Source organism: Bubalus bubalis, chromosome 14 (genome assembly GCF_019923935.1).
Source record: "Bubalus bubalis isolate 160015118507 breed Murrah chromosome 14, NDDB_SH_1, whole genome shotgun sequence".
NCBI classification, from domain to species: domain Eukaryota; kingdom Metazoa; phylum Chordata; class Mammalia; order Artiodactyla; family Bovidae; genus Bubalus; species Bubalus bubalis.
In genome coordinates this window covers 48,578,642-48,650,730 of record NC_059170.1, presented here as the reverse complement: position 1 = coordinate 48,650,730, position 72,089 = coordinate 48,578,642, and the positions used below count along the sequence as shown (strand labels likewise).

The 72,089-nt window shown below is 39.4% G+C and overlaps 1 protein-coding gene and 1 long non-coding RNA gene across 3 annotated transcripts; one reads left to right on the top strand and one right to left on the bottom strand.

The window, feature by feature from the left end:
• Positions 1–20,465: 20,465 nt before the first annotated feature.
• Positions 20,466–48,505, bottom strand: LOC102400269 (mitochondrial poly(A) polymerase). 2 transcript variants are annotated; one of them, XM_006067776.3, is made up of 9 exons: positions 48,283–48,503; positions 43,312–43,484; positions 42,575–42,808; positions 40,393–40,617; positions 31,959–32,170; positions 29,588–29,814; positions 23,022–23,114; positions 22,868–22,941; positions 20,466–21,218 (listed from the first exon to the last, which is right to left on the bottom strand). In XM_006067776.3, exons 1-9 carry the CDS (start codon positions 48,479–48,481, stop codon positions 20,859–20,861), a joined length of 1,797 nt encoding a protein of 598 aa, XP_006067838.2. In that variant the 5' UTR covers positions 48,482–48,503; the 3' UTR covers positions 20,466–20,858. The 2 variants fall into 2 exon arrangements, with proteins under 2 accessions (XP_006067838.2, XP_044783977.1); XM_044928042.1 differs by lacking the exon at positions 23,022–23,114 and having other exon boundaries at positions 48,283–48,505.
• A 373-nt stretch (positions 48,506–48,878) lies between these two features.
• Positions 48,879–59,681, top strand: LOC102400047. The gene is made up of 4 exons (XR_003103220.3): positions 48,879–49,062; positions 52,906–52,983; positions 53,373–54,174; positions 58,545–59,681. It is a non-coding gene; the product is annotated as an uncharacterized LOC102400047 (long non-coding RNA).
• The last annotated feature ends 12,408 nt before the right edge of the window (positions 59,682–72,089 follow it).

Here is a 72,089-nt window from a genome sequence, read left to right as displayed (position 1 = left end):
CCCTCTGAACCAATTTTGTGGTGTCCACTCTTTCCACTACAAATTCAGCTCAAATATCACCTCTTCAGTTAAATCTCATGAACCATGATTATAAATAAAGCTGCTTTTTATGTGAATCTTTATAGATTCACTAAGGATTTTTGTGACTAATACTGACTGATCTTAAAACATTGAATCAAACCTGTATTCCAAGGATAAACCCCACTTTAGTCATACTGTCTTTTTTCTTGAGTGATTTTACATCTCTGTTCATAAAAGATGTTGGTCTGTAGTTTTCTTTACTTGTAATAACTTCAGTTTCAGTATCATATTAATGCTGATTTTACAAAATGAATGGGGAGTGTTCTGTTTTCTGGAATAGGATGCATAGAAGTGGTATTATTTCTTAAATGTTTGCAAGAATTCACCAGCTAAGCCATTTTGACCTGGAATTTTCTTTGTCCTCTGGTTTTCAACAGTTTGGATAGGAAATCTCTTGGGGGCTGTGTGTGTTTTGGTTTTATCCTGCGTGATATTCTCTGAACTTCTTGATCTGGTATTTGTGTCTATCATTAATCTTACAAAATTCTCAACCAAATATTTCTTCTACCCTAGTCTTTCTCTTCTTCTTCTTGGGTTCCAATTATACATAGTTAACACAATTTGTTATGGTCCCATAGCTCTTGACGGAGAAGGCAATGGCACCCCACTCCAGTACTTTTGCCTAGAAAATCCCATGGATGAAGGAGCCTGGTAGGCTGCAGTCCATGGGGTCGTGAAGAGTCGGACACAACTGAGCGACTTCACTTTCACTTTTCACTTTCATGCATTGGAGAAGGAAATGGCAACCCACTCCAGTATTCTTGCCTGGAGAATCCCATGGATGGGGAAGCTTGATGGGCTGCCGTCTACGGGGTCGCACAGAGTCGGACACGACTGAAGTGACTTAGCAGCAGCTCTTGAATGCTTTTATTTTCTACTCTTGTGCTTTAGTTTGAATAATTTCTTTTCTTTTTTCATTGAAGTATAGTTGAGTTACAGTATTATATTAGTTTCAGGTGTATGGCACATTGACTTAGAATTTTTTGCAGATTATACTCCATTATAGGCATTACAAGATAATGGTTATAGTTTGGATAATTTCTATCAACCTACTTTCAAGTTCACTAATTCTTTCCCTAGCTGCGTAAGTCTACTGATGAGACCACTGAGTTTCCTCTTGACCTCGGTTACTGTTTTTTTTTACCTTTAGCACTTTCACTTTATTCTTTTTTTTTTTTTTTTTTATTGTGTCCATCTCTGTGGAAACTGTCTATCTGATCTTGCATGGTGCTAACCTTTTCCTATGAACCATTAACATATTTATCAGTTATGGTTACTTTAAATTATTAGTCTGATTTCAAGACCTGTGCCATACGTATATCTTGTCTGTTGTATGCTTTTTTTACTCTCAGTGTGCTGTTTTTCTCACTTTTTCATAGGTCTTGTTTTTTCTAGTGTTAAGTCAGTAGTGACTCAGTTAAGTTGTTTTTATGCCTGGAGTCCTTTAGTATGGGGTTTTAAGTCAACAGGATTGAGCTGGTTTTAGGGTTCATTAGGCACCAGTCTTCAAATTCTTCTATAAATACTTGCTTTCTGGAGTAGGGCTCAGAAGACAGAAGATTTCTCTCAATGTCTGCTCCTCCTTCAGCTTTAGTCTATCTGTTGTGCTGTGCGTGCATGCTAAGTCGCTTCAGTCAGGTCTGACTCTGTGTGATTCTATGGACTGCAGCCTGCCAGGCTCCTCTGTCCTTGGGCTGCTCCAGGCAAGAATACTGGAGTGGGTTGCCATGCCCTTCTCCAGGTGATCGTCCCAACTCGGGGATTGAACCTGTGTCTCTTACGTCTACCTGCACTGGCAGGAGGGCTCTTTACCACTAGAACCGTCTGAGAAGCCCATTTGTACTGTACCTCTTGATTCACGCTCTCACAATTCTTGCAGCAGTATTTCACTGTTACTTGTGGCCTGACACAGTCGTGTGGCAGAGGTCAAAGAGGAAGCACTCTCTGTCATTCTGATTAAGCGTCAGTCTTGAGCTGGCACCATGTCCCCGAGTCTACGGATGGGTCCTCAGTGCTGCTCTATCCCCACAGTTTGGGGTCTGTATGTATTGCTGTCCTTCCTCGGGGGACAGCTCTTTTGCTTTTGCTTTCTTCAGCTGCAGTGGGTTTCCTCAGCGCCGGAAGAGTGAACACTGGTTACCCTTTCCTCTGCAGTTGAAGGTTTTTAAGGGGGAGAGGATCTCATACCTTTCCCACATTTTAGCTGCTATTCCCCTTCTTTAGGCCAGTACAACAAGAGACCCTTTCTCAGAATTTTCATGTATTATTTCTGCAAACACCTAGTGAGGTCTGTGAAGATACGTATACACCTGGATGCAATTTCCCTTTGAGTCTGTAGTCTCCATAAGCTCCAAATTCTATCACAAATCCAACTTGGCTCCTACTAATTTTCTAACAAACCTAGCTAAATTCTTCCTATGATATTCGTGTGCATCTTACCCAGATAAGCTCACATCTTGCCTCTGCCTGCATGTGCTCACTTCTCCTTAGATTTGGGGCTAGCTGGTAGCACTTCAACCTCTGTTCTCTAATGAGTTCAAGAAAGTTGTGAACTTGAACATTCCTCAAGTTTCTTATTGTTGTAATGATGAGAGTGATGATCACTCAGCTTGATACAGTGGAAACTGGTCATAGATTAAGCATATATTTAGCCTTAGTAACTACTGCTAAATAGATTCCCCAAATGGCCACAGTGTACCACTTTACAGTCAAACCAACAAGGTATGAGAATTTCAGCTGCTCTACCTCCTTGTAAACATGTGGTAATGTTGATTTTGTCTCTATAAATTTACCTAAATACCTCATATAAGTGGAATCATACAATATTTCATTTTTTGTGTCTGGTTTATATCAGCTTCCCTTGTAGCTCAGTCGGTAAAGAGTCTGCCTGCAGTGCAGAAGACCCCCAGGTTCGATCCCTGGGTTGAGAAGATCCCCTGGAGAAGGAAATGGCAACCCACTCCAGTATCCTTGCCTGGAAAATCTCATGGACAGAGGAGCCTGGTGGGCTGCAGTCCATGGGGTGGCAAAGAGTCGGGCACGACTGACACTAACACTTAACTTATATCACTCAGCATAATGTTTTTAAAGGTTTATTCATGTTGTGTGTGTGTGTGCGCTCTGTTGCTTCAGTCATGTTCGACTTTTTGTGATCTCGTGGACTGTAGCTTTCCAGGCTCCTGTGTCCATAGGATTCTCCAGGAAGGAATACTGGAGTGGGTTGCCATTTCCTTCTCTGAATCCATGCTGTAGCACAGACCAGAGTTTCCTTCCTTTTTAAAGCTGAAGAATATTTCATGGCTTTTATAAACCATATTTGACTTATTTAACTATTCAAGGACACCTGGATTGTTTCTACCTTGTTACTATTGTGAACAATGCTTCTATGATCATTGGCATAGAAGTATCAGTTTCAGTCTCTGCTTTCAATTCTTTTGAGTATTTTCCAAGGAATGGTGCTGATCATATGGTATGGTACGATCACTCTATGTGTACTTTTAGAGGAACCACTAAATGTTTTCCACAGGGCTGTTCTTTTTTACGTTCCCACCAACACTGTACCACGGTTCCAGTTTTCCCACATTTTTACCAATGTGGGTTATCTTCCAGTGTTTCAATACAATAGCCATTGTAACGAGGATTTGAAGTGGTACCTTACTGTGGTTTTGATTTGCATTTCCCAGTGACTGCAGCCATGAAATTAAAAGATGCTTACTCCTTGGAAGGAAAGTTATGACCAACCGAGATAGCATATTGAAAAGCAGAGACATTACTTTGCCAACAAAGCTCCGTCTAGTCAAGGCTATGGTTTTTCCAGTGGTCATATATGGATGTGAGAGTTGGATTGTGAAGAAAGCTGAGCGCCGAAGAATTGATGCTTTTGAACTGTGGTGTTGGAGAAGACTCTTGAGAGTCCCTTGGACTGCAAGGAGATCCAACCAGTCCATTCTAAAGGAGATCAGCCCTGGGTGTTCTTTGGAAGGAATGATGCTAAAGCTGAAACTCCAGTACTCTGGCCACCTCATGTGAAGAGTTGACTCATTGGAAAAGACTCTGATGCTGGGAGGGATTGGGGGCAGGAGGAGAAGGGGACGACAGAGGATGAGATGGCTGGATGGCATCACCGACTCGATGGATATGAGTCTGGGTGAACTCCGGGAGTTGGTGATGGACAGGGAGGCCTGGCATGCTGCGATTCATGGGGTAGCAAAGAGTCGGACATGACTGAGCAACTGAACTAAACTGAACTGAATGACTAATGATGTTGGAACATCTTTTTTTTTTGTACCTATTGGCTATTAGTATAGAAATCTGTATTCAAATATTTAACTTATTAACTGGGTTGCCTCTGTTTTTGTTGAGTTGTAGGGGTTTATATATCTGCATATTCTTTATCAGATCTGTGGCTGGTAAATATTTTCTCGTGTTTTGTGAGTTGCCTTTTCACTCTATTGATACTGCCCTATGATGCATAAAAGGCTTTTAAAAAAATTTTTATGAAGTCCAATTAGTCTATTGTTTCTTTTTTTGCTTATTCTTTTGGTGTCTTTTCTGAGATTAGCAAATCCAATGTTATGGAGCTTTTCTTCTGTTTTCTTCCAAAGTTTTATAATTGCAGTCTTAAATTTAGGTTTTTATTCATTTTGAGTTAATTTTTATATATGGTAAGGGTTCAACCTCATTCTTTTGCATGTGATTATCCAGTTTTCCCATTTGCTGAAAAGACTGTCCCTTTACTGTTCATTAGCCTTGGCACTTTTGTCAAAAACAAATTGATAATATATGTGAGGATTTATTTTCAGACTCTGTTTTATTCCATTGATGTACACATCTGTCTTTATGCCACTGTTTGGATTGCTGTATGTAGCTTTGTAATGTTCTTGAAATCGGGAAGTGTGAGTTCTCCAATTTTGTTCTTTTTTAAGACATCTTGTTTACTTAGGGACCCATGAGATTTCTTATGATATCAAAGACCCAACTCTCAGTGACAATATTTGGAGATAGGGCCTTTAGGGAGGTAATTAAGCTTAAACGATGTAATGAAGGTGGGACTGTAATCTGATATTTATGACTGTTTGTTTTCTTTTTTTTTAGCTCCACTGATGCTGATATGGGATCTTAGCTCTTCGACCAGGGGTCAAACCCAGGCCCTCAGCAGTGGAAGCGCAGACTCCTACATAACTGGACTGCCAGGGAATTCCCAGGACTGTTGTTCTTAAAAGAAGAGGAAGAAACACCAGAGAGCTTTTTTCACAACTAGTTAAGAAATGAGCTCTCCCCAGAGACCAGCCCTGATGACATCCTGACCCTGGTCTTCAGAACTATGAGAAAGTAAGTTTCTGTTGTCTAAGCCACCTGGTCTGTGGTGTTTTGTTACGGCAGCCCTCGCACACAGCTATCTCTACCAACTACTGTGTATACATGGAGAGTGGGAAATCAAGCAAATACAAAGCAAATACAGTCAGTGGTGACGGCAGCTGAGGCACCCGTAACAGGGATGGTGCACAGCAAAGTCTGGGCTACGTTCCGGACAGCAGCCCACAGGACAGGCTGATGGGCTGGAATGTGAGGATGCGGCAATCAAAGGAATTAAATTCCAGATATACTCTAAGTAAATAAATCAGGCCAACTTTTCATTTTCAATCTGGACTTCAAAAATCACTGAAAAACAGAAATAAGCTTGAAGATGACACAGAAGCTATTTTCAGATGGAAAGAACATGCAGTTGTATAAGCACCATCATTTTATGCTGTGACGCCATGTATGTTTTAACAGAACAGGATCCTGAAGTCTGAGGAAACTGAGGTAAAGGCATCTGAAGGAGGCGAAAGCCACTTCCTCCAAATCCCCAAACAAGGCCCCATCTAGGCTCCCCCAACACAGTAACCTATGACTTCTTCCCTCAATGGAGGAAGAACGTACATTATGACAATATTGCTCTTAAATCACTTGGGCACCTGTGAGAATCATTATCATTTTAATGAGGTATTGGAAATTTCTGTGAAGCCACTACTTTAGAGCCAAATTGCAGCCCTCATTTTGCTTTCACATTTTCAAAGAACACCAGTCCTTTTCAGAGTAAGACTTCTAGTCCACAGCAGCAGCAGCACAATCTGCTTTAGTAGTAGAGAAAAACAGAAGTAATTAGTTTTTAATGAAGATTTTTTTCTTATTGCCAAAGGTTTGCTTTTTTTTCTTTTTTGATCATGTTGAACATTAAAAAAACTAAGATCATGGCATCTGGTCCCATCACTTCATGGCAAATAGAAGGGGAAAAAGTGGAAGCAACGACAGATTTTCTCTTCTTGGGCTCCAAAAATCACTGCAGATGGTCACTGCAGCTGTGAAAATAGAAGACGCTTGCTTCTTGGAAGGAAGGCTATGACAAACCTAGACAGCATATTAAAAAGCAAAGACACTGCTTTGCTGACACAGGTCCGTATAGTCAAAGCTATGGCCTTTCCAGTAGTCATGTATGGATGTGAGAGCTGGACCGTAAAGAAAGCCAAGCACTGAAGAATTGATGCTTTCAAACTGTGGTGCTGGAGAAGATTCTTGGGAGTCCCTTGGATTGAAAGGAGAACAAACCAGTCAATCCTAAAGGAAATCAACCCTGAATATTCATTACAGAGGCTAATGCTGAAGCTGAAGTTCCAATACTTTGGCCACCTGATGTGAAGAGCTGACTCATTAGAAAAGACCCTGATGCTGGGAAAGACTGAAGGCAAAAGAAGAAGGGGGTGACATGAACTTGGGCAAACTCTGGGGGGTACTGAGGATCAGGGAGGCCTGGCATGCTATAGTCCATGGGGCTGCAAAGAGTCGGACGCGACTTAGCGACTGAACAACAATGTGATGCTACACAACTAACTTCCCAGAGCCTTCTGTAGCTGATGGGCCTTCTCTGCCTAGAATATGTGTTGAGTACAGTTCCTCCTGGATATGAGGAATAAAAAGACAGGAGAGTACCAAGGTTGGGGGCAGAGATGTGCACAGATGCTCTTAAATGAAGCAAACTGCTGTTCCTCTGTTATATGCCTGATTTGGCTCAAATTTTATTCACTTATTCATGTCCCATACTAAAACCACCCAATTAAAATTGGAATAATAGCTTTAATTTATCCAACAATGACATTATGATTCTGATCTATTAACCAACATCCGATCTTTCTGTCAGCCACAATGTTAAGCTGTCAAAAAGCACAAAATATTTACCACTGATTTGCAGCATGGAAGTGGTATGTGGCAGTTTTTATTAGCAAAATTACTATTAAATTCATTTCTAAAATTGTTCTTATCCAAGATTATGTAGTATTTTTCTTAGTCCCAGCTATAAACTCCTTGAAAATTAATATTTATGTCAAGAAATACAAATCACAATGAATATTCTATCAAAAATGAATTATGACTTATTCATACATTTTAGGACCAAGTATTATTACTGTACGTTTGAAGCATTATTTTTTCTGGCATTACATCCGGAGTACATATAACCTTGTTATTCATCACTTGTTAACTACATATTAAAACAATACCCATCACTATTCTTTTTTTTTTTCATATCAATGTGAGTCATGAAACTTCTACTTTTACTCCTACACTTAAGTAAGAGTAAGTTCTTTCATTTAAATGAGTGGAGTGTTCAAATCTAAAGCAGTTTTCAGAGGAAGAAACCAAGCACAGATACAGACTCACAAAATTATTTTCATTAAACCTAAGAAAAGATATAAATATCCAAATTTAGAAGTTTCCAACTATCTAAATTAGTGTTTTTAAGATCAAAAGGCATTATTTTTAAAAGAAAACATAGAACCACATTTCCAGTTGTTCTATTTCCAGATCAGTAATAAGATGCCTGTTCAAGCTTTCTTTCTTTACCTACCCCTGTAACTGCTGTAATTAATATAAGTCCATAATGACCTAATGCATACAATTATTTTCCTGAGACACAAAAAATAGCTTACTGGCAACAGACACTTGTTAACACATTTGAAATTAATTTAGTTTCTCTTACTCTTAGGGGGAAGAAAAACCAAAAGATTAAGATCGATATAAAGAACTTTTTTTATAGTAGGTTTAAAAAAAGTACAATGCTTTTTTCAATTAATATATTTGTCATCATTAAAATGATTTTTAAAAGTCCAAAGGAGTACCTTTTTAATGGATAATTATAAGGTTATCAAAATAAATCTAGTTTATAGAGTAATTGATGAAAAGCCAAAGTTTACTAATAAAACTCAAAACTTTTTAAAGGGCTAAAAAAGTATAACCCTAATCATTATATGACTTCTATTAATCAATACTGCCTCTGCTTCCAGACAAGACAGGGAAGTAGACTAGATTTACTATCCCACTTAAGACAACTAAAATGTCTATGACAAAACAGTTTTCATGACTTTGGACATAAAGGAAAAAGAAATGAGCCATGAGAGAGGGTTTTCCCAGCTCACTGCCTTGAGTTTCCCTGGTGCAGCCATGGGAAGGGGACCCAGGACCAGAGGACTTCCCGAGTCAAGAAGATGGAGACCCAGGTACCACAGGTTGCAAAGCAGAACACAAGAGAAAAGAGAGGGGCACAGATGGCATAGAGTTGGCCCTTGTTTTTCAGTCCTTTCTGTCTCTTTGCCTTTTAATTGGAGAGTTCAATCTACTTTCATTTAAAGCAATTGCTGGTAAAGCAATTTCATTTCTGCCATTTATTTTTTTTTTCTATGTCATATTTTTTGGTTCCTCAATTCCTCTATTACTGTCTACTGTTTATTTGTTCTAGGGTACTATTATGATTATCTAATTTACTTTTCTGTATATTTTTTACTTATTTTATTAGTGGTTATCCTATGGATTAAAATTTGCATCTTAGAACTGTAACAATCTACTTTGAATGCCAATTTAGCTTCAATGATGCACAAAATCTCTGCTATTACACAACTTTGTTCCTCCTTCCTGCTGTAATGGTCACTATATCCTTGTACACTGTGTCCATTACATGGATTTATTTAACTTATATGCAGAGTACATCATGAGAAATACTGGGCTAGAGGAAGCACAAGCTGGAATCAAGATTGCCGGATGAAGTATCAATAACCTCAAATATGCAGATGACACCACCCTTATGGCAGAAAGTGAAGAACTAAAGAGCCTCTTGATGAAAGTGAAAGAGGAGAGTGAAAAAGTTAGCTTAAAGCTCAACATTCAGAAAACTAAGATCATGGCATCTGGTCCCATCACTTCATGGGAAATAGATGGGGAAACAGTGGTTGACTTTATTTTTTGGGCTCCAAAATCACTGCAGATGGTGACTGCAACCATGAAATTAAAAGACGCTTACTTCTTGGAAGGAAAGTTATGACCAACCTAGATAGCATATTCAAAAGCAGAGACATTACTTTGTCAACAAAGGTCTGTCTGGTCAAAGCTATGGTTTTTCCAGTAGTCATGGATGGATGTGCGAGTTCGACTATAAAGAAAGCTGAGCACCAAAGAATTGATGCTTTTGAACTGTGGTGCTGGAGAAGACTCTTGAGAGTCCCTTGGACTGCAAGGAGATCCAACCAGTCCATTCTAAAGGAGATTGGTCCTGAGTGTTCACTGGAAGGACTGATATTGAAGTGGAAACTCCAACAATTTGGCCAACTGATGCAGAGAGCTGACTCATTTGAAAAGACCCTGATGCTGGGAAAGATTGAGGGCAGAAGGAGAAGGAGACAACAGGATGAGATGCTTGGATGGCATCACTGATACAATGGACATGGGTTTGGGTAGACTCCAGCAGTTGGTGATGGACAGGGAGGCCCGGCGTGCTGCAGTTCATGGGATTGCAAAGAGTTGGACACAACTGAGTGACTGAACTGAACTGAACTGACACTGTGAGTCCATTACATAGATTTATAATAAATTTTATGCATTTGTTGCTTAAATCATATATAAAACAAAAAGTACCAAAAAATACAGTTATAAGTTAACTTCATTCTTGTACTTTGTCATATGGCTTGGAGTTACATCTAATGCTCTTCATGGAAGTCTGAAAGTTCCCATTAGCGTCTCTTGTTGGGCAGGTCTCCAGGTGACTAGCTGCCTCAGCTTTTGTTCATCTAGGAAAATCCTATTTCTCCTTCATCTCTGAAGGACAGTTTTGCCAGATACAGTATTATTTATTAGTTTTGGCTGCAGTAGGTCTTTGTCGCTGTGCATGGGCTTTTCTCTAGCTGCGGTGAGAGGGGGCTACTCTCTAGCTGCAGTACATGGGCTTCAGCAGTTACAGGACATGTGCTCGGCAGCTGCAGCTTGAGGGCTCTAGCAGTTGCAATGCGGCCTCAGTAGTTGGGGCGTAACAGCTTAGCTGCTCCACAGCAATGTGGGATCCTCCTGGACCAAGGATGGAACCCATGTCCCCTGCATTAGTAGGCGGATTCTTATCCACTGGACCACCAGGGAAGTCCCAGCTACAGCATTCTTGTTTGATAGGACTTTTCCTTCCAGGACTTTCAATGTATTATCCACTCTCTGGCATCCATGATTTTTGATAAGAAATTGGCTCTTAATTGTAGGTCTTGTACTTATTTCATATCAGAGAAAAGAACTGTATTGGAACCAATGTACTATAAGAAATGTGACCAAATCAAACATCCAGTGCTTTGAAGCACAGATAACAAATTCAATAATAATAACAAATGCCACTAAACTGATACACTAAAACTAGTATTTCAAAATTTCCCTAAATGTGTGATCGGGTATGCTTTTGATGGTTTTGAAAAACAAATAGTCCACATTTCCCAGTGTAATGAACTTTTTATTTTTAAAGCAAAACAGATTTCATTGCACAGAATTTAAAACAGACGGTAGCTTATGTAACTAAATCTAATGGCCTAAAATATTTTCTACTAAATCATGCTGCACATATTTTATTAATCTATGAATAAAATTTATTCCAGGATGGTACTGCACATATTTAATCATACTCAAGACTTTCTTCATGCAGAAGATCAAATATAGCTAATATTGCTTAGAAAATGGGAACTACAGAGGGCTTAAGAATTAAGAAACATTTTAAACCACATTTAAATTCAAATACTACTTAATGCAATTTTTACTGAAGCATCAAGGAGAAGTTTGAAGAACTGGCTTTGTTCAGAACAACCAAGATAAAAACATCAAAAAATTTTAGTTTTTAAAATGGCGTTATGAAATATTTAGAGACTTGAATTAAGGTTTCTGGCAATATAGCAGAGCTAGAATGTAGCAAATTATCAACGTAAGTTGAAAACTAACAAAATAAGGATGGATATTTTTAATTGCTATATATCTATTACCTAAACAATTATAAGCTGATAATTTAGCTGAAATCTATAAATATGAAATAGTAAAATATTAGAAAAATAACTCATAACCTAGAAAAGAAACACAAGTATTTCACTGATGCAAAAATGCACTAAAATTTTGTGTTCATAAATAAGATATTCTAATAACATATGCCTAAAATTTAAAAGAGAACTCTCTTATAAATCATAATATTTCCAAGGAGCATTTTGGCCTAAAATGCTTTCATTCTTGGTCTCAACCCAGATAAATATTTTGGAAAACTGGAAGAAAAATTGTATTTCATGGTTGTTTGAGGTATCTGAATATGGCTGGAAAAAGAAGATATTTTCCCCATTCTCATTCGGGCGCTTTGCCACTCATTCACACATGGCATAAACTTAAACTCTGAATTGGCATGGACAAAATCCTCTGTGAGGATATCACAATTCAGAAATAAAAGCTGGCAATTTCTGACTTCTGAAGCAGAGCACAAACAACATCTGTAATACCTTGTTTCCTCAGTGGTGAACTAGGCTTTCAATCTGGCCAGGCATCTGCCCGACTCAAGGCTTGTTGGCAAATGAGACATCATGTGAAAGCCCCTTACAAGGAAGTAAACTGTATGAACAGTATACATCATCCCTATAAAACTAAAAATGTTTATACATACATATAGGACCAGAAGCTGGAGTCAAAAAGAACTCAGTGGCTTCTAGTAATGGCAGACTGAGTGGTACATACCAGTTCTCACTGAAAACGGCTCTGCAGCTGGGCAAGACAAACGGCAGCAGCTTGAAAGCATCCAAATGCTAACAACGCAGTGAAAGCCTAAGGACTGTGGCCATGCAAATCTACAGAGGTGAGCCTACCACATGGGACTGCTCTCTCCATGGAGATACCTGCCAACGAGGCGATCAGAGCTGAGCAGGACTTTCAGAAGGATGGCAGGAAAAGGGGACAAGAACTGGAGCTCAGGGCCGCTCAAGAAGAAGGGCCCTGCTGGGCACTCCTGGCTTTGGGTGATGCTAGAATACGGAACTGAACCCAACTTCAAATCTCAAGCCCCTTCTGGATCACGGTGATCCAGGATCCTAAGTGCCCCCACCCACCTTCCAGAAACAATGATAAATCCATTCTGAAGGAAGATCAACAGTGCCCTCCCTCATCTGTTTTCCACACACAATGTCAACACACAAACCACCACCAGTCAGGCAGCCGAGGAGGGAAGGCAGCATCACGAGTCACAGAGCAGACCAGGTAACTGAGTTATCAGGCAGACTTCATAGGAAAATCAAAGAGGAGACTAAGAATTCTGTCAGAAAATCAGAAAAAATAATTTGAAATACCACATAGAAACTCCAGAACTGGGGGAAAAAAAACTCAATTGTAATTAAGAATTGAATGAATGGGTTTAAAAAATTAGACACAGCTAAAGAAAAAAGTTAATGAGCCGTAATATAGGTTAGAAGCACCCAGAATGAAGACACAAAAGACAGAAAAAAAAAAAAAAGATTCAAAGTTTTCTGCAACTGATAAAAGATATTTTTACATCATTAAGTAATGTTGAACAACTACACAGCACAGAATCATATGTGTCAACAAAATCAGCACTGTCCATGTTTGAGAAAACTCCGTATGACGGACAATCCTGTATCTCCAATAAATCACAAGAGAAAAAGAGAGATGAAGCAGAAACCTAAGAATTAAAGACTTTGGAGACAGGTCAACCACTCACTGTGTGGGGACTGTAACTGGATCCTGACTCAAATATTCTTGGGAAAAAAGACAGCTGTGATATCCATAAGACAATTGGAAACTTGAACTCTAAGTGGGTTTGAAGATATGAGAGATTTATTGCTTTTGTTTGTTCTACTTAGGTTTGATAATAACTTGTGATCACGTTATAAAAAAGTTACCTTTTGGTGGTAACTGACATATTTACAGAAAAAATAACAGAATGACTGAAATATGCTTAAAATAATACCGATTGGGTAAATAAATGGGGTTACACATTAAAGCAAATTTGCCATGAGTTAATTACTGAAACAGGTGATGGATTTATGCAAAAAAGTCTAGTCAAGGCTATGGTTTTTCCAGTAGTCATGGATGGATGTGAGAGTTGGACTATAAAGAAAGCTGAGCACAGAATTGATGCTTTTGAATTGTGGTGTTGGAGAAGACTCTTGAGAGTCCCTTGGACTGCAAGGAGATCCAACCAGTCCATCCTAAAGGAGATCAGTGCTGGGTGTTCACTGGAGGGACTGATGCTGAAGCTGAAACTCCAATACTTTGGCCACCTGATGAGGAGAGCTGACTCATTTGAAAAGACCCTGATGCTGGGAAAGATTGAGGGCAGGAGGAGAAGGGGACGAAAGAGGACAAGATGGTTGGATGGCGTCACTGACACAATGGACATGGGTTTGGGTGGACTCTGGGAATTGGTGATGGACAGGGAGGCCTGGCATGCTGTGGTTCATGGGGTCGCAAAGAGTCAGACACAACTGAGTGACTGAACTGAACTGATTATACTTTTCAGTTTACTTCTGTGTTCAAAATTCTCCATAATAATAAAGTTTTACATAATTATCAGTAAGCTTGACCATCTTTATTACTTGTCCATTTTAATTGCTTCTGTATCTTTTTCTTTGCCTATTACTTATACATTTGTGGAGCTCATTATTAGAAAAAAATAGCCCTTTTCTACAGTATCAGAATTTTGTTTACAGCTGTTATATGGCATGGCTTCTCATTTTAAAGTAGTCAAATTTATCAATATATCCGTTTATAAATTCATGTCATATTTGAAAAGGCACCCTTTTCTACTCGAAGTTCATAATATTCATCCAGGATCTGTTTAGTACTTTATGGTTTCACTTCTCCCCTTTCACATTCAAATTCCGACCCACTTGGAATTTATTTGGGTATAAGAGTGAGACTGGGACCAAACTGTTTTTTTTTTTCTTCCCAGTAGCTACCAGTTGTCCCTGGTAGCTCAGATGGTAAAGAATCTGCCTGCAATGCAAGAGATGCAGGTTTGATCCCTGGGTCAGGAAGATCCCTTGGAGAAAGGAATGTCTACCCACGCCGGTATATTCTTTCCTGGAGAATTCCATGGAAAGAGGAGCCTGGTGGGCTACAAGTCCATGGGGCTGCAAACAGTCAGATACGACTGAAGTGGCTAAGCACACACCAGTTGTCCCAACAGGATTTACTGAATACTCCATCTTTCTATTGACCTGAAATATTACCCTTTATCATACCACTACAAATCCCCACATATATCTTGAATATATTTCTGGACTGTTCTATTGGTTTGTCTATCTCAAATCAGAAATATTCTGTTTTAATTATCTTACTTTATATTTTCATGTCATTTGTCAAAATAAAAAAATTCTTTCTCTTAGTGAGTTTTGTATATCCTTACTCATACACTTTCAATGACTTTCAAGTTTCTTTTAAAAATCCTTATGGGATTTTAATTGACTGCATCATCATTAACTGATATGTAGGCAAAACTGTTACCCTTATATTGAGCCTTTCTATCCAAGAACAAAAATCATTTTCCTAGCAATTCAAACCTTTCATCTCTTGGTATGTCTCAATTTTGAGTGTCTTACAGAGCAAACATTGGTGAATGTTTACTGAATGAATAACTCCATTATACCAGTATTCTGGGATTAAGTGTCACAAGTCGAGAAGTTTGAAAACTTTAACATCAGTGGAGTTGATACAGAGAATATATTCTGAGGTTACAGAAGAAGCCAGTGCTTTTTACTAATTAGAATTTTCAACCAGTATCTATTTTGTATACCTCATATTTAGAATAACCTTAAAGCTCTGTAAAATTCCAAGCTAACTTTAGAATTACAATAAATAAACACATATAACTTAATATTAATTTACTGTAAAATGTACTTTCTTGCCTCCAATTCCTTTGAAAACTGATGGCTGTTTACATGGGTACACAAAAGAAGGAAAACAAAGGGTTGGGAAACTAGCTAGTAGATTATTAAATTAGAAGAGAGGTAATGACATAAACTAAGCTGATCATAACAGAAATACAGTTAATAAAACAAAGTGCAAAAAAAGAAAGGGTCCAAAGGATCTCTGAGTTTGAGCTATGGTGGCAGAGAATAATGGTACCAACAACAGAAATAAGAAAATAATGAAGCTAGCTAATTTTAAGGAAGAAAATAATTTTAATTTAAAACAGGTCGAATTGGAGGTAAAGCACAAAGTCCAGTACACAATCATGATAAAGGTTTAGAGGTGGGACTACAATAATGATTTGATAGTCCTATATACAGAAGTGAGCATGAAACTCTGGAAATCAGTGATATATAGAAAAAATATATTTATTCGAACCCATCTTATCACTTAATAACAGGTAAGTGAGGTGCCACTGCTCACTGTTATTCTTAGACATCACTTCTTTAGCAAAGAAACCAAAATATAAAAATATTTTGATCAAATAAAAATATAAAATATGCAAGAAATGCTGTAAGTCTCTTGTGTAAAAATTCAGTGATATAAAGCTGAAGGAGACCACTCAGTCCTGGTAACCAAGCTTTATAACCAGTGATGCCAAGAAATGAAGCAGGGAAACTTCAAAGATGCTTACTGTAGGTTTAACCAGAGAACCTGGGGAAAGGGAACATTTTCACATAAATCATACACAAACAACCCTTCTAAAATCACCAAATTAACTGCTAAAAAAGAAAAGCAAGGGGAAGCTTGTGTCAGTTTTATACTGATATGTGTATCTGTAGAACTGTAATACACATTTTCAAAGTCTCTCAGTAGTGTCTCACTCTTTGAGACCCCATGGGCTATATAGTCCATGGAATTCTCCAGGCCAGAACACTGGAGTGGGTAGCCTTTCCCCTTCTCCAGGGGATCTTCCCAACTCAGGGATTGAACCCAGGTCTCCTGCATTACAGGTGGATTCTTTACCAGCTGAGCCACAAGGAAAGCCCAAGAATACTGGAGTGTAGTCTATCCCTTCTCCAGTAGATCTTCCTGACCCAGGAATTGAACCAAGATCTCCTGCATTGCAGGCGGATTCTTTACCAACTGAGCTATCAGGGAAGCCCTTTAGCCTTTCCCTTCCCCAGGGGATCATCCCAACCCAGGGATCAAACCAGGTCTCCCGCATTGCAGGTGGATTCTTTACACATTTTTCATGGAATGAATAAAAAAATCAGTTTTTAAATTTAGAAATTCATTGTAAGGCATCAGCCAGCTTCATAATCCATCTTTTACTCAGTTTTTGAGATAAAAAGAGATGATATTAATGTTATCTCATATACTCTCCAAGTCCACGTGTAAGTTAAGTGAAGATTAATTAAAATCCTAATCATTAAGCTACATTAACCTAAGCCAAGTAACTGAACTGTGCAATAGGACGTTTCAAAATGGATGACTTTCACTGTACCTGACACGTTAATGAATTCTGGTGACACAGAATGTAACACTGACTTAATTTGTAATCTTTCATTAATTTGCTCCATTTTATTTCACAGCATCCATTACAGCAAGTTTTCAATATGTCATACTTCAAAACACACCCAGAAAAGATAATTTATAACTTATATTTTTCATTAATTTAGAGTTGGCCTATTCCAAATTAAGTATTTTACCATACTACGTATTCTTCACGGTGTAACAATTACTGTTTCAAGTCCCATCTTTCCAATACTCTTTTAGAAATATCTTGGCACCATATCCTAAAAGATTAGAAATTTTGCTGTGAATAAAAAGGTTTAAATGTATTCATCTACTGTCTTTAGTCTAGTTTTGACTCCACTGAGTACTTAAAGATGGGGGAATACACATACACAGATAACATAAGGGATCACATTTAAAATATAGTGTATTTTAAAAATAATTTGTGTTGATTTATATATCCTGTGTCATAGATATTTCAGTTTAAAGATTCCATCTAAAATAGACATTTTCTGGGAGTTGCTCCACGGGAATTCCAGAGGAACACTGTAATGTTTATACTCGCTGGAGTATGTATCCACAAGTAATTGAGCTCAGCATGGAAACTAAAATAAGCCTTTCAAGTATTTAAAATAAATTTTCCAACATCATCCCAAGGTGAAAAGTGATTTCTGGTCATGTTTTCATTCCTTCCCAAGTATATACTGCAAAGAATTTCTCATTAGTAAGGCTTTACATAAAATCATATGTCATGACCTGATGATATTTCCTGGTGATAGCTTTAAACCACTTAGTCTTAACTTTCTTGTGAAATACTCTTGCTAGGTGTATAAGAGTCAGCTTCTGGACCTGTGTGAAAAATTTAACAACCAAATTTTATCTAACTTAACGATGGGACCTAAAGTACTCAAATTTGCTAAGAAAAAAGGAGTGGCACTTGATAACTACACTTATTAATAGATTAGTCACCTAAAAAAGCAACTGATTAACATTTATTTCTCTCATACACAAAAATCTTCAATGCTTTACCACTGAAAATATACTCAACCTCTTAACTTGCCACAGGCCATCCTTCACAATCTCTCTAAACCTTGACTCTGAGCATCACAGCAAAAACTCCACCCCACCTGTCTGGACTGCCCCTTCTCCAAACATACTTCATCTCCCTGACACCTATTCACACTGTCTTCTGCTCCCAGAACGATAATCCTGATGCCCCTCCTCTGGTCGATGGAGATTATGGTCCCTTCAAAGCCTACCCTGTCCTACTTGATGAAACCTTCTCTGATCATCTCTGGTAGTAAAGATTTCTTCCCTGCTACAGTATTTTGAATATTCCACTTCTACAGTGTTTCCTGAAGGGGCTGAACTGAGAGCAAAGACAGCTACTCACCACTGAACACCAACCTCTGGAGGGTAGACCAGAGAGCTGCTACCTGGACCAGCCGCGACTGCTTGGTGGCTTGTCTGCTGGTTTTGCGGCGGGTGCTCACTGTGCAGGTGTTAACTCACACATGTAAATGTTGCATTTTCCTACTGTCGGCAGCAGCAGGCTGTAGGGAAGTGAATAGAGCTGTACTTCTAAGGCCAAGGAATTTCTAGGAAACAGAGGTGACTAAGAGTCTAATTCTGTTCTCAACCTAGAGCAAAACAAAGAGGGAAGCAGTAAACGAGAGCAGGAAGAAAGTCCTACTTCAAATGTCTTATTCTCTCTTCTCTATGACAACTGGAAGTTGTGAGGGAGACAGATCATATGTTGTTTTCCTAGAATGCTTGGTCAATTCTCTAATTTCCTAAAAATGGGTAATAACTCAGAATCAGACTAGTGGGCTATAAAATCAGGAATGATGTACACTGAAAGCAATGTGATCCAGGTAAGCTCATATCAAATTATTTTCACATAGAGAATAAAACCCATTGTTCATGAGAGCTAGTGACTAAAAGCCTCATAACAGCTAGAAAAGAAAAACTTAAAAAATTTTTCTTTACCTTTATTGCTGCAATTAGTTTAAGAAATGACAATGACAAATAACTACTGATTATCCCTAAGATTAATAAAAACTATTTTTTAAAAATTTGGAAAGTGATACAATGAATTTATTAGCATCACTGGTAGCTCAAATAACAAAGAATATGCCTGCAACGCAGGAGACCTGGGTTTGATCCCTGGGTTGGGAAGATTTCCTGGAGAACAGAATGGCAACCCACTCTAGTATTCTTGCCTGGAGAATCCCATGGACGAGGAACCTGACAGGCTACAATCCTTGGGGTCACAAAGGGTTGGACACAACTAAACGACTCACACACACACAATGAACTTAGGAGAAAACATTATAAATTTGTTTGTAGTCCTTATGCAGTGTACTAGAATGAAAACTTCATGTAAAAGACTGATGTAAATTAAAACTCATCCCGTAAATAAACCTCATTCTGCAAAGTAAAAAAGACCTAGGGTGTCAAAGTTATTCTATAAATTATAAAAACAAAAAGAAATGCGAACACATATACACATTAATGCTTTATGTGCTTTAAATAACCATTTTAGACTTAACACCAACCTAAAAAAGAAATATGTCCGATTAAATATTTATGAGTGGAAAAAATAATTTCATTTAAAAACTCCTGAATATGCTTTTTAAACCTCTTTTTAACTCTCAGTACACATTTCTAGTCCAACAGAATTAACCTAATTAAAAAAACAAACACGGAATTCCCTGGCAGTCCAGTGGTTAGGACATAGTGCTTTCACTGCTGGGGCCCAGGTTCCATCCCTGGTTGGGGAACTAAGATCCCAGAAGCTGTGCTGCATGCAGCCCCCCTCCCCCCCCCAAAAAAAGGAATGAAAAACGGCTTTTAGTTTAAGGACGCCACTTGTATAGAACACCGATGCCTGCTTGTTGGTTTCAGATGTGAAAGTGAACTGCCTAGCCACATGGGCACAGAACTTACCTGCTTCACGACAGTTCTATTAGTGAGCTTCCCATAAGACCTCAAGCAGGGCTCATACTTTCTGACCTAAAATTTAGATGGGAAACTATTTTGAAAACCAGTACAATCTCTCAATCTGAGTTCTGAGTAGCATGAATAATGACTATCTACCACCAACATTGCAAATAGGGCACTACACGCCAGGCCTGCCTGTGGCCCTGCCCTTCCCTGTGGGCCGATCTAACCCCCACAGCCTCCGCAAAGGAGGCGCTGCCATCACCCCCGTTTTACAGACGAGACCCGAGGAAACAGTGATTCACCACGAAGGCAGCTTGGCTCAAGTCTGCGTTCTCAGACACTATACTACTTGCTTCATAAACTGACAGTCACTCTACAGGGACTACAAAGGAAATTATACTTCAATACTATCTACTTCCCACAGGGAGAAAGAATTCTGAAACGAGACTGAAGGAATATTGGAATATCACATACTAGTAGAAAAAGGATTTTATTTTTGAAGAGAGAAAAACTAATTAATATTTTTAAATACACAGTACCAATATTTTTATATATTTAGCTTAGAATATCTAGAATGTACTAACTGAAGTACCTATATTCATCTCTTTTAAAAATATTAACGTTTTTGGAAATCAGTACTAATATGTTTGTATTTATATGTGAAAGAATACTTGGAAGAATATAAAACTAAAGAGTTTTATCAAATTTCTCAACTTTATTGTATTCATTGCCTATGTATATACATACCTAGAAGTCCCTTTAAATGATTTATACCCAGAGATTGATGCGGATATCAACAATGGTTTGATTCTAGGACTGATTTTTCCCACCTGCTTCGTATATTTTATCTGAAGTACATTCTAATCTTCTTTCACCTGTTCCTATGGCTAGCGTTTTCATATGGTGCCACTGCTTTGAGACTGAACATATTGCAGAGTCTCAGACCAGTTTAAAGGGCCCGACAGGAAGATCATGAGAAGAGAGACACTGGATGGAAGTATGACCTGCCAGGGCTTCACACAGTTCTTCCAGGCAGTCAGCGACCAGCTTACAGGATAAAACCAGTTCTGAAAGCAAATGAGCAGCCATCATGCCTGAGTGCTAATTGCTCTTCTCCCATTAGTGGCTGTGGAACTTTCTGCACCGCTACTTTTTATGGAATCCAACAAGTTTTTAATTCTTTCACTTGCAGGCTTCTTTTTCTTCTTGGAAAGAGACATATTATTTGCTACAGAAGGTAGCAGCAGGGCTGCCAACCCCCAAGGCTGATTACTTGATGGCGAAGGGCGGTCTTTACCTTCCTGATGTAAAATCCAGGCACTTTCTCTGGCCAGATCCACAAATTTTTGCAGTTGGCTTTGACTTACATTTTTGCTAATGTTGAGAGAAGTTTCAAAAGGATTCTGAATGTGCAGCGGAGAAGATTCTGGTTTGTTCTGTTCCCTTCCCTGTAGATCGTTACCGGGAAGAAAAAGATGTATGAATATATTAAGGGCTCAGATACAGAAACTGTTTGGTTTAATAAAATGTCAAAAACACATAAAACACCAGCACTAACTTTACAGAGTAAAGAATCTCTTCCCCAAGGGAGCTCGGTATGTATGCATGTTATGTGTCAGTGTATATATGTGTGTGTACTTCTGACTGGCTTTTTCCACTGGTTTTATGAGTGCTCTTTAGAGAAAAATAAATTAGGTTTATGAGCTATGGATGATGATGTCACTGCTCCAATGAGAGGTATCTGGACTAAGTCAACCAATAAAAGTATTTTTAAAATAAAATAACGTTTATCTAACAGAACTGGGAAGGAAAAAAAAATATGGAAAAGAAAAATGGCATAAGATAGTTATTTTGGGGACTTCCTAAAAACATATCTATTACACACAAAATAGAAGCACACAAAATTAGAAGCCTTAAATATAATAATTAATGTTTCACAAGTATGAAATGAGAAAGGTAGAGAAGGAACAAAGGATTATCCATTACGTATTTTAAAACATTAAAAGCTTCCTATATACATTCCTAAAGATTCAACTTAAATAAGGCTCTGCCAGGTGAGATATCTCACAGAATTAAAAGAAAAAGCTAGAGGTGACTCATGAACATCAGTGATCCACTAATCTATATAGTCTTTTCCTCTTTCAAATGATATCACTTACATAAATACTATAAAACCAAGTCAGGCGTCTCCATTGCGGGCAGACCCTGTTAATTCCCTAATGCCTCTCAAGCCACTGTCCAGCGGGGGTGCTGTCCTACCGTTCTCTCTGAGCCCTGAGTAGTGAGGGCATATAAAGGGGAAAGCATTTCCTGTGTTCTATGACCTTTTTCTTCTAGACTACATTCCAGAGCTCTGTGTCTCTTACCCTCTCTATCCCACACTTTTTCTCTCTTTTTTTCCTTTTTTAAACAAAGTCTCCATGAACAGGATAAGAGTCAGGGAAGGATGAAAAAAGGAGAGTTGAAAAAACAGCAAAAAAGAATATCTGAGTATGTGTTTTATGAAGCCAATCTTACACGGGCTGTAACCAAATATCCACACACTAAACAGAATAAACCCGGAGGCCATCTCACGTATCCCCCACTTGTAAACAGATTCTGCTTGGAGTTTGCTCTGATGGCTCTTCTTTTACGGAAAATGTCTGTCATTCCGCCTACTCAGATGAACCAAAATCATAAATTCACTTGCCTAGGTAAATTAAACCCTAAGGGCTCAAATTGAGGGAATTACTAAAATCTATCTTTGAGACTAGGTATTCCATTTCTTCCACAGAAACTCAAGCTGGTTTATAGAAGTGTATATAAAATTATGCTTTCTAAAAAACTTTTTAGAATATATTCCATATAGTCTTAGTAGTAGGTGATGACAAAGATATCATGGCAAACTGACAAAGAGAGATGCTGAAAAGAACTGGTCTACTAGATGAATCTGGGCCCAAGTCATGGAGCTCCAATACGTGTCAATTTTTTATCACTCTCTATCATCAAGAGTTGACATACAATGACATTTGTTAGAATGCTTTGAAAACTACACTCATTAAATATTAGCACAGTAGAAGACGATATACCTAATAATCAAATATGAAATAGTACTTACCTGTCGAATATTTATGGAATTTTTATTGAATGCAAAATTTCCAAAATACTCAAAAAATTCTTTCAGTAGTAATTCTGTAAGAAAATAAAACAAGAAAGATAATAAGAAAGTCTATTTCAGTCCAAAAAGGAACAAAGAAAAGGAAAACACCTACCTAGTGTTTCTGTGTTTCCTGAAGGTTTAATTCTATTCAAGTCACCAACAAATGTACAGTTGTGGCCTTCTATTATACACTTATCTTCTGCATCTTAAAGAAACAGAAATGGAAAATATTTCACATTCTATTTCAAAGATATTCCCTACTTCAGAAATTTATAATCACACAAAGCAAAGCTATAATTAACATGCCCTATTATTGGTCAGGGTTTTTTATATATAGTATAAATAGTAGGATTAAAACTCCATTAAAAAGGATTTGAGAACAATTATACTACAGTAAAATTAACCTTACATGAACTTTGGTGAACAGACTGTCCATCAACGCTCAATGATTCGTAATCTATCCTCTGAGGTCATCAGTTTTCTAGTAATAAATGAAAATGTAGACAGTTCCCATCTTTCACTAACTTAAATCCTGGTACTATCTTTGATCAATTATATTTAACTTAGATCTCCATTTTCAGTCTTATTACCCTTTTGTGCATTTACTTTCAACAACTCACCCAAGACACATACAAACTGAATGTTCTAAGAGTTCTGAAAAACTTCTGGTAATTTCTAAGAGGCAGGCCTCTGCAGTGACAGGGATTCAGTAAGACTCATTTAACAGCACAGTGGACTCACACAATTCACCTTTCCTAACAGTATTTACATCCTTAGAGGTAATCGTTTCCCTAGTTATGGATAAATATACAGCCACCATGAAATCCTTCATCCATTCTAATTCACCTTCCACTGTACAAAATTTGCAGGCAAACAAACTCCCACTCTTAGAAGACTAATCAACCGCCACTAAAAGGGCTCTTTTCCTAGCTGTAAGGGGGCGCCCAGCCTTTTGTCCTGTGCTCCATCAGCAAGCACCTGACCACACCATGGCTGCATTTATGCAATCTCCTCCCTGACCCCAGTCTGGGACTAGAGAGAACACTGTCCAGTCCAAGGCAGTGATGACCTTCCCTCTTCCCACTGGCCAGTCCACAGCAACAGTGTCCAGCATATAGCAGGCACATAACCAAGAATCTGAATGTTAGCTGATATTTGACTTTGAATGATTATCTGTAATAGCCAGAGAGAAATTCATAAAACAAGGTTTCTTCAAACTACCGCCTCCCTTTTTTTGGTGTGGTTTTGGTTTTTTTTTTGGTTAAAACCCTGGTTACTGACTTAAGTACTCAAAAATCATTCCAGATTCTAACACTGATTCTAAATTCTAAAACTGTTACTCATTTTTTAACAGTAAATTTTATGTGCACTGTTATACAACTGAAGAATTTATATACAGGTCCATTTAGATTTATTTTTCCTGGGACCTGGGCACATGCCTTATTATTTCAAATTATCAGCAGGCCAGTCATATATACTGATGCTCTTTTAGCTGCTGTGTCTTATTTTTCTTTTTTCCAGGTATATATTTACAATAGAAAAGTAAATCCACATTAAAGTATATCTATATTAAAGTACTGAATATTTCTAGGAATGTACAGTGATGAAAAACAGACTGTGTCTATAACTGTTCGTCTTCACCAGAAAAAGTTTTTAACAGAAAGCAGTAAAACTTGAAGGAAAAAAACGACCCCCTGATTTAAGACAGGGCCAGTTTTGTTTTCTCAAAACCCCTAAAGCATTCAAACCCAGGAAACAACTCAGCTGTTAAGTCTTCTCCCTTTTTACTCTCGCTCCTGTTTTTCTGCTATTGAACTAATATACAAATGATAGCCATAAAAATTAAAAATTCAGTTCCTTAGTCACACTAACCATATTTCAAGTGCCTGACAGCCACAGGTAACAAGTGGACAATGTGATGACAGGAAGCTCTACTGAACCATGTTGCCGTAGAGAAATCATTCTCAGCCTATTCAAACATGACAGCCTGTTGTATGTGTGCATGTCCAGTCGCTCAGTCATGTCCAACCCTTTGCGATCCCATGGACTGTAGCCTACCACGCTCCTCTGTCCATGGGATTTCTCAGGCAAGAATACTGGAGAGGGTTGCCCTTTCCTACTCTAGGGGATCTCCCCAAATCAGGGATGTCTCCTGCACTGGCAGGTGGATTCCTTATTGCTGAGCCACCTGGGAAGCTCCTATGACACCCTATGTCTCTCTGTTCATTTCTATGGAAATTACTTACTTCTTAGAAGTATTGTATGAAACACTGGCAATCTACAGACAAGGTCAAGTCCTATTACCCCTCCTACCAGGCGATGCATGCCAGTGACACTCAGCCCCTCTGGGTGGCACCTACATGCTGTTTCAGAGCACATGCTCTGGGGTAAAGATGGTGATATAAACTCAGCATCTACCTTTACCCCAAAGCACTACTGAAATGAGAGTAAAATGACATAAAATCTTAAAGATGGAGAATAGGAAAGACAAGAGCAACCAAAAATTTTACGTTGAAGAACTGATGGACAAGCAGCAATGACTGAAAGAGATCTGAGAACACTGGGTCCTAAACCAGCAGTAAAGAAAGCCAAGAAGAAACCAGACATTCAGGCAGAGCCCCCAAAAGCTTAGCAGCTGAAGTGCCAGATCTGACCAGAAGGGCCCAGCCTGGATGCCTGATGCTTAGAGCAGTGAGACCCCCAGGTCTCTTCCTGACAGAAAATGTCGGGTTTACCCTGGAGACAGTACAAGAAAGAATCTCTATACTGGGAGATGCAAGACACGTTTGAGGGTGGGAAAACTGTTGTAAACACAACAAATGGTGTAATAAACGCCAAAGTTTCAGCATGTTAGAAGCCAGGCCTTCTCTTCCAGAAAAAAAGACTGAAAGAGCATGTTCTAACATAGGAAACTTAGATGATGCAAAAAAAATTTCACCCAAGTGCCTGGAACTCAAAGAATTGTCACTGGGTCACGGAGAATGAGCAACTAAAGCTCTCTTCTATGTTGGGGTCTCTGCATCAAACTTGCTGAAAGTGCCACCCAGTCATTTCTTCTTGAAACCTTTAATTCATCATAGGAAAGAAAAACAGGCGTCCTAAACAAAAGAACTCTAATCAAATGACTGACTGTAAGAGGAAGATGCTGGATTAAAAGCATTAAGCACAGAAGTAAATATTACAAAGGGACCAAAGCCAAAACAAGACAGAAAACGCAAGAAAATAAAAGAGACACATGGGGAAAGCAGTAGAGACTGTAAGAGAACATGAAGAAACAAAACTTCAAGAATAACCAAAATATGAAAGCTGCCATCGTGCTCAGTACAAACAGCCTTCAACTTTAAAATGTTCATCCAATCATCTGAATCTATTTACTGAACTCCTCTAAGCCAGGAGTGGAAAATGCAGAGACAGCCTGACCTAGAAACGCTTGGTCAAGGCAGCCAGATCAAAGAACAACAATCTAATAGTTGTCACAATACAGGTGTGTTCCAGGTGCTTGGAAGGCAACAGGGCACCACCTCCGAGAAGGAAGGGAGGAGAGAGGAAGCCAGGAGAGACCTAACAAGTCAGATTCTGGACTGGGTTTGTCTTCTCTCTTCCCTGGCTTGATCAGGATGAGCTTCTCCAGGTAAAAAGAGAAGGCAGGAGAAGAAGCCACTGCAGGTGAAGACACAAGATGTGCAGAAGTGCAGAGGCTCTAGGATCAGTGAGGAGCGTGGAGAACTGCAGCTCCTGAGCTGCAGAAAGGAGAGACGGTACAAGAAGAGGAGGAAGACAAAGATCATGAGGGACCCTAAACGCAAAGCTAGAAGATCTGGACTTCAACTTCCAGATTTCAAACAGTGGTTGACAGAGTCGTAGAAGTGCTGACAGGTGTTCCACAAACTGACACTGCCTTCTACTAATAAACTAGCAGGCAATCAAGCAAGCTTACTCTTACTTTCTTCTTTTTGAAACAATACAAGCTGATAGGCTCTATCTGAATATCAAACGAGAGGCACAGTTCAGAAGAAAATGACTGTAACAGGACTCAAGCCCCTCAGCTGATGAACCACGGGGTTCCCACGATGGTGATGATTTCACAGTTTAATATTGTTTTTATTCTTAGCCATATACTGTTGAAGATACATTGGTCTGGGACCCCTGGTTAAAATCAGAAAGTATAAAAAGCATGGATTCTAAAGAATACATAAATGAATAGAAAAAAAAAATTCAGATACATTCTTCTCAAAATTATCTTTACCACATCCTTCATACACACATTTACCTATGAAAAAGTATTTCATAGCAAGTTCAAGATTTCACTAGAAGTTTAAAAATCAATGATCAAAAAGTAGCAACAATTATATCAAGTTCATTTTTACATTTATTAGCAATTCACACCTATAATTTGCTATGTGGAAAAAAGCAACTGAAACGGCCTGATTTCTCTGACCATGTTTAAGAATGAGCATGAAAAATGTTAAACAACCAACTTAGTATTTTTAAGTAGAAAATAAAAGAATTCCCATCAAAGGAATGTTTTGATGCTGTAGAATGTGATTAAATTTGTATTTGGCTTAAAATAGATTTGGAATAAAAACTCAACATGTCATTTTAAATTTGTTCACAAATTATATTCTTTTTCTAAAACAATTAGTGGAAATTTAAAAAGAGAATAGGAAAATCACTGAAAGGATTTCAAGAGAGTGAATACTACAATTAGATGTGAATTTCTGAAAATCACTGTTAGTTAAGACCAGAGCAGTGGGAAGGGAGAAGCGGTGCAAATGTCCCCAGGCAGGGATGCAGAGGGCCGGACAGCAGCAGGGGTGGGAGAGAACCATCAAGGTGTGATGATGTGCCGCTAACACAAATCTGCTTCAAAGCAGCCTCCTTTTTTCAGTTTCTATTCTTTCTTCGCTTCTGAACTCCAAAATCCATGATACCTCCCCAAACAGTTTCTAGGAAAGTAGTCTTAAGCATCAGTGCACACAGCAGGACTGAACAGGAAGTGCTCTTTCCAGGCAGCTAATAGGTGAGATCTACCCAGGTTTTCTGTTTGTGTGCCTCTTCTCTCTTTACTAGATTTAAGCGTTGCCTGAGAAGGTCGTCTATCGTCTCTATGTAGACCACTGCACCCAAACCCACACCTGACACAGGGTTTGTAGCCAACAGATCCAGAGTGAATGAATGACACCGAATGAGGAGATGAACACAGGCATGGACCTCAAAGGTGAGATACAGGCCCACCGCTCTACCTCCCTCTAAACTTCCTACTTTCCATAACCCACCACACGAAGATTTTTAAAGCTTATTTTCAAGCGGTACCAACAGAAAGAAGAGATTACTTCTAATTTGAATAATAAGAAAGGTGGCATGGAAGTGAACTTAAAAGAATTTATAGAGAAGAAAAGGCATGTTCCAGGATGAAAAACAAATATCATATAAAAAGGAGCTAACAGGAAATGTTATGAACATGTTATTGGCTGAAATGTGGGAACACATGAAGAGAAAGAGTGGGAAAAGAGGCTAGAAAAATGGCTACAGGTGAAGATCCTATATAATACAAAGCTAAGCCAACTGCCTGAGGTTTATTTTCTAGGGAATAAAATCGTTTTACAATCCCTTTAAAGAGGGCCACTTTAGGAATGTTCTTTAAAAGAATTATCTGGCAGGAATATATAGGAGGGGCAGACGATGGAGTGCATATACATTTTCTGAGTAAATCCCTGAATTATTTTCCTTTCATAATTTAAGACTGTAATACTTTAGTATCGCCCCCAGCAGACTATCAAAATTTCAATTTATTTAAAACACAAATTAAATAGTATACTAATTCTAAAACCATTTACCTAAGATTGCCTATAAACTTTCAACCAAAAAAAAAAAAAAAATCTAGGACCTTGAAACACCATGAAATGGTTTTTGGCATTTCTAAGAGAAATCTGGAAATAGCTTCAAACTTGGAAAGCCATTTGTAAGCTGGGTTCCAATCAGAAGCTGCATCTGGGATATATTTTTCTCCAAGGTCATTCCAAACTTGGTCAAGCCAGGAGAGGCTCCAACTGGCTCAGGAGATGGTAAACAATGTTGCCAACTGACACAGTAAGACAGAGCTCTTGAAAAATTTTAAAGGCCTCCACTTCACAAATCATCAGCTCTCATGACCTCTGGTGGACATTAAGAAAATTAAGTTTTTAGATTTTATTAATAAGAGTCACAACACTTTGAAAATACATGACCCTTAAACAAACTGAGTGCCCAAGAACTGATGCTTTCAAACCGTGATGCTTGAGAGTCCCCTGGACAGCAAGGAGATTAATCCTAATGGAAGTCAACCCTGACTATTCATTGGAAGGACTGATGCTGAAGCTCCAATACTTTGGCCACCTGATGCAAAGAGCCGACTCATTGGAAAAGACCCTGATGCTGGGAAAGACTGAAGGCAGGAGGAGAAGAGGGAGACAGGATGAGATGGTTGGATGGCATCATCAACGCAATGGACATGAGTCTGAGCAAACTCCAATACATAGTGAAGGATGGGGAGGCCTGGCATGCTGCAGTCCATGGGGCTGCAAAGTTACCTGACTGAGCAACTGAACAATAAACAAACAAACACACACGGCTTTGATAACACATGGTATTGCTATCCATTCAAACAGTTAGAGAGAAAACAGATGCTTTGAGTCTCACCTGCAAGGGTTTTTAGGTAGTCTAGTGTTGGAAGAATAGGAGGTGACCTCCTCTGGAGAAAAAAGATGACCATCATGGTGAGGGAGAAATTTGTAATCCAAGCACCAGGAATACTACTCGTTAACGAATGTGCTCGAGCCCAGCATCGGACACTGAACACCAAGGCTCTAACCCGCGAGTCCAGGGCACCATACATGTAAAGCAGTTCAGAACTTTTCAAGGCAATCCTTTGAAAGAGAAAAATAACAGAAATTTTCAACCCCCCAAATTATGATCCCAGAGTAGAACAAAACACAAACCTGGGCACATATCTTAACTATCTTACTCTATCTAAACATATTCAGAACAAGAGCAGATCATCAAATGCATTATGTATTTGCAATATAACATTTAATATGAATGGTAACCTTTCATTACCATTAAAACATTCTTCTAAATGCTGACAACCACAATGCAGTTATCATACTTAAAAAATTTAAATCAAAGTCCATAAACATGATGTAGTAAGTGAAATAATACCTAAGTGCTCTTTATTAATTATCAGTAAAGACACAAGCAGGTCTGTAAGTAGGAGCTTCATACTTTAGTTGCAATGTAGATTAACTAGTCCTTTTCTGTTTTAAGTCATCATTAATTCCTGTGTTTATTTGTTGCACCCACAGCTTTTCTAGTGTTTTAAGGGGCACCGAAGATACATGCAGAGAAGATATAGACAGAATGAACAAAGAAAGAATCAGAATCTATTTGGGTTATAGGCATTCCAATCCAATGGTTCTGCAGATTAATTAAAACTGTGCTGCATGATTATTTCTGATCTTCTTATCAGACGAAGCTGTAAGGGAAATGAAGTCATATGTAGGATTTGCACTCGCCACAGGAAGAAAAACATGACAAAGATTTCCTGATAACTGAATTTCAAAAACAATTTGATCTTGTTATGGATTGATTATAGGTGACCTAACCTTATACTTTATCATCCAAATCAGGACACTTCAGAATGGGAAAGGGAGATTATCTAGTCCTTCAACAGACAAGGGAAATATTATTTTATCAAGAGAGTATAAGTCTTTTAAAATTTAGCCAAAATTACTTAAGTGTACTATTTATAAAAACCACAATTCAGGAAGATTAAATATGTATTAAGAAATCAGTCTTCAGAGCCTATTTTCTAAGTCTTCTAGTCATATGTTATAATGCAAAGAATTATAAGGAATATTTTAAAATTAAGTTCCTAATGATCAAGACATGTCTTGTAATTTCTCAAAGACCCAAGAGAGGGCACATGTTATTTCACAGTATCAACTCCAAACTGTCTACTAAGTACCATCATGGGTGGCACATCATGGGTGGAAATTCATGGTGATTAAATGCGTTAGCTATGTAAATGAAGCTAAATTAAGCTGAAAAAGAAGTAGCACACAGTACAAGGTATCTGATATAAAGAAACATGCAAGTATAAAAAGTCTGATGCATATTAAAGTTTTAAAAACTATAGCAACAAGACAATTAAAATAACATTATTACAAAGATAAAAGTCATTTTATTCGACTTACATACTATAAAGAAAATATAGTAATGAGAGAAAGTATAGTATGTATTTTTATTTATTTTTAGTCCATGAGCCACTTGAGAGAAATTCAGAAGTATTTAGCACTGACTCGTTAGTGAACACTTGAGTTTATTCAAAACTGCTTTAGATTGGATTTTATGAATCTATTTTTAGTTATGATTATTTAACTAACAGATAGTATAGGGAGACAAAATGCATGCAATGAGTACGCTAGAGTGTAAAGAAACAAACGACTCAATTGAGAAGTTTTCCCTACTGAGAACCAAAGAAAAGTTATCAGAGCATAAAAGAACTTGTCATTCTCATTATCCCCCTTTTTTTTAAGCAAACAGGTTGATAATAAAATGAAAACATGCTGAAGAAAACTATGCAGTCTTCTTAGGCTGCTCAGTCCACCATTTGTTTGACACAAAGTTGACTATATCTGGAGGCAATTCCCAGGGCAAACTCAAGATGCCACTTTACTTTCTAAGTAAACTAGAAGGCTAGATACTCAGAACTTTTGAGTTGTTATCAGGCTACATAAGAAGGAACAATGAAACACAGTTCTCAGAAGATGTTTGTTAGGTATGTTAACATTTTAACACAGTATCTTAACATTTTATTAAGAACACCAAAAAAAAAAAACCCCAATAGATATATATAGTATAAGAGAAAGTACTTCCTACTTTTCAAGTTTTCACGTTTTAAAAAAATTACTAGTAAAGCATATCCAAGAGTCAAAAATCACTGTTTCTGCACAAGAAAAACTATGCTAATCCTTTGTAATGTTCATTTAAGATGGTAAGTAAGAGACCATACCTGTTGTTAGTAGTCAGATCACACTGAAACCCGGAGGCCTGGTGTGAGAACCTGATAAGCGGGCAGCGGGCATTCAGGATCCTCTGGACTCCCACGCAGCCTGGGCCAAACTGGTCTAGGCACTCTCCTATCACAGACAGGATCTTCTGAGTTGCAACTCTTTCCGAAGGAACGTTTTTCACTTGAAATTCCATCAGAAAATTTCCTGAGGTCTGAATAATAAAAACATTAGCAAAGAGGAGCTTTTTATAAAAAGGAACTTCTGAAACTTTTCTAAAAGGATGCTCTAAGTCATTTCTGGTCAAAACACACACACACAAAACAAAAAATTAATAACCATACAGACACAAAAAATTCTCCATGCAATCACAGCCAGAACCAGACCAAAAATCCTCAATTGTCAAAATGAAAAGACAATCGACAGACTAGGAGAAAACATTTGCAAACAGTTCAATTGGACAAGGGTCAATATATACAAATGGCTCATACAACTCAATGACAAAAACAAAAACCAAAGAAAAAAAAAAAAAGACCCAATAGAAAAATGTGTGTAAGACCTAAATAGACATTTCTCCAAAGAAGACACACAGATGGCCAACAGTCATATGAAAAGATGCTCAACATCGCTAATTACTAGAGAAACATAAATCAAAGCTAAAATTAGGTTGGAGGGAGGTTTAAAAGGGAGGGGACATATGTATATCTATGGCTGATTCATGCTGATGTACAGCAGAAACAAACACAATATTGTAAAGCAATTATCTTTCAATTAAAAATAAATTTAAAAACAATTAAATATCACACCAGTCAGAACAGCCATCATTAAAAAATCTACAAATAATAAATGCTGGAGAGGGTGAAGAGAAAAGGGAACCCTTCTACACTCTTCATGGAAATGCAAATTGGTGAAGCCACTATGGAAAACAGATTGGAGGTTCCTTTAAAAAACAAAAATAGAGCTACCATATGGTCCAAAACTCCATCTCTTGAGCATTTATCTGGAGAAAAATCTGAAAAGATACATGCACCCCAATGCTCACGGCAGCACTATTTACAACAGATGAGACATAGCAGCAGCCTAAATGTCCACTGACAGATGAATAGATAAAGATGATGTGATATACACTCACACACACACACACACACACTGGAATACTACTCAGCCAAAAAAAGAATGAAATAATGTTATTTACACAACATAAATGGACCAAAGATTACCATGAAGTCAGAAGGAGAAAGACAAATATATGATACCACTTATATGTGGAATTTAAAATATGATACAAATAAACTTATTTATAAAACAGAAACAGACTCATAGACATAGAAAACAAACTTATGGTTACCAAAGGGTATGGGGATAGGGAAGGGATAAATTAGGAGTTTAGAATTAGCAGATACAAACTGCTATATATAAAATGAACAACAAGGTCCTACTGTGTAGCACAGATAACTATATTAAATATCCTGTGATAAACCATAATGGAAAAGAATATGCAAAAGATAGACACAATATATGATAATGGAATCATTTTGCTGTACACCAGAAACGAACACAACACTGTAAATCAACTTATACTTCAATAAAAACATTTAAAAAATCTTCAGTTGTCTTTTGATTCTCTAAAGTATAAAATACTAACTTGAAAGATCATTGGTTTTTTATAATTGACTTATGTAATACTACACATAGAACCACAGACTCTGTGAATATATATATACATGCCCTTTTCAAGTCAGCCTTTCCATTTTCATAAGATCTGCAAACCCACACTAGTTATAACAGGAAATACATGCATGAGAAGAGCAGATCAACAGAAGGAAACAGACAATATAACTAGATGTAACTATAGGCATTTAATAGTTAATAAAATGAACTCTGCAAATTAATGCAGAAATGCTATTGAAAGAATGAGTCAAGTGGCCATCAAAAAAAGAAACTAGACTAGTCCAAAACCAAAGTAAATTCAACACAGAGCAAAGACTTCAATAAAAAAGGTTTTAAACAATAAAATACCAGAATACAATAGGAGAATGTTTATACAATCATAAAGGATTCTCTAAGCATGACACAAAATTCCAGAACACACAAAAGAATATGAATGAATAAAAATGAAAATCATCTTAAGGCCAAGCATATTTATTACTAGACAGAAGACAAATGAAGATAATAATACATGTCATATAAAGGGATAATGTCCCTAATTTATGAAGGGTTTGCACAGAGCCGAATTCTACAAATGGCCAAAAACATCTGAATAAGAAATTAACAGAAGAAATAAAACTGAGCAAGAAACATAGTAAAAGATGTTCTTGTTTTCCAGAAACTAAGAGGAAATTGTAACAGCAATGAGGTTTTTTTGATTATCAGTCTGGCAAAAACAAAAAGGCTGACAGGACCAGCTTTGGTGGGTGAGGAGAAACACATCCATCCTGACAAGAGGAGTGTAAACTGAGACATACTTTTGGGACAACTTCAATATTGAAATAGCAAAACTCTGAATATGTACAATTTTGATTAGTTACTAAAATCCTAGGAAATCACCCCAAAGGAATGCTAATACAAATGAGCAGATTTACAAAGCTGTTCACTCACTGCAGCACTATTTGTGTGGTAGAATACCTTCTAAAAGCTCTATCTAACTTAAAGCCCTCTGCCCTCAACCCACCCCTCTTCAAGAACTCATTCCTCCTGAAAGGATGAAGGCCCTGACAATGCATGTGGACCAGACAGGGTTGCTGACGTGAGCACCATGGAGGCTCCCCTCACCACCCAGTGTTTCCACCAGGAACTGCAACTGAGGGTCAGAGGCTACCAGGTGGCTGAAATGGAACTCAGAAACTTTGGGGCAGGCAAATGCCACACTGCCGGGAGCTGGCATATTGCATATTGAGTGCATATTGCATATTGAGTGCAGCACTTTCCACAGCATCATCTTTCAGGATCTGAAATAGCTCAACTGGAATTCTATCACTGCCGGGAGCCAGCGTGAGGAATTCCGCCCATGACAAAGGTCATGAGGAAGGAGGCTCGGCATACGCAAAGGTGGGATCGAGCCTCAGGAGTCCCCCTGGAAATTCTCGAGCATCTACCCCGAAAACCAGAGTCTGCCTACTTTCTGCTTTGTGCTTTCACCTACACCTCTGACTTTACGGGGGGCTGTCCCCCACTACCTCTCTCTGAAAAGAGAGTTAGCTTACAGCTCCAGTTAATAATTCCTGGGTGTGACAGTGTTTCAACCTACAAACTCCTTTGGAAATCCTCTAGCCTGCCCGAATGGGTTTTTCCGGCCACATGTGATTGCTCAGAGCCTCCCAACTGTGAGAGGCAGGAGATGTTCTAAACTGCCTAAACACAGATTCCTTTGAGTAGTTAAAAGATTGATTAGAAATTGTATTGGTGAAGGGTTTTTCACTTGTTGGGCCAATGTTTGCTGCTAAGTCTCCATACTCCTTACCTACTGTGTCCTTGGCAGTGTATTGATTGATATAATGGGTGTATAGAAATGTAAAATGCAGCTTTGTCCAATGCTTTTTGGAAGGCTGGCGCCTGACTTTGGAATAATCACCTTTAGAGAAAGATAAGTTTCTTAAAATGTTAACAGGCCTCCTGGCCAGAAGATGGTATCTATCACCTGAACTTTTGCATATGATAAGTTTACAGGAAAAAAGCCTGGCTTGCTGCATGACTCTACCCCTTCCCCCATTATCCTCTATGCATAACTTAAGGTATAAAAACTACTTTGGAAAATAAAGTGCGGGCCTTGTTCACTGAAATTTGGTCTCCCCATGTCGTTCTTTCTTTCACCTTCTGGCTGAATTTTTCCTCTGAGGCGGGGAAGCTCGTCAAGCCTACTAATTTTGCCTGGGCTTCTAAGATCTGACCGGGGAGGCCTTAGTGTCTCCTCTCCTTCGGGAGAACGGGAGGACGCCTGCGGCCTTCGTAGGTGACGTTATACCCTGCTTTGGAATTTTATTCAGCCTCTTTTCTCCACTGAATTTCCTCACTGAGCTATCCTCATTCTATTACTCTTTAAATCTTTGATAAATATTTATAAATAAATAAGTCGCCGACGCCGTCCCCGCTTCGAATACCCTGGATCAGCCGGGGCTGGACCCCGGCACTACACCACCAGGATGAAAAAGTAAAGAAAATCAAAGTGGGGTGGGGAAAGCAGAGTGAAGGGGAGGAAGATATTAAACAAAGCAAAACATGGAGAGAAACAGACCCTTTGTGGATTGTTGATAGTTTATACTTTAGTTCTAGTCGTTTCCCAGGACTCACCCACACTCCTGACTCCTGACTCCTGAGTTCTAGGATGCTTCCTCTACTTCTATTTGTTTAAGCTGCTCTGGGTTGGTTTCTGTTACGCACAACAGAAGAATATTACCTACTATAGTTGGCAATAAAGCAGGAAAAAAGATACTGCTCCCTAACTAACGAAAAAGGACTGGTTATGAAATAAATTATGGTGCATTCATTCAATAGAATATTCTGCAGCCATTTTTTAAAAGGATACAGTAGATTGAAGCTAAGACATATTTATAGATTTAGTTATAATCTCTTCCTAACTGTCCTCAACTCAGGCTGAAGAATAAAACAAGTCCCGAGAATTACAAACCAAGGTGGGGTACCGAGACACACAGAGCACCAAGAGGAAGCAGAGGTTCATGACGGCATACAGCAATCAAAGAAGCTGCTTTATGGAGGACAAATTTAAAAGTAGTCCTGCTTTTTGTTGTTGTTAATTTATTTTTATTTAAAAATTAAAATTAAAAAATGCTCCTGTTTTTCATTATATTTCTAAAAAGTTTCTATTAGCAAAGCCATTATAATCTTAAATAAGCACATATTTCAGAATATAAGTATATAACAACATTGCTTAAGTTAAACCTACATACAAAATTACGTCAAATTGTTTAGTGAGACTGGAGCACTGTCTTTTAAAATACGTTTTTTCTAAATAGCTCTCTAGTTCAGAAATCTAACATCCAACTAAGTTTCTAACTCCTTCCTCTACTTCCAACAGAAAAAAACCTGTTTCTTACTGTCTACCAATCCTCTCAAACATTCTATAAGTTGGTTCTATAGCACCAATCCAGTTTTACAGCTAGGAAAATCAAGGCACAGAGAAGGTAAATAACTTACCCATTGTCACACAGCTGTAAGTAGAAGAATGATTAATCTGCAGTGTGGCTCCTGAGCCCAAGCTTTCACCATCACAACATATTGTTAGCCATGTTAATTATTTAATATAAAAATAACCTAATATAACTTAAGTGTCCCCGCCAGGAATTTAATACAACTTCAAGTATTAAAAGCATGTTAGTCTTAGTAAGACTGATCCATTTCACTGTGATGTGTTTTATATTCCTTGGCCAGTTCTGACTCTGTAATTACACACTGAGCAGATAGGCACTGTGTGGGATGAGAAAATGAACAGACGCCGTCCCTGTTCTGCCCACGCTTATGATACAGTGAGAGACACAGATCAACCACTAACTAAATGTAACCCAGGAGGAATCTGGAGACAGAAAGATGAGCAAGACACTGCAAAAAAGGAGTGATTAATTTTGACTGGAGCAAAAAAAAATCAAGTATGGTTTTAAGAAGGTGGAATCAGAACTAGGACTTGCAAGCTGCTTAGGAATGGCAGTCAGGAATGGAAGGAAACAGCACTCCTCACTGAAGAGACATAACAATTGTTTCGTTATCCACATCATAAAAGTGCCTTACAATTATGTAATTAAGTAATATGACTGAAAAACTGGTGTGTGAAGATACAGAATGAGAAATTATCACTAAAATGAATTATGAAACAGATCATTTCAATTCTCTGTTAAAAAGAACAGTTCTAAGTTTGTGGATGATCCAATCTGTGTTTTAAGGTAACTTCAGTGGAACCTGAGGGCTAGAATACCAAGGCATGAGGCGAGGAATACGTGGAAAGCAAGATGTTGTTATAATCACTTAACTGAGAAGTTTTAAGGGACCCTGTGACTGCAGCTTCGAGGATGTAAATGAAGAGGCAGGCCTAAAAGATTAGCTTAGATTTCTTTGCTTAGGTGACAGCAAATATCAGGAAAGCTAAAATGCCGCTAATTAACATGTGACACATAAATAAGAACTTTCATAAAAACTTAAGAATATTAACAAGGAGATGAAGACAAACTTTTGTTTTCAAAATGTTAAGTTTGAAGTTTCAACTAGACAGTCACACAGAGATTATTAGTTTGAAATACATAAGAAAGAAAAGTCATAGAAACCTAAGATTGTACAAAAATGCAGAAGTTTTTCCAAATCAAAGTTGTAATTAAATTAAAGCCCCTCTTATATTGTTTGGGATGATACCAGACACACTATTTAACTTTACTCTGTCAGACATGCATGTTAATAAACTATAAATGGGATATAAAATCCCTAAACTGTAAATGGAAAGAAAGTAAGGGATCAAAGGGCAGAATAAAGAAAGAATTCAACAGGAGGAAGAAAGGAAGGAAAAGCAAAGGAAAAGCACAGAAAATAGGAAATAAAAAATTAAACAGTAGAAATAAAATCAAATTTTACCAGTAATAATAAATAAAAAGACTCAAAGATTGGACTAAAAGCATAAAATTCAGTGATTTGCTATTTATACCCAAAATATAACAACATATGTTATGCTGCTGAGAGAAATATCAACAGTCTCAGAGTCTCTTGATGAGGATGAAAGACTGAAAAAGCTAACTTAAAACTCAACATACAGAAAACTAAGATCACGGCATCCTGTCCCATCACTTGATGGCAAATAGATGGGAAAAAAGTAGAAACAGTGATGGATTTTCTTTTCTCAGGCTCCAAAATCACTGCAGACTATGACTGCAGCCATGAAATTAAAACATGCTTGCTCCTTGGAAGGAAAGCTATGACAAACCTAGACAGCATATTAAAAGCAGAGACACCACTTTGCCGACAAAGGTCCATCCAGTCAAAGCTATGGTTTTTCCAGTAGTCATGTATGGATGTGAAAGTTGGACCATAAAGAAGACAGCACCAAAGAACTGATGCTTCTGAACTGTGGTGTTGGAGCAGACTCTTGAGAGTCCCCCGGACACCAAGATCATCAAATCAGTCAATCCTAAAGGAAATCAACTCTGAAAATTCATGAGAAGGACTGATGCTGAAGTTGAAGCTCCAATACTGTGGCCATCTGATGCGAAGAGCTTCAGTTCAGTTCAGTTGCTCAGTTGTGTCTGAATCTTTGTGACCCCATGGACTGCAGCACGCCAGGCCTCCCTGTCCATCACCAACTCCCAGAGTTTACTCAAACTCATGTTCATTGAGTCAGTGATGCCATCCAACCATCTCATCCTCTGTAGTCCCCTTCTCCTCCCTCATTCAATCTTTCCCAGCATCAGGGTCTTTTCAGATGAGTCAGTTCTTCGCATAAGATGGCTTAAGTACTGGAGCTTCAGCTTCAGCATCAGTCCTTCCAATGAATATTCAGGACTGATTTCCTTTAGGATGGACTGGTTGGATCTCCTTGCAGTCCAAGGGACTCTCAAGAGTCTTCTCCAATACCACAGTTCAAAAGCATCAGTTCTTTGACGCTCAGCTTTCTTTATAGTCCAACTCTCACATCCATACATGATTACTGGAAAAACCATAGCTTCTCATTGGAAAAGACCCTAATGCTGGGAAAGATTGAGAGCAGGAGAAGGGGCAACAGAGGATGAGATGGTGGGATGGCATCACTGACTCAGTGGACATGCGTGTCAGCAAGCTCCAGGAGAGAGTGAAGGACAGGGAAGCCTGGCATACTGCAGTCCATTGGGTCTCAAAGAGTCAGACATGACTTAGCAACTGAACAAAAATGTGAAAGCTGAAAATAGTGATACAGAAGAAGGTTTCTGAGACAGATGACAAGCGGCCATCTTAATAAACAAAAAGAATTCAAAGAAAAGGCATTTACAGAGATGATGGACATAACAATGATAAATGAACAACCCAATAAAAAGGTATGATAATCATACACTTAAATGTAGCTAACATAGTCTTTGAATACAATAAAAATCAGAAGAATTCTGAGAAATGAATAGAAGCAAATAACATGATATGTAAAAAGTATTTCAGTAACTAGGTTATGCAGATAAAACAATTAGTTAATATCCACATAATCTGAAAAACACAGTAAGTAACCTTGGTCTATCCAAAAAATTTCTCAACCCCCAAAAGGAACATTTTATTACATGTTTAAGATATTCACAAAAAATGACCACATATTAGACCAATGCAAAGATTTTACAATTCCAAAGAAGCAGTATCAAATAGACTTTACTCTGTAACCACACTGCCTCTTAAGCTTAGCAATCAAGTTATAATTTTATTAAGTCCAAAGATTTCCTTTATTTCTTCTAATAATTTTAACTTTGTGATTTAAAGAAATGCAGTTACCTTTTGAGCAGTAAAATTTCCAATTTCATCTAGATCCAAAAACATGTCCAAATCACATCCTAGTTTCCCAAAACTATTCACCGAGGAGCCAAAGGGTCTGACTGCACAGTCCGGAAAGTACGCAGCCGCTACATCTTCAATGAGAGAGCAGGTGAGATATCGGAGCCTGGCGTTCTCCTCTGTGAGCTGGAATTCCCTCAAGAGAGTGTTCAGCTGATCATCTACCTAGCTGGCCAAAACAAAACAACAAAACACAGAAAATGTTCAGGTCATGTTGCATAATGGTCATTTTATTTCAGATATTTGATGGCTTAGGAGACTGACTTTAAAAATACACAATCTTTTTACATTGAGCCTTATTACAAATGCCCTTTAAAAAGTACTGAGGAATGAGGAAGGATACCAGCAAAATAAAAATTGGCTAGAATTAAAACTACGACTTTTCTTAGGCACTGAGTATAAAGTATTGTTTAAGGAAAATGAAAACAGTAAAGTGCTCTAGTAGAGGAGGTAGAAACCACCACAAAGCTGGACATTTAAAGGGAGTTGCAGGGGAGAGGAGAGCCAATGTTAAAGGCAAGAAACACTAGAAAGCAGTAAAGTTTCAGGAATGAAGGCCCACGATCCCCCAGTTCCTTAGAACAACAGTCCTGTATGTTCCCTAGGAGACTGGTGTTAAAATGATCATACCATGAAGGTGCCTGCTGCTGCTGCTAAGTCGCTTCAGTCGTGTCCAACTCTGTGCGACCCCACAGACGGCAGCCCACCAGGCTCTGCCATCCCTGGGATTCTCCAGGCAAGAACACTGGAGTGGGTTGCCATTTCCTTCTCCAATCCATGAAAGAGAAAAGTGAAAGTGAAGTCGCTCAGTTGTGTCCGACTCTTAGAGACCCCATGGACTGCAGCCCACCAGGCTCCTCAGTCCATGGATTTTCCAGGCAAGAGTACTGGAGTGGGATGCCATTGCCTTCTCCGATGAAGGTGTATACTGGAGCTTAAATATTCATATTTAAAATAAAAACCACAGCCTTAAAGGCCCACAAAGTAGAGGAAATATAAAAGGTTAGAAGTTTTAAAAACTAGAAAAATCAATACCCCAAATAATATATTTTGATAAATAAAACCATAAAGAGATTTTTGAAAAGAACTAGCTAAATCTTTGACAAGTCTGTAAGAAAAACCAAAACTAATATAAACATCATGGCATCCGGTCCTATAGCTTCATGGCAAATAAAAGGGGAAACAATGGAAACAGTGACAGACTTTATTTTCTTGGGCTCCAAAATCACTGCAGATGGTGACTGCAGCCATGAAATTAAAAGACACTTTCTTCTTGGAAAAAAGGCTATGACCAACCTAGACAGCATATTAAAAAGCAGAGACATTTTTTGGCCAACAAAGGTCCGTATAGTTACAGCTCCAGTTTTTCCAGTAGTCATGTACAGATATAAGAGTTGGACCATAAAGAAGGCTAAGGGCCAAAGAATTGATGCTTTCGAACTGTGGTGTTGGAGAAGACTCTTGAGAGTCCCTTGGACAGTAAGGAGATCAAACCAGTCAATCCTAAAGGAAATCAGTCCTGAACGTTCATCAGAAGGACTGAGGCTGAAGCACCAAAACTTTAGCCACCTGATGCAAAGAGGCAACTCATTGGAAAAGACCCTGATGCTGGGAAAGACTGAAGGCAAGAGGAGAAGGGGGTGACAGAGGATGAGATGGTGGTATCACCAACTCGATGAACATGACTTTGAGCAAACTCCGGGAGATGGTAAAGGACAGGGAAACCTGGCGTGCTGCAGTCCCTGGGGTCGCAAAGAGTCAGACACAACTGAGCGACTGACCAACAACTACAAACATTATTAGAGCAGAAAAAAAAGAGATAAAACCAGAAATAAGATCTTTTAGTTTACAAAAAGAATGTCATATACAATTATATGTCATGTTGACAAGAGAGAGAAAACTAGAATAATCCAAAGGCCCAAAACTTTGGAAGAATATGATTACTTCTTATGATCACAAATGGTGCATCAGTAAGGAATGGGGAAGGACTGATTTTACTTTTCACTCGGTCAGTATCTCTGTAATTTGAATATTTAATAATATTTGATAATAAAAACTTAAAATGTACAAAACAAGTCAAACACACATATATCAAGTTGGGGAAGTATACCTAAAAACTTACACTTTCTGCACAACAAAGTAACTGATAAAGCTTCTTGCTTGAAGGAGGAGACTGGTTACTACATTGAATGCTTGACAGTTCAGAAGTCTGGTTTAATGAATTTCTCAATTTTAAATTTAAATAACGTGACTTGAATGGAATTGCAGCCTCTGGGCCCAGGCTTGGAGTCCGGGTTACATTCTGCAACGAAGTTACACTTTCCTTCTGACAAAATTCTACAACAGCGTAAAGACCCTAGATCAAAAACATAAGAATAGAACATATTCCTAAATACTATTAATATTTTTAAACTAATAGTGTTTTAGTTCATATTTCCAAGCAATTATCACAACATGAAAAACGTTCATTATTAAAATCTACAATGGTATGCACACAAGCAATGGTTTTAAACCATTATAAGCAGATTAATAAAAGGAACACTATAAAATGGCATGAGTTAAGTGAAGCTGAAAATAATGCTGCCACAGAAAATTAAAAGGTAAAAAAGGACCTCCCACTGGCTCCAATGCCTAAGATAAGGGAATGATTTAAAGTAGTCAAATTATGATTCGGTTATAATTAATACTCCTATAAGGACTTCTCATATTAAAAAAACCTCATTAAAGAAATTTAGATAAAGAAAGCTGTAGGATATTAACAGAAAATATAACTTTACCATGTTGCAGAGGCAAGAGAGCAAAAAATAACTAAAAAAAATATATATGACTGTTAAGTCAGACTGTTTCTCAAATACTTACAAAACTTTCATAGAAGAAGTGGCGGTTAATAGGTCCGTGCTGGGATAAGAACTTGAGAAACTTTTTCTCATTGATTTTGTTTGGGCAGTGGATCAACACAGTCCGCTGGGCCTGCTCTCGTCTCTCGTTTTGCACCTCAGAGAATCTCTTTTTTGGAGTCCTGTCTTCAGAGCCTATGAATGAGACAAAGACATTACCAACACACACGTAAAATTTAAAGCATCTCTTGATAAGGATATAAAGACTGTACACTTGGCTACAGTCAACTTTATCCTAACCTCATCTTATTTCTTCTCCTCCTTTATCAAAGTGAAGTTGTGCTCCTCTCAATCTTTCTATTACCATTCCCTTGTGTTTACCATTAAACTGTCCACTGTTTTGATTGACTATAGTCAATGAATAGCGCTAAAAAGGGAGGTTTCCACAAAATTTTCAAAGTAAAACCACTTTTATAAATACACACATAAGAAGTCTATATAAGCTGTAACATTTCAAAGTCTAAAAGAAATACTTTCAAGCCTGAGTGCAATGAAACAAAGGTGCCAAAGTGCCCTTTATAAAATAATCTTTTTAAGAACGCCTTCTTCTTTGACTCCTTGCTGTGCTCCCAGTCTGGTCTCAGCCCCATGGCCTGAGTTTGAAGCTCCCAGCACCTTGGCCCCTTCTCGCCCACGTCGACTTCTGCCACCGCCTCCTCCTCCACACTGCACACCTACAGTGCTCTTCACACGACACCATCACACGAGGAACTTTCACAGCCTCGCTTTCTGGCTGCAATGCCCACCTTCTCATTTTCTGTCTCACAAACTCCCATTCATCCTGCAAATTTGGCTCAGGTCTGTGGAGACTGTCTGTGGAGACTTCTGACTCTTCTTGGCAGAATCGCCTTCACTCTGCAATACCTCACTTCAACATCTCTGGAAGAATGTCAGTCACAGTGTTGTATTTACTTTAACAACACAGAAGAGGACCTATCTTCCATCCTTAGGACAGGGATGACCTCAGTCTACTGACAGCCTTTCCACCTGGTCCCCATTTCCTTCTTTTTTTAATGGTCCAAGTTTTTCTCATCCACTTTTCCAGTTGTAATTACCACCTCAATCTTCTTGTTGCTGATATTTACTGAGTCTACACTGATGTTCAACTGCTAATTGTAAAAGTAAAATCAAACTGCAAAATTTCATAGAATAAATGTATAAATCCTCCTCCAGTTCTAACACCCAACTATTAAGTGTGATACTTTTCCAGACATTTTCAAGGCATATATAAACATATACATCTGTACCTCTCCAGAGATAAACATTTTTCACACAACTGAAATTACTGAAAATGTACTGTACATTCTGTTCTGTAATACATTTTTAAATATTTAATACACTGTCATATCTTTTCACATCAGTAGATATATATATTTACCTCATTTTAAAAATAATTGCATAAGTATTCTTGGGTATTATGGTAATTTAATTAATCCTCTATGATAAATATTTAGATGGTTTACCTTTATCACTATCACGAGCAACACTGCAATGTCATCAGTATACAATGTCTTTGCACTTCTATGCAAGTATTTGCCTGCAGTTGGACTACTGAGGAGGAACAGAAACTGAATTTGAGAAGGAGATCAAAAAGTTTGATGAATGATGGAGAAACATGCTTGAAAAGACAGGAGGTAAGGGGGGAAGGCAGGGTCTACAGGACTAACAGCTCTGGCCTTGAACAACAGAAGGTACGGATGATGCAGACAGAACAAAGGCATGAAAGAGGGGTCAGGAATTTCAGGTAATGTATGTTCATTACCTTGTAAAAAAGCTTGTCAAATGTACAAAGAACACAAAGTTGGAAGGAAAAAGTAGTAAGTGCTAAATTTTAAGACAGATTCAAATTTGCAGTGGTCGTGATAACAATCTGGTAAGCAAAAACACACAGAATATTGTCCTTCATTTAGAATCAAAAACAACATAAACACAGAAGCACATAACGTGGGTGGGGTGGGAGGAGGGGAGGGATCGGCTAGCAGTAGATGTATAAAAGAAGAACAAAAGTGTGATTTGGTGAAAGTTCAATATAAGCCAAGGGAATGTATTAACTTCTGGGGTGAGAATGGGGAGAAGACAGATATAGATATAAAATCCAAGTTCAAGGGGTACCGTCACTTTTTCACTATTCACTGGTCAGGCCACACGTAGAGTACACGCTCTGCTCCAGACATTAGGGATCTGAAGGATGCTGATTAACCAGAGAGCATCTGGAAAGAAGTAATCAAAGGTCTAAAACTCTGGTAGGGAAGTACTGCAAAGAAAGTAGGGATTTACAACCTGGAACAAACCAACGAGAACGCGACAGCTGCCCTTCCACTGGGGCAGCACTTTCCAGTTTTCACAAAAACACTCGCTTCTGAATCTCATAATAACCTTTTGAGATAGGGTAAGTATCTCAAGGTATCTTGAGGTAGGTAAGTATGAAAAAACAAATCAAATATCTAACAAGCTGGGTTGCCTCCTAAAGAGCTTAGCTGCTCCTTGGTTGCCTGACACATGTCCCCTGTTCTGGTAACACACAACCCTGTCTGTGAGATTGTAGGGGGCGGCTGTCAATAGCTATCTTCCCATACATGTGCCCACGCCCCACTAGGCGGACCAGGACTCTCAAATGATTTGAAACAGCGCCTCTTGGTCCAGTAGGTGAGGGTGGCGGGGTGGGATCAGGTGATGATCAAAAACTCTTTCTTAGGATCTTTGAAATTCAGGCAAAAGATTATTCTCCCACTGGACAAAGTTGCAAGCTACTAGTGGCCATTCCTCCCCGCTTCACCATTAACAACCTGTAGAAGAAGAACCTGAGAGAAGGAGGCCGCCACAAGAACAGCAGAGGAAATAACTCACTCTCATCACATCCATCCAGGTGACCTTAAAGCAGTCATGTCTCCTGGAGTTTGGTTACATGGTTGGTGGATCCTCCCTTTAATTTGAGTTAGTTTCTGTCATCTGCAGCCAGAGTCCTGAACAATACAAATTCTTGTTCTTAAATCAGGGTTCTTTCCATTTCTCACATGAAAGCTATGTCAAAACTAAGACCAACAGGGAAATGGGAAATTAGTAGCTTTAGCTCATTATAAATATTTTCCAGCCATCCGAGCCTCATCAAAAATGAACTGACTTTTTTATGAAACAGTGTGTTCCTTGTTATTAGAAAATGTAACTAGCAAAGCTTTGGCAATGAGTTCTCGCACTGAGTGAATAACTCAACTGGGTATTTCTCAATTTTCTTCTAATTATAAAATTAAATAGAATAATCACCTTCTTCTCTTTAAAAACAGAAAAGCAATTCAAATGAGGATTTTGTTACTTGTTATGCCTCACAAGAATCTCTAAATATTTAGCCAGTTATATTACCCTAATGATACAAAATGAAACACATTTCTTAAGGAAAACAAAAAAGTTCTACTAAATGAAGCTTTGGAATCAGAAGGATTTATTCTTACCTTTGCTACTGAATAGCTGAATAAGCTTGAACCACTTACTCGCCACCTGGACTAACTTGTTTCTGTATCTATAAAATGGACTAATAATAATTCCTTCCAAACTGAGTTCACATAGTTCTGTATCTCAAAGAGCATATGAAAATACTCTAAAATTAAGCCGCTATGCTGCTGCTGCTAAGTCGCTTCAGTCGTGTCCAACTCTGTGCGACCCCATAAACGGCAGCCCACAAGGCTCCCCGACTCTGGGATTCTCCAGGCAAGAACACTGGAGTGGGTTGCCATTTCCTTCTCCAATGCATGAAAGTGAAAAGTGAAAGTGAAGTCGCTCAGTCGTGTCCGACTCCCGGCGACCCCATGGACTGCAGCCCACCAGGCTCCTCAGTCCATGGGATTTTCCAGGCAAGAGTACTGGAGTGGGCTGCCATTGCCTTCTCCATAGTCATGTTAAATTATAATAGCTTCTTTGGCAGAAGTCTTACTCAAATTTTCAGTCACTTAAAGAGATTCTAACAGAAGCAGTTTCTACTACACACAATCCAATCAGCATTTCAATGAACTGTCATATTAAGCAATATTTCCCACTCACTGTCAATGAGTCTCTCAAACAGTCTGATGAGGACAGCAACCCTATCATTTATTTTAGGGAAAAACACTTTCCTGGTTTAGCATGTTTTAGAGTTGTTCCCAGAAATAATTTCATATCTTAAAATTCCAGCTCCAAGAAATGGTAAAATCAACATATTTTGTTGAACAGCGGGACTAGAGGTATAAATTAACTCAGCTGCAAACCACTCAGCACCTTGGGCCTCTGTCTACGTCTCTAAAATGGAAACAATTATACATTTCCTGCTAGATTGCTTTAAGAATTGTAAACAGCGTATACGCATCTCTTAGGTTTCAAGAGGGGTGGCTGGACTTCTGAACACACCAACAAATAAACTTAAAACTCCTGCCTGTTCCAGCCCCTGCAGATCTGTTAACCAGGCTGATTTTGTTCAAATTGGCCAGAAGAATAAAGCAAAAGGCAGTAACTTCAGAGGCAGAGCCTCCAGTGGAGGACCAAGGATCCCAGTTACTCATTCATCAAGGCTTCGCTCGGCCTCCATGAGCAACTTGTGAGCATCAAAATCAGTTACATTTGTGAGCTAGGAAGCTACCGAAAAAGGAACTGTGGAATCACTACCATTACTGGCAACAATGTTTCGCCAAACTGTCAAACACTGGCAAATTGCGTTCCTGGCCTGCAAACGAGCCTTGAACGACTTCATTGCTGGACACGGAGTCCCCGAAGGCAGAAATGTCACAAACCCCGCTACGACCACGAGCCACGACGGCGGCTCTAGATTCCCCGAGCGCGGTCAGACGAGGTCGGGACACCTCTCCGATGGCCAAAGGCGCTTCCACAGGTCAAGCGCCCGCCCGCGACTCCAGACTCTTCCTCCTGCCCTGGCCCGAGGCAGATCGCGGCTACAGCCCCAGCACCACACCTGTCTCCGCGCTCCCCGAGGACTGCTCTTCCCTGCTGAGGTCTGCGGCCACCGTTCCTGGGCAACTGAGAAGCCTGCGAAGAGGGCGCTGGACTTGGCTTCTCTGAACGCGCAGGGACAAACGGGTCAACAGCCCCACGCTGCAAGCCGCCATTGTCAAAGCGGCAGAAGCACGAAGGGGCGCCGGGCTTCCGCGCATGCGCGCTGAGGCGAAAAGGATAGGAACCCTAGAGGGTCAAACTAAGCAAAGGACGTTTCCCTTAGATGATAAGATGCGGCTTGAATAAAGATGCCTGAGCTTTCTGACATGTTTTAAATATTTCTACTCTCCCGCGGTTCTCTGAAAAAAGACGCTCAAGAGAACGAGCAGGCGACATACTCTTTTACATTGAAAATAGAACCAGAGACGGGGGCATGAGGAAGAGGCGCTGACTTGGGAATCTAAGAATATAATAAAGTCGACACTTTTTCTTTCCCTGGTGGCTCAGAGGTTAAACCATTTGCCTGGAATGAGGGAGACCCGGGTTCGATCCCTGGGTCGGGAAGATTCCCCTGGAGAAGGGAATGGCAACCCACTCTAGTACTCTTGCCTGGAGAATCCCATGGAGGGAGGAGCCTGGTAGGCTACAGTCCATGGTGTCGCAAAGAGTCGGACACGACTGAGCGACTTCACTTCAATCCCTTGACGTGTGTTGACTTTTTAAATTCTTACAACAGCCCTGTGACGTAAGAACTCTTACTATGCCCATTTATTTATGGGGAAGTTAAGGCTTAGAGAAGGTAAGTAACATTCCTAAAGTTCTACAGCCAGACTGGAATAGAAATAGAAGTAAACCTAGGTCTCACAGTAGGGTTTCCCTTCCTCCCTCCCTCTCTCGCTCCCTCCCTGTCATTTTTTGGTAAAATTTTCATTGCGATTTAATTCATATACTACAAAATACACCCCTTTGCTGCTGCTGCTAAGTCACTTCAGTCGTATCCGACTCTGTGCGACCCATAGACGGCAGCCCACCAGGCTCCCCCGTCCCTGGGATTCTCCAGGCAAGAACACTGGAGTGGGTTGCCATTTCCTTCTCCAATGCAGGAAAGTGAAAAGTGAAAGTGAAGTCGTTCAGTCGTGTCTGACCCTCAGCGATCCCATGGACTGCAGCCTACCAGGCTCCTCCGCCCATGGGATTTTCCAGGCAAGAGTACTGGAGTGGGGTGCCATTGCTACACCCCTTTAGGTGCATCATTCAGTGATTTTTAGTATATTCACGAAAATGGACACCAATCACCGTTATTTTTAGAAACACTTTCATTACCTCCAAAAGAAACCTTGTGCCCCTGTCAGCTACCACCCCTAACCACCACACTCCCCCCAGCACTAAATAACCACTTATCTACTCCGTGTGTCTATGGAACTGCCTTTCTGGACATTTCATATACATGGAATCATATGAGGGTTTTTTTTTTTTTTTTTTTTTTTTTTTTTTTTGGTCACTAGCTTCTTTCACCGGATATGATCATTTCAAGGTTGACCCATGTTGTAGCATCTATCTGCACCTTATTTCTTTCTGTGGTAGAATAATATTCCATTGTGTGACTATGCCACAAGTGGGTATCCAGTCATCACTTCATGGGCCTTTGGGTTGTCTCCACCTTTTTGTTACTATAAATAATGCTGCTATGAATTTTCATGTACAAGTTTTTGTATGAGCATATGTTTTCACTTCTCTTGGATACATACCTAGGAGTGGAATTGGTGGGTCATATGTTTAACTTTTTGAGGAACTGCAGGCTATTTTCCATAGCTGCTGAATCATATTCATTCTCACGACTAGTTTATGAGTGTTCCAGTTTCTCTACATTCTTGTCAATACTCCTTATTATCTGTTTTATTTATTTATTCCATTCTATTTTTGTTCAATAGAATTCTAATTATAAAAAGTTTTTAGACTAAGTATGTCCACACATTAATTTAGCCATTAAAAAATTAAATGTAGAATTCTTGAAGGATAGTGTTTTATTTTTTAAACTGTGTGGTGGGGCTACAATTGTTCATTGGATTAGAATTCTTCTTACCATACACATGTTTATAAATGTTACTTTGTATCTACTCAATATTTAATACAAAGTTACATTCATGTCATTGAGTATTTTCTTGTTAATGACTGCTCTTTTGGAAAGTCCAGTGCATATATATACATTTTGGTCAATAAGTTGGTGATTCTGGTTAGCTGAGGTCAGTTCATTCAGGCTTCTCTATGTCTATCAATAATTTACCCACACATTGCTAAAGAATAGGTAGATGGGGGAGGGAAGGAATGGGAGGTTGGGACTGACAGATGCAAACTATTATATATAGAATGGATAAGCAAAAAGGTCCCATTGTATGGTACAGGGAACCATATTCAACTCCTGTGGTTATTATAGTGGAAAAGAGTATGAAAAAAGAATATATATATATATATATATATATATATATATATATATAACTGAATCATTTTTGCTGAAATTGAAAACCAGCAGAAATTAACACAACATTATAACTCAATTATATGTCAGTTAAAAAATGTTGCTCCCATAGATTCTCTCAAACATGGGTAAAAAGAGCCAAACTTTGAGGTATTATGAATATTTGTTATAGATGGCAGCCTTAATTTATTAAATTACAGAGTTTACCTTCTATTGTGGATTGAATCGCGCCCATCCCATCTAAAGTTATCCTAACCCCCAGGAACTCAGAATGTGACCTTATTTAGAGATAGGGTTATTATAGATGTAATCAGTTAAGATAAGGTCATAGTGAAGCAGGGGCAGGGGCTATAACTGGTGTCCTTATAAGAAGGCAGCCAGGTGAAGCCAGACACACAGAAGAATGACAAGTGATGACAAGGTGGAGACTGGAGAGATGTAGCCAAAAGATGGTTGGCAAGCCACAAAATTCTCCTACAGGCTTCAGAGGGAACACAAACTTGCTAACACCTTGACTTTGGATTTCTGTCCTTCAGAATGGTGAGACAATACATTTCTTTTATTTTAAGCCACCTAAATGGTGCTATCTGATGAGGAGGGAAATTAGGCGCTGAGGGGCATAGAAATGAGAGACTTTTAGCATTTAGCATTTTTAAAATTAATTCATGAGTTTGGTTGCCTCGGGTCTTAGTTGCGCCGTGTGGGATCTCCGTTGCATCATGAGACTCTTCTGTTAATAGAGTACCTACTCTTAGTTGCTTTGAGATGTGTGGGATCCTAGTTCCCTGACCAGGGATTGAACCTGCATCCCCTGCATTGCAAAGTGGATTCTTAACCACTGGACTACCAAGGAAGTCCCAGCATTTAGTATTTTTTTTTAAACAAACAGGTATTATTTTTATCACTAAAAAGAAAAAGGAATCCTTTACAGATGGAAAGCCAATAGAAAACGAATATGGAAATTCTTAAATCGTGTCTACATTTCATATGCCACACAATGCTTTTTACATGTTAAGCTTGTCTTTGATAAAATGTGAAAGTGTGTGATTTAAGCCTCTAGAGGGCATATATTCAGTGGTGCTCATGTAATTATTAACTCCACACTCTTACTCTAACAAGTATTCCAATTCAGAGGATAAATTATCTGGCTACCTTACTAATGGCCTTTCAGTTCGTGGTTTCCTGTTCAAGTCATCAAGAAGGATTTTCATGTTCAAAGCTGAGTATGTCAACTAAGAACAGCTCAGCAAGCAGAAGTGCAAAAGGAAGCTTTACTAGCAGAGAAAAGCAAACTTACAACCACTGGGATTTTGAAAGGCATGAGCTATCACAGTCTTACAATTGCTGAGAAATTATGTTTTTTATCTATAAAATCATGAAAATGTCCATTCTCTACAATATTTATATTTTTGCTGCTGTAGAAAAATAACTATTTTCCTCACTGCTGCTGCTGCTGCTAAGTTGTGTGCTAAATTACAGTCAGCCTTCTATGTCCATGGGTTCCACATCTGCAGATTCAGCCAACCTCAGAAGGAAAACATTTGAAAAATAAAATTCCTGAAAATTCTAAAAAACCAAACTTGAATTTTCCCCACGAAGACAACTATATAACATTTGCTTTGTATTAGGTATTATAAGAAATCTACAGATGATTTAAAGCACAGTTGACTTGAACAACATGGGTTTAAACTGCATGAATCTACCTACATGTAAATTTTTTTCAATAACTATATTGGAACATATTCTGGAGATTTGTGACAATTTCAAAAAACTTACAGATGAAATCTATAGCCTGGCCTGGAAATATATATAACAAAAAAGGTTATGCTATGAATGCATAAAATATATTCAGATATTAGTGTATTGGTTTCCCAGGTGGCTCAGCGATAAAGTATCTGCCTGTCAATGAAGCAGAAGCTAAAGATGCATGTTTGATCTCTGGGTCATGAAGACTCCCTGAAGAAGGAATGGCAACCCACTCTAGTATTCTTGCCTGTAAAATTTCATGGATAGGAGAGCCTGGCGGGGTACAGTCCATGGGGTTGCAAAGAGTAGGACACGACTGAGTAACTGAGCACTCATTCACAGTGTATCCTTACGTAGGCATAAGGTGAGTGATATTTACTATAAAATTAATAATGGGTTACTTTCCTTGTTGTTTTACAGCTTTGCTTTCAAAGAATTTCATTACTGTATAGTATCCCTCTCATAATCAGAGAAGCTGTGTATCAGCTATCATCATAGGTAAGTGGTTTTTTAAAAAATGTAGCAATGCTTCCAATACAGTATTATGAATATGACTAACACTCAATGCCATAAAATTTTATAATGATTCATTCATTTGTGTACATGAATTGTGGAACAATCTTATCCATGACATGAGGCAACCATAAAGTTATCAATGCATTATTTGTTATAACTATAAATAAACAAATTTCCTTTTCACATTATCTTTTCATTTGTGATGGCTAGTGTTAGTAATATGTATGACATCTACCGTGTTTTGTACCATCTATGACAATATTGACATAGGTACTGACACAATGACTCATAAACAGATGATGTATGGATAAATATAACACAGTACCTGTATTTTCCTTATGATTTCCTTAATAACATTTTCTTTTCTCTAGCTTGTTTTATTGTAAGAATACACTCTATAAGGGTGGAAGAGGATGAGATGGTTAAATAGCATCGCCAACTCAATGGACATGAACTTGAGCAACCTCTAGGAGACAATGGAGACCAGGGAAGCCTGGCATGCTACAATCTACAAGGTTGCAAAAAGTCAGACACGATTTAGTGACTGAACAACAACATACAGTATAATATATAAAACATACAAAATATGTGTTAATTGACTGTCTATGCTATTGGTAAAGCTTCTGGTCAACAGTATGCTTTAGTAGTAAAGTTTTGGAGGAGTTCAAAGTTATCTGTGGATTTCCTACTGCATGGGAGTCAGCACCCCAATCCCCTACATATGGGAGGATTTGTGTATGTTATATGCAAATACTATGCCATTTTATATAACAGACTTGAGCATCTGTGGATTTTTGAATCTGCAGGGATCCTGGAACCAATGCCCCAAGGATACTGAGAGAGGTTGTAGTTTACTTTCCCTCTCAAATCATGTTTGAGTAAAATCAGCAATCCATGATTCTCATCCCCAATTGCCAAAGATTCCTGCCCTCCCATCTATGAGGCCCAGGGATGACACTGGAGACTGAAGCTGTCCTTTAACAAATGCTTCAGTGTTCCATCAAAGGTGCAACTGCAAGCTTTCACTGCCTTCTTGGCATCACAGCATCGGATCAGGAGAGACCCTGGTGGAGAAATGCTGAGTCTACAAAATGGTCCACTTCACCCAGCTTTTCACCTCTCAGCAGCAAGGAAAGCTCATAATCCCCTTTCACTTGCTTCAGACTAGCCCAGGTAGGAAGATTTACTTCTCTATCAGCAAACAGAAATTTATACTCAGTTCAGTTCAGTTCAGTTCAGTCGCTCAGTCATGTCCAACTCTTTGTGACCCCATGAATCACAGCACGCCAGGCCTCCCTGTCCATCACCTACTCCCGGTGTTCACTCAGACTCACGTCCATCGAGTCAGTGATGCCATCCAGCCATCTCATCCTCTGTCGTCCCCTTCTCCTCCTGCCCCCAATCCCTCCCAGCATCAGAGTCTTTTCCAATGAGTCAGCTCCTTGCATGAGGTGGCCAAAGTACGGCAGTTTCAGCTTTAGCATTATTCCTTCCAAAGAAATCCCAGGGCTGATCTCCTTCAGAATGGACTGGTTGGATCTCCTTGCAGTCTAAGGGACTCTCAAGAGTCTTCTCCAACACCACAGTTCAAAAGCATCAATTCTTCGGCGCTCAGCTTTCTTCACAGTCCAACTTTCACATCCATACATGACCATTGGAAAAACCATAGCCTTGACTAGACAGACCTTAATTGGCAAAGTAATGCTCTGATTTTCAATATGCTATCTAGGTTGGTCATAACTTTTCTTCCAAGGAACAAGCATCTTTTAATTTCATGGCTGCAGTCACCATCTGCAGTGATTTTGGAGCCCAGAAAAATAAAGTCTGACACTGTTTCCACTGTTTCCCCATCTATTTCGCATGAAGTGATGGGACCAGATGCCATGATCTTTGTTTTCTGAATGTTGAGCTTTAAGCCAACTTTTTCACTCTCCACTTTCACTTTCATCAAGAGGCTTTTTAGTTCCTCTTCACTTTCTGCCATAAGGGTGGTGTCATTTGCATATCTGAGGTTATATTTCTCCCGGTAATCTTGATTCCAGCTTGTGCTTCTTCCAGCCTAGCGTTTCTCATGAGGTACTCTGCATTTAAGTTAAATAAGCAGGGTGACAATATACAGCCTTGACGTACTCCTTTTCCTATTTGGAACCAGTCTGTTGTTCCATGTCCAGTTCTAACTGTTGCTTCCTGACCTGCATATAGGTTTCTCAAGAGGCAGGTCAGGTGATTTGGTATTCCCATCTCTTTCAGAATTTTCCACAGTTTATTGTGATCCACACAGTCAAAGGCTTTGGCATAGTCAATAAAGCAGAAATAGATGTTTTTCTGGAACTCTCTTGCTTTTTCCATGATCCAGCAGATGTTGGCAATTTGATCTCTGGTTCCTCTGCCTTTTCTAAAACCAGCTTGAACATCAGGAAGTTCATGGTTCACGTATTGCTGAAGCCTGGCTTGGAGAATTTTGAGCATTACTTCCCTAGCGTGTGAGATGAGTGCAATTGTGCAATAGTTTGAGCATTCTTTGGCATTGCCTTTCTTTGGGATTGGAATGAAAACTGACCTTTTCCAGTCCTGTGGCCACTGCTGAGTTTTCCAAACTTGCTGGCATATTGAGTGCAGCACTTTCACAGCATCATCTTTCAGGATTTGAAATAGCTCAACTGGAATTCCATCACCTCCACTAGCTTTGTTCGTAGTGATGCTTTCTAAGGCCCACTTGACTTCACATTCCAGGATGTCTGGCTCTAGGTGAGTGATCATACCATCGTGATTATCTGGGTCGTGAAGATCTTTTTTGTACAGTTCTTCTGTGTATTCTTGCCACCTCTTCTTAATATCCTCTGCTTCTGTTAGGTCCATACCATTTCTGTCCTTTATCGAGCCCATCTTTGCATGAAATGTTCCCTTGGTATCTCTAATTTTCTTGAAGAGATCTCTAGTCTTTCCCATTCTGTTGTTTCCTCTATTTCTTTGCATTGATCGCTGAGGAAGGCTTTCTTATCTCTCCTTGCTATTCTTTGGAACTCTGCATTCAGATGCTTATATCTTTCCTTTTCTCATTTGCTTTTTGCTTCTCTTCTTTTCACAGCTATTTGTAAGGCCTCCTCAGACAGCCATTTTGCTTTTTTGCATTTCTTTTCCATGGGGATGGTCTTGCTCCCTGTCTCCTGTACAATGTCACGAACCTCATTCCATAGTTCATCAGGCACTCTGTCTATCAGATCTAGTCCCTTAAATCTATTTCTCACTTCCACTGTATAATCATAAGGGATTTTATTTAGGTCATACCTGAGTGGTCTAGTGGTTTTCCCTACTTTCTTCAATTTCAGTCTGAATTTGGCAATAAGGAGTTCATGATCTGAGCCACAATCAGCTCCTGGTCTTGTTTTTGTTGACTGTATAGAGCTTCTCCATCTTTGGCTGCAAAGAATATAATCAATCTGATTTCAGTGTTGACCATCTGGTGATGTCCATGTGTAGAGTCTTCTCTTGTGTTGTTGGAAGAGGATGTTTGCTATGACCAGTGCATTTTCTTGGCAAAACTCTATTAGCCTTTGCCTTGCTTCATTCCATATTCCAAGGCCAAATTTGCCTGTTACTCCAGGTATTTCTTGACTTCCTACTTTTGCATTCCAGTCCCCTATAATGGACATCTTTTTGGGGTGTTACTTCTAAAAGGTCTTGTAGGTCTTCATAGAACCTTTCAACTTCAGCTTCTTCAGCATTACTGGTTGGGGCATAGACTTGGATTACTGTGATATTGAATGGTTTGCCTTGGAAATGAACAGAGATCATTCTGTCGTTTTTGAAATTGCATCCAAGTACTCCATTTCGGACTCTTTTGTTGACCATGATGGCTACTCCATTTCTTCTGAGGGATTCCTGCCTGCAGTAGTAGATATAATGGTCATCTGAGTTAAATTCACCCATTCCAGTCCATTTTAGTTCGCTGATTCCTAGAGTGTCGACGTTCACTCTTGCCATCTCCTGTTTGACCACTTCCAATTTGCCTTGATTCATGGACCTAACATTCCAGGTTACTATGCAATATTGCTCTTTCCAGAATTGGCCCTTGCTTCTATCACCAGTCACATCCATAACTGGATATTGTTTTTGCTTTGGCTCCATCCCTTCATTCTTTCTGGAGTTATTTCTCCACTCTTCTCCAGTAGCACATTGGGTACCTAGCGAGCTGGGGAGTTCCTCTTTCAGTATCCTATCATTTTGCTTTTCATACTGTTCATGGGGTTCTCAAGGCAAGAATACTGAAGTGGTTTGCCATTCCCTTCTCCAGTGAATTTATACTAAATTTATACTAACTTATACTAATTCCACTCATCTTTTCATTCTTTGTTTAAGACCAAAGAGCCAACCTCATAGCTGTTTCTCTAAGCTCTGCCTAGCACTTTGTATGAGGGCAGACCCTGGCTAGTAACCTGAGATCAGGCAAAAGCATCAGGAGGTGTGAGAAAAGTACTAGCCTGATGAGTCAGGAAGCTGGATTCTGGTCCTGCCTCTTCCAGAAACCTGCTATGTGTATCCTCAGAAGAGAAACTCAAATTCTTTTGTCATTTCCATCTTGACAGACTTTATTTTCTTGGGCTCCCAAATCACTGCAGACAGTGACTGCAGCCATCACATTAAAAGATGCTTGCTTGAAAGAAAAGCAACTTAGCATATTAAAAAGCAGAGACATCACCTTGCGTACAAAGGTCCATCCAGTCAAAGTTATGGTCTTTCTAGTAATCATGTGTGGATGTGAGAGTTGGACCATAAAGAAGGCTGAGTGCCAAAGAATTGATGCTTTCGAACTGTGGTGCTGGAGAAGACCCTTGAGAGTCCCTTGAACTGCAATCCTAAAGGAAATCAACCCTGAATTGGAAGGACTGATGCTGAAGCTGAAACTCCAGTACTTTGGCCACCTTATGTGAAGAGACGAGTCACTGGAAAAGACCCTGATGATGAGAAAGACTGAAGGCAGGAGGAGGGGGCGATAGAGGATGAGATGGTTGGGTGGCATCAAGGGATCTTCTCTCGCGTCACAACTCCAAGACTTAGAATTCAGTTAAGACATATTCCCTTAAAATTCTGAGCCAGTACTGCATGGTGCTATGATGTTTATATCAAGAGTAAACTGTGTTTCTGCTCTCAGGGAGTCTAGCTTCTGCTGAGGCGATCAGACTAGTTGATAGGTTAAGTAGCATCCAGCAGTAAATGCTGGAAGGGAAAGCAAGCATGAAGCAGATGTTCCCCAAAAGACATGGTGTGTTGTGAGGAAGGGGTGGGCCACAGGAATAGACAAGCACGGTACACGAACACTCTCTCTCTCTCAAGACTGTGAGCAGCTTGCTGTTATAAGAATTGTGACTCAATCACCATTGTTCCTCTAGCACTAAGAACATAATAGGTTCACAATTCATCGAATTATGAACCAAAATTTTAAAACACTTGTGCTAACACAGGGCATCTACTTGTAAACTGGCATATTACTTTTCATTTCCATTTGGTTTAATTGTCACTCTTTTCCATTTGCTCCATTACAGAAATTTCACTATAATTTTATATGTCTGAAGACAAAGAATTTGTTAATCTTCTACCAATTTGGAATTAAGATAATTTGGACAGAGATGAGACTAAAGTTACCTTTCCGTTGTTTATGAAACTGGACTTTGCAATGAAAATTAAATGTCAACTATGTGTGAATTTCTTTGAACCAGTTGAATTTTAGAAATGTTCTTCAGATAGTTTGTCTATACTTCTCAGAAATATAAATCCATATAACCTCTGATCCAGCAATTCTAGAAATGTATAGTAGAGACATACTTGCTCTTAGTGGAAGAAGTAATAAATGACCTAAATGAAAGAGGAGGCTCTTTATCTACTGATCTGGAATAATCTTCAAGATACATTGCTAATTCAATATCCTGTAATAAACCTTAACGGAAAAGAATATGAAAAAGAAGATATCTCTGGAACTGAGTCATTTTGCTATATATCAGAAACTAACACAGCATTGTAAATCAGCTATACTTCAATTTAAAAAAGTTTTAAAGAGAGATACATTATTAAAATTGTAAGTAGAGCAACCAGTGGGTAGGACACTAAACACACCCATTTGCTGGTGTGTGTGCAGACTACCTCTGGAAGGATACACAGAAAATCTGGTAGCCTTGATTGATTTTGGAGATGAGACTGAAAGGCTGGAAGACAAGTATGGAAGGCGGATTTTTTTTTTTTTTCTTTTTTTTTTGCCTTGTGTAGCTTTTGATCTTTTAAACATTTTTAAACATTGTAACTCTAAATTTGATTTTAAAGATTCAAAACACTTGTTCATTAAAAATATGAATTATCTCATATCTATAGCTTGCCTCTGAGGAGATTAATTGAGGATCTAATGGAGCTGTGGGGGGGTTGGGGGGGAGACAACTTACTTTCATTGTCTGCCTTTCACATCTTTACTTTTTTTTTTTTTAACCATGTGTATCTAGGGGGAGAAAGGAAGTATGTACCTTTAAGCATTTTAGATCTTCCATATAACTTGGTATTTGAAGTTATTATATACATTCTTAAATACTACATTGAAAAAAATCTTATAAAGTTTTAAAATTACATATTCTAAATTTATTCCAATTCAAACTGACCTTTCACATCCATATGATTTTGATGGTTTTGATGGTTTATGGCCATTTTTCAACTGTTACTTGAGGTTCTGTAGTTCTAGATGCTGTCTACTTAAAAAAGTAAAAGCTTCTTTTAAAAACATATTCTCTTACTGACAATCCTACTTGCAAGGCAGCAAAGGAGACATAGGCATTCTGGACACAGCAGCGGGGAAGGAGAAGGTGGGATGATATGAGAGAATAGCATTGGAACATACACATATACATTACCCTATCTAAAATAGATAGCTGGCAGGAATTTGCTGTATGATACAGGGAACCCAAAAGCCAGCGAGGGATAAGAAGGGCAGGGAGGTGGGAGAGGGGTTCAAGAGGGAGGGGACATGTGTGTACCTAATGCTGATTGATGTTGGTGCTTGGCAAAAAGCCATCACAATATTGTAATTTTAATCCTCCAATTAAAAAAATTTTTTTAATTCATATTCTCTTTTAGTTAATCCTTTTGAGTAGATTGTAGACACCAGACAATTAAGGTCGACATGGTATTATGTGAAACACAATCGATGAAATGTGAAAATCAATCACCTGACAAGCCAGTTGTTATGTATATTCAATGTGCTCATTATATAAACTCCAGGCTGCATCAGAGGGTCTTTGGGGGTAGTTACAGCCCCACTAAACCACTCACTAAAATTCAGTATCAGAATTTGTCGGGGTTTATAAGGGACAATTGCACTCATCTCACATGCTAGTAAAGTAATGCTCAAAATTCTCCAAGCCAGGCTTCAGCAATACGTGAACCATGAACTTCCTGATGTTCAAGCTGGTTTTAGAAAAGGCAGAGGAACCAGAGATCAAATTGCCAACATCTGCTGGATCATGGAAAAAGCAAGAGAGTTCCAGAAAAACATCTACTTCTGCTTTATTGACTATGCCAAAGCCTTTGACTGTGTGGATCACAATAAATGGTGGAAAATTCTGAAAGAGATGGGAATACCAGACCACCTGATCTGCCTCTTGAGAAACCTATATGCAGGTCAGGAAGCAACAGTTAGAACTGGACATGGAACAACAGACTGGTTCCAAATAGGAAAAAGAGTAAGTCAAGGCTGTATATTGTCACCCTGCTTATTTAACTTATATGCAGAGTACATCATGAGAAACGCTGGACTGGATGAAGCACAAGCTGGAGTCAAGGTTGCCAGGAGAAATATCAATAACCTCAGATATGCAGATGACACCACCCTTATGGCAGAAAGTGAAGAGGAACTAAAAAGCCTCTTGATGAAAGTGAAAGTGGAAAGTGAAAAAGTTGGCTTAAAGCTCAACATTCAGAAAACGAAGATCATGGCATCTGGTCCCATCACTTCATGGGAAATAGATGGGGAAACAGTGGAAACAGTGTCAGACTTTATTTTTCTGGGCTCCAAAATCACTGCAGATGGTGACTGCAGCCATGAAATTAAAAGACGCTTACTCCTTGGAAGAAAAGTTATGACCAACCTAGATAGCATATTCAAAAGCAGAGATTTTACTTTGCCAACAAAGGTCTATCTAGTCAAGGCTATGGTCTTTCCAGTGGTCATATATGGATGTGAAAGTTGGACTGTGAAGAAGGCTGAGCACCGAAGAATTGATGCTTTTGAACTGTGGTGTTGGAGAAGACTCTTGAGAGTCCCTTGGACTGCAAGGAGATCTAACCAGTCCATTCTGAAGGAGATCAGCCCTGGGATTTCTTTGGAAGGAATGATGCTAAAGCTAAAACTCCAGTACTTTGACCACCTCATGCAAAGAGTTGACTCATTGGAAAAAACTGTGATGCTGGGAGGGATTGGGGCAGGAGGAGAAGGGGACGACAGAGGATGAGATGGCTGGATGGCATCACTGACTTGATGGACGTGAGTCTGAGTGAACTCCGGGAGTAGGTGATGGACAGGGAGGCCTGGTGTGCTGCGATTCATGGGGTCGCAAAGAGTCAGACACGACTGAGCGACTGAACTGAACTGACTGATAAGGGACACACGTAATTGCCAAAGTGCTGTCTCATGGTTATATTGTGCAAGGAGATCCACTGTTCTTTGTGGTTTCTGTAGAAATGATGACTAACTTTCCACAGTTCACGTGTACCTATGAGGTCATCATCTATCAACATTTAAAATAATCGCTCAGATCTTTCTCTTCAGGTCGGCAGTGCCCATTACCCCTTAACTTGAGTCTGTCTGTCTCAGGTCGTTCAAGAATCCCAGGAACATGCTTCTGCCAGGGGACAGTCTGGTCAGGGAACACCACGAGAAAGGAACACAGGAATCTCATCGTTTCTGGCAACGCAGGCCTTCTTTCTGCAGCTGCTGTTTCTAATATGGCCACACGGGGTCACTGTTGGACCCTGGTGATTTCACAGTGCTTCGAGGACAGGTCCACGACGGGCCCCCTTAGTAGGGTGTCAGCTTAGTGATGGTGAGTAGTTTAGTCGCTAAGTCGTGTTTGTGTCCGACTCTTGCGGCTCCATGGACAGTAGCCCGTCAGGCTCCTCTGTCCATGGGATTTTCCAGGCAAGAATACTGGCTCCTGCTGCTGCTGCTAAGTCGCTTCAGTTGTGTCCGACTCTGTGCGACCCCACAGATGGCAGCCCACCAGGCTCCCCCGTCCCTGGGATTCTCCAGGCAAGAACACTAGAGTGGGTTGCCATTTCCTCCTCCAATGCATGAAAGTGAAAAGTCAAAGTGAAGTTGCTCAGTCGTGTCCGACTCCCGGCGACCCCATGGACTGCAGCCTACCAGGCTCCTCAGTCCATGGGATTTTCCAGGCAAGAGTACTGGAGTGGGGTGCCATTGCCTTCTCCGTGGGTTTCCATTTCCGTCTCCGGGGGATCTTCCGGATCCAGGACTCGAACCTCAGTCTCCTGCAAGCAAGCGGATTCCTGCTTTGCATTGGATTTGTTACCGACTGAGCTACGAGGAAAGCCCAGTTTGAATGTCCCAGTAAAATAGCTTACCTTCACTGTGAACTCACTATGGCCCAGTACTGTATGCTGTCTACTTGTATCATTTTATTTAAACCTCACAACATGCCTGTGTTAAAAAACAAAATGCCACCGAGTAAAACTGAAGATCTCATTGGTTTTATTCAGTGATTCGGAAACAGAGCAGCACCTCACCTTGCATCTAAAAGGCACTCCAAGGGGTGGTACCAAATGGACGGTTTCTATGAAAGAAGGATGGGGCAAGGGAACTGTTAGTAAAAAGAAAGGAAAAGATTATTTGAGGCCCAGACACTTATGGAGTGGGAGGGGAAAGGGAGTTTATCACACAGCTGGCCTCCTCCCCCTTTCGAGGTGGGGAGGGGAGTGGAAAGGGCCCATGTGACCGATGATGTCATTAGTACTGACCAGAAAATTCCAGACTGGTTGATTAAGATTACATTTCTAGTGGAGGTTGAAACTGCAAATAGGAGAGCCATTAAGTCTAGGCCTGATATCCTTCTGGGATGTGCTGCCTTTGTGGGCCTGTGGTTTTTCTCTGTAACACCTGTGAATTTTATCATTATTCTCATTTGATCTATGCAAAAACCGAGATGCAGAAAGGTTAAGTAGAATGACTAAGAATCCTTTGGCGAGCCTAATCCAGATTTGACTTTCTCAAGTCCAACCTTTAAATACCATTCTTGCTTTTTGACCTTAGCAATTTCACTTTTAGCAGTCTATCCTAATTAGAGGTGAACACAAAGGGTTACATACAAAAATATTTGATGCCGTATATAATGGTAAGCCTCTTATCCTTCTCCATCAGAGGGCAGACAGACTGAAAACCACCATCACAGAAAACTAACCAATCTAATCATATGGACCGCAGCCTTGTCTAACTCAATGAAACTATGAGCCATGCCGCGTAGGGCCACCCAAGATGGATGGGTCATGATGGAGAGTTCTGACAGAATGTGGTGCACTGGAGCAGGGAAAGACAAACCACTTCAGTATTCCTGCCTTGAGAACCCCATGAACAGTATGAAAAGGCAAAAAGATAGGACACTGAAAGATGACCTCCCCAGGTCGGTAGGTGCCCAATATGCTACTGGAGAAGAGTGGAGAAATAACTCCAGAAAGAATAAGAGATGGAGCCAAAGCAAAAAAAACTCCCAGTTGTGGATGTGACTGGTGATTGAAGTAAAGTCTGATGCTGTAAAGAGCAATATTGCATAGGAACATGGAATGTTAGGTCCAAAAGTCAAGGCAAACTGGAAGTGATCAAACAGGAGATGGCAAGAATGAGCATCAACATTTTAGGAATCAGCGAACTAAAATGGACTGGAATGGGTGAATTTAACTCAGATAACCATTATATCTACTACTGTGGGCAAGAATCACTTAGAAGAAATGGAGTAGCCATCATAGTCAACAAACGAGTCCGAAATGCAGTACTTGGATGCAATCTCAAAAACGACAGAATGATCTCTGTTAGTTTCCAAGGCACACCATTCAATATCATGGTAATCCAAGTCTATGCCCCAACCAGTAATGCTGAAGAAGCTGAAGTTGAAAGGTTCTATGAAGACCTACAAGACCTTCTAGAATTAATACCCCAAAAAGATGTCCATTATAGAGGACTGGAATGCAAAAGTAGGAAGTCAAGAAACACCTGGAGTAACAGGCAAATTTGGCCTTAGAGTACAAAATGAAGCAAGGCAAAGGCTAATAGAGTTTTGCCAAGAAAATGCACTAGTCATAGCAAATATCCTCTTCCAAAAACACAAGAGAAGACTCTACACATGGACATCACCAGATGGTCAACACCCAAAACAGATTGATTATATTCTTTGCAGCCAAAGATGGAGAAGCTCTATAACAATACCGGGAGTTGACTGTGGCTCAGATCATGAACTCCTTATTGCCAAATTCAGACTGAAATTGAAGAAAGTAGGGAAAACCACTAGACCATTCAGGTATGACTTAAATTGAAGTGAGATTTAGATTTAAATCAGTGGAAATGAGAAATAGATTTAAGGGGTTAGATCTGATGGACAGAGTGCCTGATGAACTATGGACAGAGGTTCATGACATTGTACAGGAGACAGGGATCAAGACCATACCCAAGAAAAAGAAATGCAAAAATGCAAAATGGCTGTCTGAGGAAGCCTTACAAATAGCTGTGAAAAGAAGAGAAGCAAAAAGCAAAGGAGAAAAGGAAAAATATAAGCATCTGAATGCAGAGTTCCAAAGAATAGCAAGGAGAGATAAGAAAGCCTTTCTCAGTGGTCAGTGCAAAGAAATAGAGGAAAACAATAGAATGGGAAAGACTAGAGATCTCTTCAAGAAAATTAGAGATACCAAAGGAACATTTCATGCAAAGATGGGCTCAATAAAGGACAGAAATGGTATGGACCTAACAGAAGCAGAAGATATTAAGAAGAGGTGGCAAGAATACACAGAAGAACTGTACAAAAAAGATCTTCACGACCCAGATAATCACGATGGTGTGATCACTCACCTAGAGCCAGACATCCTGGAATGTGAAGTCAAGTGGGCCTTAGAAAGCATCACTACGAACAAAGCTAGTGGAGGTGATGGAATTCCAGTTGAGCTATTCCAAATCCTGAAAGATGATGCTGTGAAAGTGCTGCACTCAATATGCCAGCAAATTTGGAAAACTCAGCAGTGGCCACAGGACTGGAAAATGTCAATTTTCATTCCAATCCCAAAGAAAGGCAATGCCAAAGCATGCTCAAACTCTGCACAATTGCACTCATCTCACTCGCTAGCAAAGTAATGCTCAAAATTCTCCAAGCCAGGCTTCAGCAATACGTGAACCGTGAACTTCCAGATGTTCAAGCTGGTTTTAGAAAAGGCAGAGGAACCAGAGATCAAATTGCCAACATCTGCTGGATCATGGAAAAAGCAAGAGAGTTCCAGAAAAACATCTATTTCTGCTTTATTGACTATGCCAAAGCCTTTGACTGTGCGGATCACAATAAACTGTGGAAAAATCTGAAAGAGATGGGAATGTCACAACCTGACCTGCCTCCTGAGAAATCTGTATGCAGGTCAGGAAGCAACAGTTAGAACTGGACATGGAACAATAGACTGGTTCCAAATAGGGAAAGGAGTACGTCAAGGCTGTATATTGTCACCCTGCTTATTTAACTTCTATGCAGAGTGCCTCATGAGAAATGCTGGGCTGGAAGAAGCACAAGCTGGAATCAATATTGCTGGGAGAAATATCAATAACCTCAGATATGCAGATGACACCACCCTTATGGCAGAAAGTGAAGAAGAACTAAAGAGCCTGTTGATGAAAGTGAAAGTGGAGAGTGAAAAAGTTGGCTTAAAGCTCAACATTCAGAAAACAAAGATCATGGCATCTGGTCCCATCACTTCATGGCAAATAGATGGAGAAACATTGGAAAGAGTGGCAGATTTATTTTGGGGGGCTCCAAAATCACTACAGATGGTGATTGCAGCCATGAAATAAAAAGACGCTTAATCCTTGGAAGAAAAGTTATGACCAACCTAGATAGCATATTGAAAAGCAGAGACATTACTTTGCCAACAAAGGTCCGTCTAGTCAAGGCTATGGTTTTTCCAGTAGTCATGTATGGATGTGAGAGTTGGACTATAAAGAAAGCTGAGCTCCAAAGAATTGATGCTTTTGAACTGTGGTGTTGGAGAAGAATCTAGAGAGTGCCTTGGACTGCAAAGATATCTAACCAGTCCATCCTAAAGGAGACTGGTCATGGGTGTTTATTGGAAGGACTGATATTGAAGCTGAAACTCCAATACTGTGGCCACCTGATGCAAAGAGCTGACTCACTTGAAAAGACCCTGATGCTGGGAAAGATTGAAGGCAGGAGGAGAAGGGGACGACAGATGAGATGGTTGGATGGCATCACTGACTCAATGGACATGAGTTTGAATAAGCTCCGGGAGTTGGTGATGCACATGAAGGCCTTGCGTGTTGCAGTCCATGGGGTCACAAAGAGTCGGACACGACTAAGCGACTGAACTGAACTGAACTGATAACAGTAGAAGGGCTTCCCTCATACCTCAGTTGGTAAAAAGAATCTGCCTGCAATGCAGGAGACCCCAGTTCGATTCCTGGGTTGGGAAGATTCGCTGGAGAAGGGATAGGCTACCCATTCCAGTATTCTTGGGCTTCCTTTGTGGCTCAGAAGATAAAGAATCCGCCTGCAATGTGGGAGACCTGGGTTTGATACCTGGGTTGGGAAGATCCCCTGGAGAAGGGGAAGGCTACCCACTCCAGTATTCTGGCATGGAGAATTCCATGGATGGGTAGTCCATGGAGTCACAAAGAGTCGGACACGACTGAGCGACTTTCACTTCCCTTCTCTTCACTTCATAATGATAGAAATATTGGAGATGAGCTAAAGGGCCACCAAGGAGGGACTAGTTAATTTATAATCTACCCACGGGTAAGAATACTAATAGATTATATCTATTAAGTGATTAATTATCAGCAAGTTCTAAGCATTTTGTTTCTTAACTCAGTTAACCCTCAAAAATGCTTAGGATATCCATATTATTATCATATTTCATCCAACAACAACAACAGACAACATCATTATAGAACATTCCATTATTTTATACACCCTTAAGAAAAATACGCTAGTTAATTTAGGACACAATGCTTTAAAAAAGAAAATTATCAATGATGAAATGCACTCTGATTTCAGACATACTAAATTATGGGGAAAATGTCCATCTTAGACTCAATAAAATAAGCTGTTATCATCCTTATTTAATGTGTGAGGAAACTGAAGCATAGAGAGATTGAATAATCCATTGTTATTGAGTCCCTAAGTCATGTCCAACTCTTTGCAACCCCATTGACTGCAGCACACCAGGCTTTCCTGTCCTTCACTATCTCCCAGAGTTTGCTCTAATTCATGCCCACTGAGTTGGTGATGCTACCTAACCATCTCATCCTCAAAAAACAACAACAACAAAAAAAAAACAGGCTATGAGTAAAGGTGGAATAGTAATTAGGATAGCCAACATTCCCAGCTCAGTTGATATCTTTTTTTCTCAAGAAAAAAAAATGTGGTATTTAAACAATATTTTTTAAAAACAACAAAAGACCCTTAAAGAACGTAATTTGGGTGCCTCTGAACCCAGAGGGCTTTTGTACAGACCTCCAACCACAGGAAACATTTCTATTAGGACCACAAAAATCTCAGAGCTCTGAGATACAAAGTTACCTTATTTGAAAGCTTTTCCTATAGTCTTCATTTTCCCAGAGAGGCACCAGCAGCAATGACAGATTTTCTCTTTCTCCTGTAATTTGTTTTTTTTTTTTCCTAAGAGGTTGCCCCTATTTGGGGAACATGAAGTTTGAACATGAGATTGAAAGTCCTGTACAAACACTTATAATTGTGAGCATTGGCTTTGGGAACGTGTCAGCAATGTTCTTGCAGTTTTTACTTTGTGTATTTCATACTAAGTATGCTTTCTCATTTAGGGACGCTAGGATTTCTAAAGTTGGTTTTGGGGCTTCCCAGGTGGAGCAGTGGTCAAGAATCTGCCTGCCAGTGCAGGAGACACAGGAGTCGCAAGTCTGATACCTGGGTTGGCAAGATTCCTTGGAGTAAGGAAGTGGCAACCAGCTCCAGTATTCTTGCCTAAAAAATTCCATGGATGGAGGAGCCTGGTGAGCTACAGTCCATGGGGTTACAAACAGTTGGAAACGACTTGGCGATTGCATTTGGTGAGCTTACTAAAGTAGAGAGTTCCAGGTTATATCCCCAGACTTATTTAATCAATCTATCTAGGGGTGGGATTCAGGAGTCTGCATTTTTTTTTTTACAAGCTGTTAGTGTTTTGTTGTGATCATTCAATCACTCAGTTGTGTCCAACTCTTTGCAACCCCATGGATTGCAGCACACTAGAGTTCCCTGTCCTTCACCATCTCCTGGAGCTTGTTCAAACTCATGTCTATCAAGTTGGTGATGCCATCCAACCTCTGTCGTCCCCTTCTTCTCCTGCCCTCAATCTTTCCCAGCATCAGGTTCAAGCAAGTCGGTTCTTCACATCAGGTGGTCTAAGTAATGGAGCTTCAGCTTCAACATCAGTCCTTCCAATGAATCTTTAGAGTTGATTTCCCTTAGGATCGACTGGTTGCTGTTAGTGTTAGGTATGCTCAAGCCTGAGAATCACTGCTGTTCTAATCATTAAGTTGACCTGAGACAGACCGAACAGAGAAAAACAAACTGAATTTTTGTATGGAAGGGAGTTCATAAAAATAGGAGATTCAAAGCAGTGAACAAGCAGTCACCTTTTATACCTCTTAGACAAAGAAACAGTAAATTTGTGAAGAATCGATAGCACGAAGAAGTGTAGGCGTGGGGCAGTAAATTACTGAGGAAGCAACAAAGTTTGTTTATACAACCTTCTTAGCCTTGAATTCCCTATCTCTGATGATAAGGATGTCTTTCTACCCTCCTGGTACACAGAGGGTCACTTCACTTGGGAGACTTATTTCCTGCTTACAGGGGATGAAGGAGGGTGGGTCAGTGTGTCTTGCACCAGCTGCTGCTCAAGGGGGTTTAATTCAGAATAATCTATATAGTAACATGGTATATTTTGAGGGGGCATATTTTGTTCCCTTTTTTAAAAAATTCATTTATTTATTTTATTTTTGGCAATGCTGAGTCTTCATTGCTGCTGGGGGGCTTTCTCTAGTTGCAGCAAGTGAGGGCTACTCTTTGTCACCATACATGGGCTTCTCATTGAGGTGGCATCTCTTGTTGTGGAGCACAGGCTCTAGGCATGTGGGCTCAGTAGTTTTAGGCCACAGGACTTAGTTGTCCTGCTTCATGTGGAATCTTCCCAGACCAGGGATCGAATCTGTGTCCCCTGCATTGGCAGGAGGGTTCTTAACCACTGACTCACCAGGGAAGTCCTTGCCCCTCTTAATAATAATAATAATGGCTATATTTGCTTACATTATTTTTTTTTCACTTATATTACAAAGAGTTCTACTGATTCACTTATAAGTGAGTTTGAATTGTCATTCTGTCTTTAATGATGAGGTCCATGACCTTGTGTTAGTCGATCAGACATGTCCAGTTCTTTGGGCCTCCATGGACTGTAGCCTGCCAGGCTCCTCTGTCCATGGGATTCTCCAGGCAAGAATATTGGAGTGTATTGCCATTTCCTTCTCCAGGGGATCTTCCTGAGCCAGGGATTGAACTCAGGTCTCCTGCATTGCAGGTAGATTTTTTTTTTTTTTTTTTTTACCATCTACACCACCAGGGAAGCCCCTTAGATGCCAAAAAGTCCATGAACCCAGACACATAGTCACCAGTGCAGAAATATTCATTTTTATTCTTACCACATTTAAAGCTAGCTCATATTTTATATATATATATATATATATATATATATATATATATATATATGAAAGGATTTGTCTTCAAAGAGAGAAGCGAGATTGCGGTACATGTTTCTTTCCTCTGCAGGCTGGTGTGCCCTCTGGGAGCCATGTGTCACTGGCTGCCTTGTGCACCTCTCTGGAAATGTTGCAGCCAGCAGTGAGGATGCCTTTTTCTGGGCAGAATTGCCTGCCAGGGACTTCAAAGCAGAGGAAAGGAGCCCCGAGTTGGAGGGGATCAGTATCTGGGATCAGTGAGAGCCCATCCTTGGGCTGGAGCCCACATCTTCTCTCTGGGTCAGACCATTTCTGCTTGGTCTGTGGGAACCCAGCTGAGTTAGGAAAAGAGCAGCCTGCTTGAGAAGCCTCAGAGCTAAAGGCTCAAACACGTTAATATTAGGCTTCTTCCTATCTTGATGATCCCCCCAACCCCCCAAAAAAGAGCATTCCAAGGAGATCTCTGAGACCTAAAAATACACCTTTAACTGGACCTTTCTAAGGAGACAGTTAAGATCTCCCTAACACCTCTGCAAACTGTGTAGAGCAGTCAGTGATTTCTTAGCTGGGTATTTCCTTCAAATACCCTGGGTATGTCCTGGCTCTTATCAATTTCAGATATTTTTCCAAGAACCCCAGGGAGATTTGCAGAGGGATAATCCAGTTCACTGGTAAAAATGAAACCACTACCACACAGCCGGTGATGCAGTCAATAAAGCAAATTTTGAAAAGAGGCACCAAAGAAAACCGGAAGGTTTGGTATCTTAAAGAGAAAAACCACAGTGATACAGCTTCAACCTGCTGGATTGGTTACGAGGTTTCTCCACGCACTTACCCAGGGTTTCTGTTACTAATCAGAGCCCTAGTGAGTTGCAAGAAAAACCCAACCACCAGCAAGCTTGACTCTGTTTCCCCTGTGTTGAAGACATTAACTTGTATCACTCCATGTATGCTATTTTTCCCCTTATAATCTTGTCCAATTTTCTCCACTTAAACATTGGAATAAAAACCACCACTTAAGATGCATGCTGGTTTCATAAATAAGGGCACTAAAGTTCAGAGAATTAAGTACATTTTTCCCAATCACACAGCTGCTGCTGCTAAGTCACTTCAGTCGTGTCCGACTCTGTGCGACCCCATAGATGGCAGACCACCAGCTAGGGAAAGGCAAAAGAAAGCATAAATGAACAAATGAAAAAAGAAAAAAACATCTGGATGTAATGTAACTAACACCAAAATCCTCGTTCTTTCTTTCCCCCCAGACTTTGTATCAGAGGGGGGGAAAAAAAAATACAAGTTACTGTGTGATTGGTTATATTTGATTACAGTGTATTTGTGAGAACAATATAGAGCAACATTTCTTTCTATTAAGCTTCTCTAAAAGTAATTAAAAAGAGATATTACTTTGCCAACAAAGGTCTGTCTAGTCAAAGCTATGGTTTATCCAGTAGTTATGTATGGATGTGACAGTTGGACTATAAAGAAAGCTGAGCACCAAAGAATTGATGCTTTTGAACTGCAGTGTTGGAGAAGACTCTTGAGAGTCCCTTGGACTGCAAAGAGATCCAACCAGTCCATCCTAAAGGAAATCAGGCCTGAATATTCATTGGAAGGACTGATGCTAAAGCTGAAACTCCAATACTTTGGCCACCTGATGCGAAGAACTGACTCATTGAAAAGACCCTGATACTGGGAAAGATTGAAGGCAGGAGGAGAAGGGGGCAACAGAGGATGAGATGGTTGGATGGCATCACCAACTCAATAGGTGTGAGTTTGAGTAAACTCTGGGAGTTGGTGATGGATAGGGAGGCCTGACGTGCTGCAGCCCATGGGGTCACAAAGAGTCGGACATAACTGAGCAACTGAACTGAACTGAAAAGGAACTGTATGTTACGGTAATAATAGATGGGATTTATGGGTCACCAAAGTTATAGATGGGGAAACAGTGTCAGACTTTATTTTTCTGGGCTCCAAAATCACTGCAGATGGTGACTGCAGCCATGAAATTAAAAATTTCCTTCCTTGGAAGGAAAGTTATGACCAACCTAGATAGCATATTCAAAAGCAGAGACATTACTTTGCCAACAAAGGT

Bases quoted from the DNA above. Each gene is read 5' to 3' on its own strand.
- LOC102400269 (XM_006067776.3), bottom strand. From the start codon at position 48,481: ATGCGCGGAAGCCCGGCGCCCCTTCGTGCTTCTGCCGCTTTGACAATG. The intron at 43,485-48,282 runs GTGTGGTGCTGG...TCTCATTCATAG, and splicing joins CTCGGGGAGCGCGGAGACAG to GCTCTGAAGACAGGACTCCA. The intron at 21,219-22,867 runs GTAAGTACTATT...AACGATCTACAG, and splicing joins ATTCCATAAATATTCGACAG to GGAAGGGAACAGAACAAACC.